Below are 55,641 nucleotides of genomic sequence, written 5' to 3'. Positions count from 1 at the left end.
TGTGGGACAGGCAGTGCAGGGGTGGCCCAATGAGCATTTGCCGGTGGATCCTTGGCTCACTCTCAGGACACATCAGGCATGCCCAGACCTGTTGTGTTGGTACGGCTGCTCCTTCAATATTCCATTATTTCCCCATCCACGTCTGTGACAGTGTTTCTGGTGCTTGTGGCTTTCGTGTGAAAAAGGATTTGTGTGCTCGACCTGGCAGTATCTGTTTTATTAGTTTGTTTATTTATTTATTTAAAGTTTTTATATGCCATCCAATACTAAAGTCTCTGGATGGCTTACAAAAAACAAACAAAAAATAAATAAAAAACCCACATACATAGGAACATAGAAACAGAGTGAGTCAGAAGAGGCCTCCCAGGCCATCTAGTCTTACCTCCAGCACCAGCCGGCTCCGCTCATGACATGCCCACCATGTGGACGTCCAACCTATCATTCAACACCCACACCAATGGGGCCTCAACAACCTCTCGTGGCAGCCCATTCCACACCCTTGGGGTCCTAACTGTCAGGAAATGCTTCCTGGCATCCAAATGGAACCTTGGCTCCCTGAGCTTTGCTCCTCTGGAACGCGTCCTGCCTTCCTCTGCAGGGGAGAACAGGTCTCTACCCATCTCCATGTGACATCCCCTCACATACCTGTATGTCGCCAACATATCCCCTCTGAGTCTCCTCTTCTCCAGGCTGAAGAGACCCAGTTCCGTCAGTCTCGCCTCATACCCCATCCCCTGCAAACCGGCCACCAACCTTGTGGCCCTACGCTGCACTGACTCTAACCTGGCTGTATCCTTTCTGTAATGAGGGGCCCAAAACTGAGCATAATACTCCAGTTGCGGGTGCACCAGAGTCGTGTAGAGTGGTAGTAAAACCTCTCTTGATCTAGAAGTCACACTTCTGGCTATGCAACCAAGGGTGGCGTTCGCCCTCTTGACCACTGCATCACACTGCTGACGCATGTTTAGCCTGCAGTCAACCAGTACCCTGAGGTCCCTTTCACAAGTGCTGCTCTCCAGCCACTTTTCACCTAACCTGTACTTATGACAGCTATTCCTGTGCCCCAAGTGCAAGACCTTGCACTTATCCACATTGAACGCCATCCTGTTGTCTCCTGCCCACTTCCATAGTCTGTCCAGATCCTTTTGGATCTGGAGTACCTGCTCCTCAGTTGTGGCCACTGCTCCAGTTTTAGTGTCATCTGCGAATTTGATCAGCAGACTGTTCACCCCTTCTTCCATGTCATTAATGAAAAGGTTAAACAGGATCGGCCCCAGGACAGAGCCCTGGGGGACCCCGCTTGTCACTGGCCGCCATCCCAATGATTCCCCGCTAATGGTTACCTTCTGCTTTTGGTCAGTCAACCATGCCCTAATCCACTGGACAACACACTGCATCCAATAAATAATGATAAAATCAAAGATAAAACCAATTAACTGTTGAAATATTGGGAAAATAAAAAGGTCTTTGCTTGACGCCAAAAAGAATAAAGTGAGGGCACCAGGTGAACTTCCCTGGGGAGTGTGTTTTGCAATGTCTGCCCCACCTTGTTGTTATCTTGTTGTTCCTCCCCGTGTATTTCTGCTCCTTTTGCTCCCTGCTCTTTCCTTTTCCAGGCTGATTGTCATGGGATTTTCCAGGCAGATTGTTATGGGATTTTCATAATCTCACTCCTGCTATACCACATCCTTCTCAGTGAGAACATTATCTGGATCAGACAAAGGATCCTTCTAGCCAGCATTCTATGCATCCAGCGGCCAAAGAGCTGCCTGTTCAAACTTCTTCTCGGTGAATTTTTTGCAGCTTTAACTATGTGCATATGGGTGCACATTCTCCAGGGCTGCTGGCTGGTCTCCAGAAAAATCAGAAGAATGGGGTGAGGCCCAGGAGGAGGTCTGGGAATGTGGGCCAGGCAGAGACACACTGAGATGAGAGCAGGGGAGCTGGAGCCGCTTATCTCAAGGCCAGACTCCCCAGGAGGGCAGGCAGTCTCTGGGAAGAAGCAAGATGTACAGTTGTCAGGAGGGGGCTTGGATCAGGGAAGTTTCCCAGATACCGACAAGGTGGTTCTTGACCTCATGATGTTTAGTTAGCAGGGGAGGGTGGCCCAATTAGAGGACTATTGCGCAGAGCGGAGGCATGCTCATTTTCAGAAGGCCCCTCCTGGAGGGGACCAGACCTACTCATAAAGAAAGGTGGATACTAGATTGTGTTCCACAAACCACTCTGTGCATGCTTAAAGATTTGTTTTGGGTGGTGTGTGTGTGTGTGTGTGTTTGCTTTTGGTCAATAAAGAACGCATTGCAAGGAAAAAGGTGTGTGGCTTTTGAATGTGCAAAGAAGGAACCCTGGCTTATGACACTTATGCATGCAGGGACCCTAAACAGAGAAAAAGAAAAGGTAGAGAAAAGAAACTGAAATGGTGCCCTGCCCTTCCATTTTTCTGCAATTGGAGCAGTGTTCTGAGGCTTGTATCAAGAACTGGCACAACAAAAAAATGACAGAGCACATGTGACATTTTAGCTACTGCTGCTTCTCCCCCAGCTGGAACCTACACATTTGTGTGTGGGACTCCATTATGCTATAAACATGGGAGCTACCAAGATTCATTAGCATGTGCTCCCAGAGCAACAATGGTGTTTTGACAAAATATTGGCATGGCGATGCCTCTCCCGCAAAATGCACTGTAGTGGAGATTCTTATCTTCTGACATTTCCTTTGAAGATAGTGAAAAACTCAAGATCACTGCCATTATCCAGCTAATGTATTTTCTCCAGGATTACAGAAACAAAGACTCACTTGCTGTATTGCCCCAAAGCTTTAGCCCCATTCAGGTTGCTGTAACAACAGTAGAGTTAAACCAACAAACCTAAATAGATTTACTAGGAAGGACATTTCTTTAAACAAGGCTAGATTAACTTGTGAGTAAATATGTTTAGCCAGCTAAGCCAGAGGTATGCATCCATAATCTGCTTGCAGTTCATAGTGCAAGAATGGCAACGGTACAGCTTGCTTTCTGTCCTTTAGCTACCTTTCGGGACAAAGCCTTGCATCTTTCCTCCTCCTCTTGCTTGCCTGCTTGCTTCCTCGTGTTTCCCCACATCTCCTTTGCAGGCACCCACTCGTCACCGACTGTTCTCCTCTGTTCCCACATAGAATGTTCTGAAGTCACCCTGCTTGCTTGCATCTCCCCTGCCCTGAAAGTCAACATGTTGCTATGCAGTGATCTAAAGTTTCAAAGGAAATGGGTGTTTGCTTTTCTTTTTACTATGGTGATTGCTGCATTATGTAATGAAAAATGCACCCTTCCCATTTTAAAAGCTCAGAAACATGACTGGTGAATAGGGCTTTTTGAATGGCCATCCCACCCAACCCTGTGGTTCTATCCAAACATTTGCCTGAATAATAGTAGTGCTAGAGCTGAGTCTTAAGAAGTCTTGCATATTTTCAGTTAACCTCTCAGACTCTTTGGATGTGGTCCAAGCTACCCCCCCCCCCCCGTCTCTAGTAGGGTAGAATTGTGACCCTTCCCTTGGATTATAAAATTCTTGTGGGAAACAAAAATAGCACCTGGGCACAAATGATGATGGGAAAATGTTGCATAACTGCAAAGCGTCACTATGACATGTGGGTGAAAAGATGGGCATTACTTCTGAATAATTAACCGTAAAAGTATTTGAATTCTATAAATGAAATGAATGAAAATCATGGCTAGCAGCCATTAGTATCCTTCAGGCAAATGCTGGCTGAGAAGCAGGGCCTCGTGTGGCACAGCGCCTCTCACCCAGCGGGTATTTCTGGCTTAAATGAAAAGATGCTCTGTGATATATTATTACAGAGGCCTGCAGGGCATTCTTCATTCTTAAAATAGAAGCTGGCTGGTCACAGACATTAACACTTGTTTGTTTGTTTTTAATAGAAGAAGAATGGTTGGATGGAATGAAGCAGGAGAAACAACACACCTGCGGACCCCTCCCTCCTTACGGTCCTGTGCATAAAGCCCCAGGTTCAGTCTATACTCAGCATTTCCAGAGAAAGAACCTCATGTGGAAAGGATGAGGAAGAGTTCTTCCTGAGACTTTGGAAAATCATGGTTAGCAGAGCTTCAGTGGTAGATAGTACAGGATGATGTTCATCTGGTTATTATTTCTGTTGGAAAATCTAGAACCTGCCTGTGTGTGAACAGGGTGCTGGATTAGATAAGCCTCCGGTCTCTTCCAGGAGGGCTCTTCTTATGTTCTTCATGCACGAACTGGCAGGGGAATAATTTGCCCCAGTCTAGGAAACATCCATGTTAAGCACTCTACCAGTGTAGTGCAGTAGTGAGAGGGCTGCCTGGGACCCCAGGGATCCATGGTGCCCCCTTAGCGTGAAGCTCACTGGATGACTTTGGGCCAGTCACAGGCTGAGCAGGCTTTTAGGAGGACAAAATGGAAAGGAGGGGCATCATGGAAGCTGCCTTGAATTACTTGCAAGAGGAAAAAGGTGGAATATTAATGCGATAAATCAATACGTATTACACTCTGTGACATAGAAGCCCCCTGAGCCTCAAGCGACAAAGATGGATAAAGGAGACCCCCTGATGTTCCCCCAGGTTGGCCGTCCTCTATCTAGTCAGAGGAACCACCCACCAATGGTATCTCAGTCTTGTCTGGATTGCGCTTCAGTTTGTCAGCCCTCATCCAGGGCATTGCTGCAGACAGGCGCTGAGTTAGCACATTCACCTGACGAGGAGAAAAAGAGCTCCACACCATCACCAGGGTGATGGCAGCGCTCTCCAGAATTCCAGAGGAGCCCAGTTGGGAAGGAGACGGTTGCCATCAGCTTGAACGGGTTAGGATCTTCTGGGTCCAGGGAGGCTTTCTTGAGGAGTTGCCTCAGCACCACCTTGCCAAGGCCACTTCCTGGTCCAGCTGGCTGTTCCTTCCCTAAAGCTTTTATCAGCTACAAGCCAAGGGGGGCAAGGATCCAGTAGGGATGTGATTGCATGAACTTGTCCAAGCACCGTGCCAACATCTCTGAGTTTTACCTGCTGAAATGTAGCCAAGAAAACTGGGCCGAGATGTGTTCTAGATACCTTATCTAATTTAGGGTTAAATTAGATACTAGATACCTTATCTAATTAGATAGATAAGGTTAAATTAGATACCTTATTTAATTTAACTGCTACAAAAGTGGAATCTTTCAGCAGATACAAGAGATTTTATCCTGTTGACAAATGTATTACAATGGACCTCAGATGGGTCCCAGATGTCCTTGAGGCCAGTATATAATAGACCCCTAGGGGACCCTGGAAACCCTCAAAGCACAAAGATCACTGAATAGATGCAGTGAGGTGTTGTTTCTTTGCCACCCACATTGCCCCTAAGAATAGCTCACTGTAGGCACTTTGCTTGCCTCTGCTAGGAGTGTTTGTCCATCTGTACTCAATCCAGTGCCTGTCCTGTTTCATCACTTGAACTTCCAGGGTAAACTACAGAGTTGTATGAGCTCGATTGCAGAGAAAGTGCTCAGGAGTGATAGTGGCAGCTGCCGGGGCCATCTCTATATTCCTACATTTGATCGAACTGCCAGCTGTACCAGCTGGAAAACCCCCAAGGACCTTCTGGAAACCATCAGGATCCATTACCCTCTGGGGAGGGAGCATTTTAATAGGTCCCCACCCTTGCAGAGGGGAAAAGTTACCATTAGCCTAAATCTTAACAAGCAGTGATCTGCCCATGGCAAAGGGGCCCATTTGAAGTTCCCCATCTGTGCTATCTTCATGCCAAGCTGGAGAAAACAAGCAAGCAAACCAGATTTAGAGGGTGCCTGCAACAGGTGCTGGGCTGATGGCATGGTGGGACAGCCCCATGGCTGCCCTGGAGTCCATGAAATCCTAAACTGCGGCAGATCGGTCATCCTCACTATGGATGGTGATGTCCCATAGGACCAACCACTGGGGAACCTCAGAATCTCAGCTGAAGTCACTTCTGTTGGCTAAAATAGGGAGTTTGATGAGCAGCACAGTGGGCAGTACACCACTAGAACCCCTGGCCTGTCCGCCTGACCCCATGCCAGATGCAGACACTCCAGATTAGAAGTCAGGCAGACAGGAACACTGTCTCAGGTCTTCCTTGATGTTGGACCATGTACCCCAGTGAGCAGAAAACTGGGAGAAACTTAGCTCCTCCCTATTTGTCCACCCGGGTCTTGGTGATACCTGACAGAGCAGCTGCCTTACCTGCAATTAGGGGAGAGGGTGGCCTTTTTCCAGGCTCATATGTCATTCAGCCATCTAGAGACTGGCTGATAGGGCAACCACCAGACTGGCACATGTGAAGAAGACCAGAACCTACTCATGCTTAAAATCATTTATGCCCACCCCCTCCAAGCACCCGCTCCTTCTGAGGTTTGGAAGGTGGCTACAAGAAGGGACTTTTCAGAGGTAGCTCCACATTTATGGAATACTGTCCCTATGGAGGCCAACCTGTTGTCCTTTTGGCACCAGGCTTAGATGGTTTTATTTCCCCAGACATTTAAAGATCTTATGATTTCCGACGGCCTACCATCTCTTCTATGCTTAAAAAGTTATTAGACTATCAAAATATGTAAAGATTTTAGTCCCTGTGATATTGATGATAGTTTTAGTTCCCGTTATTTCCTTCAGTAGTTATGGCCCCAGTGATTTATATATTAGTGATTTTGCTGCTACTTGTGTTTTTCTGCTAGGTCGTAGAATTCTTTTACCAATTAGTATTAAAGACTTGCATGCTGGATTTTACAATTTGACTGCAAAGCTTAGAAAATGCTTTATAAGTTTCTCTAATCCCTCTAAATAATAAAAAGTTCATGTAGATCCAATTTAACCTTCTTTCGACAAGAGTACTGGGCTTTTAAAGCAACGGGAGAAAATTCTAATATGTAGTCCAAATCCAGCCATCTTGCATGGTTGAGGGGGAAAGGCTGAAGTCTCTTCACCCCACCGTATATCCCCTTCAACCCTATGCACCTAGTATTAAATTAAAGGCGGAAACTGGATGTTGTTCCAGTGGATACCTTTGGCATGACATGTCCTCTGACTCTCACTTTCTGCTAGTGCCCAAGATGGAGTGGCCGAGTGAATCACCCCAAAAGGGCACCAGTTTTGCATAACATTCACACATGCTGATTTATATGCATAGATGGAATTTTTGAAATAATGATTACAATTTGAACAAATACTGTGCATCTCACCAGCCTGTGGAAGGTCACAATCAGTGGCCTGTGAGCCCTCCTTGCTCAGTCCACTGCCCGGGATGCATGGATGGGTAACTTTAGCACTTCCTTTTGAGGGTCTTTGCTCTTTCACCATTTCTTTGGAGGGAGATGGAATGAAATGGTTGCGTGGCTTGTACTGCCCCTGTTTTGTTGGAGAGAAACCCTATGGATTTGAATGGGAAGAATGCCTAAACGAACTCCTCAGCAATGCCCCAGAGGGTGCAAGAGAGAGCAGGAGAATGGGAGAGAAAGAGGGAGGGATGCTTGATCCAGGATTCCCAGGCTGTACAGACCAGGAGTAGGTGGAAGGCAGAACACCAAAGGTTTTGGACTTCGTCTCCCAGCATTCTTGACCATTGACCATATAGCAGCAGCTTCTGAGACCTGAAGTCCAAAATATCTACTGTCTGTATCCCTGATGTAGAACAGGCAGGCCTGTGCATGTCATCTGCATTGTGATAGGAGATGTTGGTGTCACTCTAGGATACACAAAACAACAATGTTCACTACATGCTATGTGGAGCTGCCCTTAATTGCAGCAATGCGAAGAATTCCATGTGTCTGATGAAGCAGATTCTTGGCTTCAAAATAGCTTTGCCTCAAAACATTTGACAGTCTTTAAGATTCTTTGCCTCAAAACATTTGACACTCTTTGAGATCTTTAAGATTCTTGTTTTTCCACATCAAGAATCCCTTGCCGTTCCCAAAAGCATCACACCAGGCAGCGGCAGTGTGAACTTTAAATGGCAAGGCATCCTTCATACCGGATCAAATTTGCAACTCAGTTGGATCTTGAATATGCCAAATTGGAAGTCCATGTCAAACATTAATTTAATCATTAGCTGCCGCCTGCACCAGGAAGGCACTTCTTTCCTGTAATAACTTTCAATTCATAATATTGTTAATGAGAACCCGCTCGTAAGAATTGTCTTTGTTTCCATGCATGTTTTTACTGCCTCGATAAGTGTTTATATTTGAAAACAGGTGGCGGGTAATAAACCTGCCAGCTCCTGCTAATTGAACAGGTGATATCTGAATAAATACTGATTGCGGAGCTGCAGAAATGGATCTTAGAGCTGTGTGCCTGGACTCGGCGCTTTACTTGCACTTTCCTAACTGGCCACTTGATGGCAACCTTGCACCAAAACTCCTTAATTTTCTCCACTTCCAGCTGAGCTCAAACCGGATCTGGCTAGTCTAAAAGTCACATTTGTGCAGCTTTATCCACTTGTGTGTTATTGTCTTTTCTTCTTGCACCACACTCCACGAGCCTTTTTTCACATTGAGATGGGCTTGTTCTTCACAGAAGTGCTGAATTATTAGACTGTCTAAATACAGTTTCAATATCGAATTTGCAATGTGCTAGAATTACAGGGCAGGATGGTAATTAGATTACAATGTGGACTGAATGTCATCAGAATCAAGATGTGAACAAAAGGCTGCAATTTGACTGTCCTTTCAGGCAGGCTGCTGCTTTGAATCATGTAATCATGGAACTGGGAAAGAGCAGCTAGAATTCCCACCCATTTGCTTTCTAAGTATCAATCCACACACAGAGCAACTAGGGATTTCAGAAGAAAGGAGAACACTCAGTTGAGGAGTCCTACATCAATGGGTTTGTTGAACAGATAGGTGCAGGCGGAAGATGGCTCAAGGAAGCAGGCCAAGTCGCATGCTGGGAAAAAAGGCAGGTAACTATGGGGGTTACTTCAGTATCAGCCAGTGTGTCTCTACTTAGCAAGCCAAAGGCAGCATTTCAGTGTAACATGGGTGCAGCACAGGGAGTGAGATGCTGTGGCCCATATGAATTGTATTTCTATATTGGTTAGTGATACAAAACAGATGGTGGAAAGATCACTTCTTTTGCTTGTTCATTAAAACATCTTCAATGATACGTGCATATGATTATTATATCTAAATCTATTTGTATACACAAACATATTTTATTTTATCTATTTATAGCATTTTTATGCCGTCCCCATCGCAGAAAGCCTATATGAAAGCTACTGGCAGAATTCCATTTTCAATTCCATTTTTTAAAAATACACAAGCACCAATTTTCTATAGGAAATCAATAAGTCTGTAATGATATTGGTTGGTTCTGCTTGCTTAGTCCAGTCAAAGATTCTGTTCAGGTATATTCTAATTGCATTCAAACTGCATTATGGCTCTTACAGCTAAATGAACCAGGCTCCTCTCACATCAATGAATAATCTGAGAATAACAATGGCCTGTTGTGAAATGGCAAAAATACCAAAGTGAAGTTGGTTTGATATATAGAAGTTGAACTGTTTTGAGAATATTAGTCATTTAAGTGCAAAAGGTATGAAATATCAATAGAATGTACACATGGCAAAAACACCCCATGTTTATCTATAGAATTAATAGATTCATAAAAAGCATGGCAGATCTTGGAAAAGCCACCAGGATGTTTTCATCAGATAGAAACAACAACATTCAAACAAACATTCTTATTTTTTAAAATGGCAATTCTAAAATCCCTACAATGCACATTGAGACAAGATATATAATTAAACATGCATATAACATTTGATTACAGGCAACATATTTAAAACAACTCAAAGAATTTAAAATTTAGAAATAGAGTACAGTAAGGATTCGCTCTTCCTTATGCTCTCTAAGGAATGCATGTAGCAGGCAGCCCTAATCTGGGAGCAGGCAATATATTGGACTACAGCTCCCAAAAGTCCCTGATGACTGATCAAGCCGGCAGGTCCTTAAGGGAGTTTTGCCCCTAAAGTTCTGGCAGATGCCAGCCTGCATATCCATGAACCTTCCGAATCTTTAGGAAAAGCTTCCAGTGTGTCATGATGCTCCTGCCTTGCTGAATCGAAAGAGAATCCCTTTATTCTCATAAGGCCACCCGCCAGGAACTTCTCAAGGCTCATGGTAGCCTTGCTAATTTTTCCATGAAGTAAATAAAGAAAACTGGAGGGCCTGATGTGGGTGTCACGAAGTCTCAGATCCGGGACAACTCTGCCCCAAATGAATTACCCAGTCCGGCAGCAAAGGCACATGCCCTTGCTCTGCTTGCGAGCGCCGCCTCAGATCCGCTGAGATATAGAGGGGAAGGGGAGGAAATAGAGTCCAGCAGGCCGCAAATGGTGTATGTTAAAGTGTGTGGCTGAGAGGCGGGAAATGGAACAGGCCTTGGCTGTGCAGGCCTGGTTTGCTAGCAGCCTCCTGGTCTGCTCTTGACATACCCAGGCTTGATTTTGGTTTTGGTCTGTCCTGGTTATGTGCAATGGCCTCCCCGTCACCCATTTTCACAGGAGAGAAAATGCAATGGGGAATGAAGATGCTTCTGCCAGGAAACGGGACAGTATCAGTGCAGGAGCCAAGTTGCAGCTGAACGTTCTCCTTGCTTAAGTACACACGGCCGAGCTGCCACTGACCTCTCCTCTAACCGGCTTGTTAAGCATGACAAATCTGTCTCTCAGATATATATGGAGCAGTCCTTGGTCCATTACTGTCTTTCAGCACTCAGTGGCCCTCTGTGGGAAATAAATAACTGTTTTATCAGGCCAGCAGCCTCCAACAGTTCCAAGAGAAATCATGGTACCCTGGTGAGCAGGGCTGCATAAACAAGCCTGAATGCTCTATCGCCCTGCCCCCCCCCCCCCCCCCCCAAATCTTTTAGGGAAAAATGCAGACTGAGGAAGGGTATAGTCACACAGACAAGCTTTGCTTTGCTTTGCTGGTATTCATCTTGCACCACATCCCATGATCCCCTCCCTGTTTGCTCTTTACTCCCAGCATTCTCCACACACAGGTTCATGCACATGGTTGAAGAGCCGTAAGCATCTTGCACACCTGGCCTGGCTCTTCCTGGCTGCTGTTGTAGGTGCCCTCATGGAACTCAGAGCCTCATTCAAGTGGAAATGTGGCAGTGCACCAGTGCATGGAAGCACCTTGACCCCTTTGTCTTCCCTGAAGCTTGGAATATGGCTTACAGCTCTGAAAATGGGCTACTTCAAGAACTCTGCAGATCCCCCCACCTGCATCTTGCTGCCTATAACTTCTATTTGAATGCATGTCTTTGCACAGCTGCAAATATGTACATTTAGCACTGGATTAATTTAATTTGCTTAGAGTAGCTCAATGGGACATAGATTAGTCATGAGTAATTTAAGTCCCATTGCTATCAGCTGGCTTGTTCTAAGAGCTTCTCTGTGCAAGGCATTTATTGTGTGCTTTGTCATTCCTTGTAGTTGTTTACAGGCTCTTTAGATGATACTCTGACCTCCCATTTCACTTCTGTTTTTAAATAACACTTCCATGGGATTTTTAGAGTGGGAAAATGGAGTGTTGCTCATGAAAGTAAAAGAAAGCATTTTCCCCACCTGTGTAATTGCATTATACTGCAGGAAAGAAAAAGCTTGAATTGCACTTCTGCTGTGAGACCAAAGGCAGAGGGATCAGATTAGCAGCCCTGTGTAGAAGACCTCTAAGTATAGCTAAGTCTGCATCCAACCCCACGTTGATGAGAAGCACATGAAGTCTATTTTGAGTCAACAAGGAAATACAACAACAAAGTGAAAAGAACATAAAGACAGAGAGTAGAATTTACCCAAGATTTAATCTCTAGAAAGAGAAGGGCCTTTTCTACTTGAGGCTTTTATTGTACAATTGCTGTTCCTCATTCATGAGGGTTTCTGTTTTTCCTCATTCTTTTCCTTCCAGCAAAAATTAATGAAGAGCTTTTCTACACAAGATCTTGATTGTACACTCATCACCCTGTATTCACGGTTATTGTTGTGACCCTCCAGTTCCACTTCTTTTTGTAAACAGCAAATCTGACCATAGTAGGGAAGACTGTGACATGGGGACCTGCACAATTTGCTTGGTCTGCTGTCCAGGTGATGCAGATGGGCAGCTTGGAGTCCCGGCTCTTCCTTCCCATGATTCTTTACCTTTATACTGGTCTTGGACTGGAAGGCCTTCAAACAGAGGATGCCTTCAAAATAGAGGTTAGTCCCCTGGTAGCTCTTTGAGTGGAGGAGGGCCCTTTGCAAAAAGGATACCTGGCCACCCTACCAGGTCACCATGGGGCCAGAACACAGAGAAGAGGATCTCACACTGCATTGGGAATGCAGGAATTGAGGTCTAGCCACAGCTGTTTGGCCTGTGATGAGAAAAAACATATTCTGTGCATCTTCAAATTCCAGGGCATCCTTACCCAAAAGTATTGTCCTATTCTGGAAAACAGTTTGCAGGGCTAAAACATTCTTAAGTACCCCCTGGAACCACCTGGTTATAGCAGATCATGGATGCACCCCACACCACATGCACCCAACATTATCTTGCGTATCCAGATTTCTTGCAACTTCCACCTAACTTTAAAATCTAATGCTAATAGACCAGCTCTACCTATGGAGCTCAAAGCCAGGGTTACCTAAAAGTGAAATGCCTTGTTATAAAACAAGGAGTACAAAAACAAGGAGACCTGTAAAGTTTTATTTTAATAAGTATGGATTAGAGCTGCTATAAATGCATTCCTATTTCCCTGGGTGAATTTAATATTGGACAGCAAATTTGATATTTCATAGCTGGTTAGCTGGCATACAGTGGTCCGGTACTTGGCAGTCTACAAGGTCCAATCGTATTCGAGATGTGTTGTGTGTGTGCCTGTGTCTCCCACTCCAGGCATTTGAGGAACATGGGCCAGGCATCTCCAGCAGGTCTTCTGCTCCACTGAGCCCACCTTTTCACCAGCATTGTCATCTGCTGCTGCAGGGTCAGCAGCTGCTCCTCCTCCTCCTCATCTTACTACTGCCTGGTTGCTTCACAAGCAGACAGCTGGGGAGCAGGCAGGCCGTGGCATTTACTGCTCCTCCTCCTCACCACCACTGGTCTGGGCCAGAATGGAGGGCAAGTGATTGAGCAGGTTGCAATGGTGCAGATGAGGCACCTTGTCCATGGAGCCCTGCGGGAGGGTGAGCCTTGGTAGCTGCCCAGCCATCCTTCTCCTTGATGCTAGCTGCAGGTGTGAGTGTGCATGTTTGCACGGTGTGTGTTTTACAAAGGAAGCATGCAAGGTATCATCTGAAGTTTGCCAGGATCAAGAGGCAGGAGACACCAGGTCTGAAGCAGTCCTGGGGCATGTTCCAGCCCTACACAAATGCAACAGGTGAGATGAGAGGGATACAGATGGGGACTCTGATTGGCTGAAGACAGTGACACGGGCTGCTGTGGGGCAGGGGCAGTCTATGCAAGCTTCTCGGTCCCTTATGTGGGCTTCAGAGTTTGGCTAAACTTGACTGAGTGGAGGGATAGGCAGTGCCCACAAAAGCTTTGCCAGAATGAATGGGCTAGCTCTGCAGGTGCCACATGTAATCCTTTGAAATTTCTTACTTTGGAGAAAGGGAGCTCTCTGAACCCCACTTAAGGAACGATAGTTTGCACTGAGTCAGGAGATAAAACTTCAGGGCCTTAGACTTCAAAAGGCTGGGCTTGGAGGTTATGTTGCAATAGCTGAAATTCTTGCAAAATTGTTGCAACTATTCATTTCAGATGTGGTGGAAGTGTCTTTACATAAAATGTGTCTGACATACATAAGAAAAGATGTCAGAAGAGATCCTTCTGGAAAAGAGGGTTCGTCTTCTCTTGGCTACCCTCTTCCCCACCAGCTGCCTTTGAGAAACTATAAGGAAGGATTTTAGTCCAACCTGTCAAAGAGGCCCATCTTTGAAGAACACCTTTTGAGGAGCTGTGAACTGGGAACAAACTTTTGCTACGCAGAGAATATCCTCTGTGCTTTCAGTCTATTCACATTCACTTTGATAGAAAATAAATTTGCCTTTAAAAATGGGAGGAGTAGAAAAATTCAGTGACATTCTCCTGGATAGAGTACTTACAGTAGTTACAAGATGGCTGAGGCTTGCTTGTTTGTTTACAACCACCTTTTCTATTGAACAATCCTCTCTCCAATGATTGCACCCTACCTGGGTTCCTGTTGTTGTTGTTAGTCATGAAGTCGTGTCCGACCCATCGTGACCCCATGGACAACATTCCTCCAGGCCTTCCTGTCCTTCACCATTTCAGTTAAAGCCCAGGGGAAGGCATCATGAGGAACTCCTTCCATGGGTTATTTTTAGGATTGGTTTTTTAGGATTGGAAGTACAGGCAGCCATCAAGGCTGCAGAAGAATAGAGAGCTGTGTAACAGAAAGGAGGGGAAAAACATTGCACACACAGTACACTTCAGAACAAGGTAAACTCAAAACACTACCAAAATAAATTCTGGAATGAAGAAGAAATGCAAGCCTCTTTCATGACGGAAGAAAACGTTTGGCAAATTGGAGGACAATAGGGATAGTCCGAGATAATAAGGCATAAATGAGGACGCTCCAGATTTGAAGTCATTTCTGGAGTCAGTATTGCACCAAAAAGTTTGCCACCAGCAGCCGGAAAAAGTGGCAGGGAAGGATGGTGGAATCTGTTGTGGACACATTAATATGGTCCTCATTGAGAAACCCCTGGCTGAGTTTTGACTGGGCACAGCACCACATATGGAAGTGGAGGAGCAGAAGTGGGTGAGCGGCTGCCATTCGACCCCCATCTCTTCCTGGGTTCACTCATTCTGCAACTTTGCTCAATACATGTCTGTGGCTGGTGCCCTGCCTTTGGAGAGTGCCATCAAATCCTGCCTGTTCATTGGATGCGCACTGTTTTTGGCGTCAAGGAGTGAGTTTTGGAGTGGAGATTCTGGAAAGGAAGCAAGATTGCCTTGTGGTTATCCAGGTGAAAGCAAAGCAAAACAACAACAGCAGCGGCAGCAAAACACCACCAAAAACTACCCTGTTGACTATCACACAATTTAAAGCAAATATAAATGGATGATCATGTCAGAAGGCTAGACAGAAAATCACAGTAGAAGCAAAGCAGTCATTGTACCTGAAGGATGAATGGCAAGCAGGTGAGGGACATCGTGGGATGCACTCCCAGGAGGCCCCTCCCCAAGGCAGGCCTACCTCCCAGCTCATCAGAAAACACCGTCTTCCTGGGGCTTTGTCCAGCCTGCAGTGGGCTGCTGCTGCCTGGTGTTCCCAGCACCTCAAAATGGCAGCTCTGTCTAGCTTTGCTCACCATCACCTTTCCCATCAGGAGAGGAAAGGGCTAAGGGATGCTGGCTCACGGGGCTCAACCTTCTCCTTCCCAGTCCCCACTGTGCTTTCCTTGAGTTGGGAGATTCCTTGCCCTTGCAGTACCCTCAGAGCACATTCCATAGCAGAAAAATCTATATCCACGCTCCCTGAATGCACATCTGTATTCAACCCAAGATTGAACTAAAGCAATAGTTTTAGCCCAGTGTGGGGGGATCTTTGCCCTACAGTTTCAACTTTTGCCAAACACCATCCCTTGTGGTTCCACGCAAAGGAACCAGCCTGTCCCACTGCCCCTGCTCAGTTCTGACCAGAGCCTCTGAAAGGACAGGAGACAGAAGGAAATCCACGAGGGTCTGTCTCTTCCGGAGCCCTCTTTGAGGGCCTAGGGCCCCTCTCTTCCTGCCTGTTGTCCTTGAGATGTGCTGGACTACAGCTCCCATCACACCTAGACTGCATGGCCCATGGGTGGCTGGGAATGATGGTGGTTGCAATCCAAGACATCTGGGGGACACCATGAGTCCTTCCTTGTCTACGGGAAGAAAGGTAGTTGCTGTTGGATGGTGCTGTAGGGAATATTCTCCCCTTCTTCCCAAACAGCATGAATCAGGGAAGTGGGAAGTTGGCAGGATCCTGGAGAATGAGGGGGGCACCAATGTCAGGGAGGAGGTTTCAGGCTACTGTTTATGGGCTTCCCAAGGTTTCTCTCAAGAACAGCCATAAAGAACAGCCAGCCCTTCTTCCTTCGAATTTATTTCCTTCAACAGCTTCCCCAGCCAGAAAAGGGATTACAGAGAGCTGTACTTCATGGGTTTAGCTTCGGACTCTAAGAGTTCTCACCTCTGTTTAATGCCTGCTCTGGACTCAACTCCATAATTTTAGTCCAAAGGAATACGTGACACTGTTAGGAGACTGTGCTTGCCCCATCATTCCAGTGAAACGGGGGAAATTTACCTTGGGCTGGAAGTCATTCCTGTCTGTGGGGAGCAAAACATCTTCCTCAGTTCCTTCATTATCTGGGGCTAACAAGAAAGGGGAGGAATAAGAGAGGAATTATTGGCACAGGACTGACAGCAACAGCCAGGCTGCAGTTTCCTTCAGCCCAAATGTGTCTGTTGGAAGATTGTGTTATAATTAGGCAGCAATGTCCAAATGGGAAGGTGGGTTCCTCATGATAAGGCCTTTGCTACCCCACCTCTGCCCTGCCTCATTTGTAGAAGCCTCAATATTGTTTGCTTCTACTCATGGCTCTCCTGTATTTTCTTACTGCTTTTTCTGTCCTTTTCCCTCAACGGAGAAAAAGAACAGCAACACAGTGCTCTCTATTTTGAAGTACTGGAAGCCCACCATCAGAAAGTATCCGGGGAGATCAAGCTTTTTTTTTAACAGTATCTGCTACCCTATTGGCTTATAAGCCCAGTTCTAGCTGCTGTTTTTGGTCTTGAATCGTGACTGATCGGAAAGACTGCTTATATCTCTCTGTAGATGAGCACCTGAGGCCTGTTCTCTGGTCCAGCAGCAGGGGCTGTTAAGTTGGTGGGTAGGAAGGAGCTGCTTGGTCAGAGGTGGTCCTACAGCTTTGCCCCCCCCCACCCCCCGGTGGTATGTGAAGCTTGATCACTGACTTTACAAGCCAACACACCTGAAGACACATGCATTCAATCTGCATTTGATGCTGAAATCCTTAGGTGGCAGTGGTGGTGTGCATGCACACACACAATTGTAATCTGTAGGTTCATGGTTTTATAATGGTTTTTAAAGATTGCACAACCACATATTGGGGATTACATGAGTGAACTGGCTGGAGCTGGGGGTCAGACTAGATGGCCCGGGAGACCCCTTCTGACTTGCTCTGTTTCTACATTTCTATAATATAATGTACCTTGTGAGGGCAGTGGCCCTTAAAGGCAGATTTAAAAGCTAAACCGACAGACAGACAGACAGACAGACACTAGGTTTGCAATATGACTGTTGCTACAAAGCTGAAGTTGCCAGTGTAACTGGCCTGGTAACATAGCTTTCTGGATAACATAGGGGGTATGGCTCAGATAGGTATTCCATGGCAGTATCCACCATGGCAGTAAAGGAGGGAGGCCCTTGTATGGGAAACAGCAGGATCTGGCTACCCATAAGGGACCAAAAAGGGTACACTTCTAGGCTCAGGATGGAACCAACTCCTGAATCCCAGACACAGTATTTCTGAACACAATGGCTTCAATGCATACTCCTTGTGCATTTTAGCATTTGTGGAATGCTCCTTTGCTGAAGGAGCATCCTTTGCTGTGCAAGAAGGCATCTGCCAGAGTGATGTTCACCCCTGAAAGAAGTGGGATGACGTGCAATTTTCCCTTTGAGGTGGAAGTGCTCTGCCTGACATCGGGTGACTCGTCTCAAGACAAAAACCCCATCGTGTATGGTTTGACTTTTACCAATGGAATACTGAGGATATTTTGAACATATTTTCCTTCTGAATGGCCCTTTATGAGAGTTAAATAATTGGCATTTTTCCTCATTCTACCTCAGTTTTCTCATATCAATAAGAGATTTATTTTTACTCATTTGATTCCAGGAGAAAATCTGAAATGAACATTCACATTTTTAGACACTCAAATAGGCACATCAGTTGCCCTCCTCATTTTGAAAATCAAAACAGCTCTAAAGAGAGAGCAAGACTAAGTAAGTCACACTGTATTTCCATTGAACTTACTAGACAAGACTAACTTAGGTCTCCTTGAGTTCAATGAAACTAAGAACAAGCTTGCCTGAATACAACCTATAGTGATATTCCTCTTGCATTTTCATATGTAAAACCCATATGGCATCATAATCAGAACTGCTACACATACCTTGAGAAACTGCTGCTTCAAAGCTCTGCTGTGAGACTGTGGACTTGCAAATGCTTTTCTCTGGAGGGTAGTTCCTTGGTTCACAGGGGGTAGCAAGTAAGCAGATCTCAGGCACTGCATATGTCATCAGGAAAACCCATCCATTTAGCACCAAAGCAATGCCAAGCAGGGGGTCGTCCCACTTACTTTCTGTCCCACCATCAGGCACACCACTCAGAAGTAGCATACTGATCCATGCAGCCCAGATGGCTATGGAGAAGAGAAGGGTGAGAAAGATGTGTACTCCATGCCTCTTCCAGCCTCTGAACGGTCCACAGAAGGAGAACATGGAGATCATGAAGGTGAGGGCCATTAAGACCAGCACATAGGTCAGGAGCAGGATGAAGTCCTTGTTGCGTTGCTCTCTCCCCATCCTGACCAAGTCTATGCCATGTCTTTCTGCTGTGAGGATGATGTACTTGGCACCTATGATAACCTGAACAAAGGTCAGGCCCAAAGCATGGCCCAGCATTGATAGCTGTGAAAGGGGGGGCCTTCCTCTTACCAGCCTGGTGAGGTTGGAGGCATGCATCAGAAGGCAGGAGAAGCAGAGAGCAAAAAGGACCCCATATAAGAAGAAGCGGGTAGGGCCGGTCTTTGAATTGAGCCTGATGATGAATGCAAATGTGAGGCCAAGGATGCCCAGGGTACCCAGGATGAACAGGAACTGAATGGGAGCCATATTTTTCTTGTTTTTGTCTTTGATCATAAAAGCAAGTATGAAGAACGCCAGGAGGAGGACCAGTGAGGCCAGGATGCCTGCAGCAGCCACCGTCTCCAGACCGATGCCCCAGGCTTCGCAGATGTCACAGAGGAAGTGATAATCAGGGTCGATGTTGCCACAGCCCGGGGGTGGTGCCATGGTGGTGGTCATGATGACAATGATGCCGCTGCCCTAACTGGGGGAGCAACTTCAGGGAAAACAAAGAACAGTGATAGAAAAGCCTCGCACATTCAGTCAGTGATCCAAAGACTGGAGTGCAGTTACTGACACTGATGTATAACACTGTTGTCAGGCAAGAAAATGAATCTTAATTTTACTGGTAGGTTAAAATTAGCATTGACATAAGGTGACTTTCAAAACGCAACTAGACTTTAAGGATGTTTTCCCACGAATTAAAAAAGGACAAAATTCCCTAGCCATTCTGCTTTGCCTTTCAGAGAGAAAAAGTCCTTCTACAGTTTGGGATGGTTGTTTCAGACAAGGGTGGTCCAAGACATTGAACAAGTGGGGAAGAGAACTCAGGTGCTGTGGACAGCAAGAACAACGGCGACGACTGTGGCACACACTGATAATCCGTCACCCTGTAATGACTCCCAAAATCTCCCTGAATCAATTGTTTCGCTGTGTCTAGTGAGAAGACTGATCCTGGTTTTGCCATGCTGCATATTCATTTTATGGAGCACCCATTTCAGTACAGAAAATCATTGTTAACACAATTTCCTTCAACTATTCACAGTTTAGAGGTAGGCTAAATTAGGTGAATGCATGTGCCATTGAAATCAATGGGTAAATTAGTTGATTGATTGGTATAGGCCTTAATATACCATTCATTATCATGGAATTCTCAGAACGGGGTACAAAAATCCTATTGATACAATATATAACATTGATATCAACTACCAATTTAAAATCAGGAATGCCCTGCCATAAAACAGCTATAGAAACAATAATTTCCAACCAGCACTGATGATAAACAACAATAAACAAAACAATACATGACAATCATTTGATAATAAATTAATTTTGACTAAAGTTTTGCTTATTCAGGAATCCAACCCCTTTTAGACTGGTATCTCTGTCAGAAATCCCTTCTAACCTAAGGTTAGTCCAGCTATTCATTGATTTAGTGGAGCCAAAGAAATGTGGCAGCATGGAGTTTGTGACATTTGTGCGAGCCATTGGCTATGGCAATTGCATAATTGAACATATCTGGTGTCAACATTGCTGAATAGGTGGATGAAAGTCATGCCTGATAGGTTGTGTTGGATCAGGAAGACCTGGATTAGACTTTCCCTTCCAGGAGGAAATGGAACAGGTGTACACAATTACACCATACATCATATTTCTATAAAATGACAAATCTTCTTCTTCTTCTTCTTCTTCTTCTTCTTCTTCTTCTTCTTCTTCAACACAAGCTAGTTATTGTTTGTTGCTTGTTCAAGCCTTCTTGCCCCCCAAACACAAATTTTTAAAACAGAAGGCAATATTGATAGAACTTTGCTTGTATACGTAATGCTTCCCCTCAGATAAAAAATGGACAAACTTCTTGCATAATACGCTTTCTAAGAATTATGAACAAAGCTCCATAATATGGGAGCTTTATAAATGGCTCATTAAAAAATGAGTAGAGACAAGCAATGCTCATCTATTCCTCCATTACTCTTTCTAGGCAAACCCTTGACCCCTGGCTCAACTTCTGTGACTTACCGTTGCTGTGTCCTGGCTGAAAAGTAAGACTCTGGCAATGGGAGAATGAGAAATTCTTGTAGCTCCCAAAAGCAAGGAGGAAAGTAACCTCAGCAGCACCTGATCTTGTCTGTCCTGTCAAATATAATGAACCTGTCTAAGTAGTGCTTTGAGGGACAAAATCTATATAAGCATGAACATTATTATTACTATTGTTATGGCTTCTTTCTTGATTAGCTGGTGATCAAGAACACACTCCCTAGGCAGCTAAAAAAAATAGGAAGGCACACCTATTCTGGTTCCACTACCGTCAACATGGTCATTGTGAGGAACTCACTGCTGGACTCACTGCTAGAAATGTCATATTTTTAGCGCATCACTCAACGGAATTACTTTTTTACATTTTTGTTTTCGCTTGCAACATTCATGTATCCACACATCTGGATCTCAGTTATGATAAGCTGAACTTATCTATAGGTATTTTGTTAAAACTTACATACATGCACACACACAAAACTATAGTGCGCTTCTACACACCTCTATTCAGAAGTAAGTCTTATGTGAAGCGATGCCCTGTAAGTGTCTGCTACTGGGAACAGTTTAGACTAATCTTCCCTAACTGCTTCCACACAACCAGATGGGTGAGTTTTACAAACTGGCAGCAGAAGGCAGTGGGGAGATTTGATTCTTTTTTGTTCTGGTTGTTGACATGGGCAGTGGCTTACACAGGTATATAAGGTAGAAGGATAAGTACACATTTTAGATAGTTAGCAAACGGTGCATGTATTTGCACATGTGTGCAGACACTGAGAGTCAAATCAATTTTCTTTACTTGTATTATTAATAAAGTTCTAGGCCATGCATCAGCCAAGGGGGCCACCATAGTACCTTACAACACAATACAAAACAAAAAATACATTGCATATGCTCCTGTCCCTCATGGCTGCTTTCAGGGAATTCTGATAGACCTAACAGAGCCCTTTTGTAAAAACAGGCAGCCAGAGTGATCAAGGCAATTTGTGTTCTGGAGCCCGGCTGAAAGCCTGATTGAAATAGAGTGAGATCATCTGTTTCATCCCAAAGGACCTGAAGCCGGTACTCCATCACTGGTTCAGCCGCTTTGGTCATGAACTGCAGACTTGACACTGCAAGTCCTTCTAACAAGGAGACTGAGGGAGGCCTACTTTAGCAAAGGTCTTACAGTGGCTTCCTTCTGGACTGATGGCATTGCTTTTTCTGTGCAGATGTGTTAACGAAAATCACAACTGAACTCAACAGCTTCCTTACACTAGCCAAGATGAGCAGTGAACAAGCAGGTACATTCAGAGTGAAGAGCAAGAAGCATCTCATCAGTATCGGTAAGTGTTCACAGCTGAAATGCATCCAAAGCAAAACTGTCACAGCAGCCTGGTGAGTCTTCTAATGGCCCCATGATTTTAATTTTCATTCAGAAAAGCTCTACTGGATGCAATTGAGCAAACACAGTGCTGTCAGGAAAGAAGACCTCTTTGCCACCATGGAGCTACACATGTTTTGACAGTAGCATCACAATTTTTCCTTCAGTTGTTCTCCAAATGCAATCTCTGCTCCTTTATTGCTCATAACTCCTCAATAAATCAGGGAGAGGCCTGAACAGCAGGAGAAGCATCTATGTTCTACTGTTTCAGCACCCTGTCTTCCCTATTCCAGAGTAGCTGGCAGACTTAGTCAAATACTCCACTATTGGAACCCTTCTGAGCATAAAACACATTGAGGTGGCAACATAAGCATTAAGCCACATCTGTTACAGAGGCCTAAGTTTGGGAACTGATTTCTAGAACTATAAACCACTAGGTCCTCAAGAGCATATTCAAGACCATTTCTGCCAGAGAACCTAAGGAGACTGTTAAGAAGCAGTAAGGTTAGTATAGTGACTTTTCTGTTATATCTGCCCAACCAGATGCTCTTCTTCAGAATCAGCTAAATTTTAGACAAGATATCTAGTAAAGGAGATACTCGTAGAAACTTAATGGAGTACAGCAGCTCCACCTCCTACCCAATGATCCTGCTTTGCTCATATTAAAAATAGTCATCTGGAAGCTACTGGGCTCCTCTGTTTCCAGTCAGGTCTTCCACACATGTGCACGTGTGTGCGCATGCTCTCTCTCTCTCTCACACACAGATCTATTTTAAAAAAAAAGAACACACATAATATACACCCATCATGCGCTACAAGGTTTGCTCTTGGTGCTTCTCACAGTCCATGTTTGGTATTTTCTGAAATTGCAGTGTTGAACTGTGATGTCACATTAACACAGTTCTGTGGCCTTTATGGAATATTTAATTGTGGCTTGGTTAAATAACTTTACATGTCAAAAAGGGATTTTAACTGTCCACTAAAGGTTGATTTAGAAAGAGCTTCTAACCAAGCTTGCCATGCGGAGGATTTAAGAATTCTTCAATCTTTGAATAAAGCAGGCAAGTTAGTAGGGCCCAGCCAGCAGGAAAACAACCTCAAAATTGACATTACTTCCCAATTTGCATAGGATTTTTGTTAGCTTCCTAGAACATGACCTATCCCAGGGCCTCTTTCATCATCTATAGTATTAGTCTTGCCAAGCTTGCATTTCATCAAAAAGGTGGTTTAAGTCTGTTTAACTAAGAGGATATTTCAATGCCTTGCTCATACTAAAAATAAGGAACAGCTTCAGATTGGTAGTAGGGAGAGGACCATTTAAAGCTTGACGGAAATCTTTAAAAGCAATTCAGGCTTTTGGCAGTACATGTGTAAGATAATATATATGCACAGAGTAGAATGAATCATTCTAGATGCTGCTAAAATCAAATAAATGTTTAGCACTGGCTGATCTTGTCAAGAGCACAGGAGAGCCTTTCCGGATTAGAAAACAAGAATTCAGCAATACCAAGTTCCATTCAGCACAACGTATTTTATTTTGGGATAAGCAGAAAGGTTATGAATGGGCTGACAAAAAATGGGTTGTCACTGGCATGAACACTCAGCCAAGATGGAGTACCTAGATGCTTAGTATTCCATCTATTTCTGTCAAGGACGCCATGGTTAGCAATGATCGCAATACAATAAATTAGGTTTTTGAACAGCTTTATAGTAGGTATTATACATCTCTGGCTACTTACAGTCCAGTTAGAACTGATGTGTTGTTAGATAGATGTACATGAAGTGCTCTTTCTGAAGAGCAAGCAGTTACACTTGATAATCCTATTGCAAAAGAGGAATTGCTGTGACTAGCGCTACCATCCAGTTACAGTCCAGCGACCCCCGAGGCAGCCTTCCAAAGCTACCATGAAAATTGATCAGCCGAGGCACAAAATCTACTCAGCTGCCCTTTACCCCAATGACTGACTGAGAATGAAAACGAGTAGAGCATCTTGCCTGCCTGGCTAGCATGTTCAGGGGGAGGGACCGACTAACCTCTTTGAACAGCAGAGTTTTACAAAACTCTGTATGGAAACGCCTTCCTAACCTGATTGGGAGAGACACAGAAGCACCACTTAAGCATGCTTCATTCCATTTCCTCAAATACTTCCCTTTCTCATTAGTTATGAAGGGCCGTTTAAGTTGATTGATGATATGCACCACGAGCCAAAGAACGAATCCTGGGAATGTACAGGAGAGGAACCAAAGGCCCCATGCTAAGCGTACTCACTGAAAAGCATGGCTGATTAATTTCGGTGCTAATTGTCCTAAATGCTCAGCAGTGCTTGATTAGCAGCTATCGCTGGTTATTAATGGGGTGCAAAGCAGGTCAGAGGGAGGGGGAGTTCCCTGGGCACACCAGCCTTGGAAAGTGTGAAGGATTGACCCTCATGTTGAGTGATGATCTCCCAAGAAACCACTGCTGGTGCAGGAAAAGACAGGTGCAGATATGGGGTGCATGGTATGGCTTCCCCAGTTCACAAGGACAACCTACAGAACCACCCCAGCAAGCATGTTTTGTAAAAGGCTTTCCGATTCTCCTTTAGCCAAAAGGCCAGATTCCATTCTGGAGAAGCTCTCAGGGGTCATATTCCAGTGGTGGGCAAAGTGGAAAGCAAAAGGGGCAGGGCCAAAGTACCCTTAGCAACCTACTCAAGCTGAAGGCTCTTGCTGATCATAGCTCTTAGGAGAGGCCTTTTAGCCTTCTAGAATGGGCAGAAAACGGCACAAGAGCTGGGAACCCACCCAATGATGGATGTAGGTGGTGGGGCTTGAGGAAGGGGGTGCCTTTCTGGGGAGCTCTGGATGGCTAGATTCATTCCACAGGCCTGGGACTTTGTCCCTGTTTTATAAGCTCTAATGGACAGATTCCACAAAAATGGGCTCTAACAGAGCCCTGTTTCCCCACCTGCTTTCCCAGTAGTTTTTGAGAACCGTGCAATACAAGGCATATCTGCCCTGTGAGCCTAAACTTGACCATTCCTTCTTTCCCAGGATGAAAGCTAAAAGTGTAAGAAGCACTCTGGGGATCATCTGAAAGGGTTTCTGCTCCAGATGCCTCCAAAACAGGGCACAGCCATCCTCCTACATGATTTACCCCCCAAAATTCAGAGGATACTGCTTTTCTGGCAAAGAAGGCCCATTTAGAGAGCATGATTTGTGTGTTTTTCTGTCAGATAAGGTGCTGGGGAGGGGGAAGGAAGGAGGCTGGACACTGAATTGGTTGAAATGCCCAGCCCTAGCTGCCACCTCCTCTCTCCGGCCCAGCAGTCCTTCTTCCTCCTCTCTGAGGCTCATCTGTAGTATCTCAGAGCTGGGCCTGAATCTTTCGCCCCCACAAACAATGTTGGAAGGCCATAGGATCGTTGCCTTATATAAGTCTGTCAAAATAGATGTGCCACCCCAAAAGCAGTATGCCAATGTAAAGCGGGGATGGGGGATGCTCTTGCACCCATGTCCTGCTTGTGGGTTTCTTCTGGGCAGCTGGATGGCCATTGTGTGGACAGAATGCTGGGCTGGATGGAACCTTGACCTGATCTAGCAGGCCTCTTCTGCTCTTAAATGGCCAGACAACCCAGTGCTACAGAAAAGGGTTGCCCTTGGCCTATGTGTGGAGCCTCTGACAATCTGTGCAGCTGAGATGTGGGTGCAAACATGAAACTGCATGGTTATGCTTATGCAGGGTGGTGACTAAGGATGTTCCCTGGTCCAGGAACACATCAATACAATCCTATTTTGCTCACCTTAATTGACAGAATTGGGATGCTAAATTGTGCATGGCCAAGCAGGGAACCGAGACACTGTATAGCTTCACATTGTATAAGCTTGTTTCATTTTTTGTTGTTTAAGTGCCATTTGTATCTGTTAGACTGGTGCTTCCTAGGGTGAGCTCTATGCTGTGCGGTACCCATTTGCCAGATGCACGTATCCATCTTAAAACAGGTGTTTGCACAATGGAGATAGTTGCTCCTCCGCTAAGGAAAATGAATTGTAGGTACTAATTAACTAGATCAAATAGCTGTACTGAGCTTCATTGTTACAATATTTTACAATTAAATCATAATCTTTACTTTTCAAAGAAAGGAGGACAAATTGTTCAGCATAAAGCCTTGTGCTAGAAACAGGGGCTCCCACCAATCGTCATCTTGTAACTGTAAGCAGTGAACATAATTTGCATTTTAATAACTTGAACATGGTAGCTGCCCAATCCTGGCAGGAGGATGCGTTGCTTGGTCACATTCTTTGGCGTGAGAGAAAGATCATTGCATGTTCACAACCTCAGATAAAAGACAAGCAGCTGCTGAGGCTGTTCTTGATCTGTTATTCCTTGCAAAAGGAAGAAAAGGTGGGATATAAATGCAATGTAACAACAACAACACTAGTAATGATATTCAGGAATATTCTGATCCCCCCCCCCCAGTAGTACATTCAGTGCATGTAATGTGATCTTTGAAGGGTACATCCACTCAAATGAATTCATTTTCCACCCAGTATTGTTCCATAACTCTAGAAGATGGAAGTGCTCCAGAAGTGTTCTACATGCTTCCACCACTTAGCTTAGCTGTGCAGGAACAGCCTTTGAATTGAAGCCTCAGGGATGAAGAATGAAGCAAACAGTAGAGCATCGTGTTTTGAGCTGCAGCCAGCCCAATGCTGTTGGTACCCACAAGCAGGAATAGAAAAGCAAAGAACCCGCTCTTATTGATACCTTGCAAGCAGTACCATTGGTTCCAAGGTACATGTAGCAATCAAGGGCCACCAGATGTTATTTAATCTTAAGGAGTCCTGAAATGCAGTGACCAACAACGTCCACATTCCCAGTGGCAAAACCCTGGCCCTTTGCCTCAGAAGTTCAGGAGCAAATGACTGGAAAGGTTAAAAGGACCCATCTAGCTTGTAAAACAGCTAAATGGGTCATTTCAAACTCTCCATATTAGTTTGTCACAAAAATTCAGTGACAAACTGCCAAGCCCCCACTGCTTGGTTACTACCAAGTTCAGTAGCACAGCAGGCTGAGTCTGGGTCATGGGAGGTGGGGGTTTAATGGGACAAGCCTAACTTCAGGTTGCCTCCCCAAAGCGGATCATCCCTGCTCTAAGTGAATGGACACCTCTAGATCTTGTAGCAATGAATTACGTAAGTGTTACTGTGTCAATACACATAGTAACCCTGCTACAGACCAGGACTTGCTTCCAAACTCCCAAACTGAATGAAGCCCTGGAACGCCTTCCTGTTTCTAGGGGACTGTACAGAGTGCAGGCTCTTGTGACAAGCATGGCCCTGCCTCCCTTCCCGGCTGGTTGTTCAGAGTGCTGATTTGTGGCAATCATGAAGTCATTCCCAAAGTTGTCTGGACTAATCTTAAGAAAATCAAGAAAAACAAGAGATTGCTGTTTGTTGTTTAAAGGTACAAACTAGCTACAAGCCTCCCTCCAAAAATGGAAACTGAGACTGGAGGTACAGATAACACAAGACAAGTTAAGGTGGGGAGAAGCAGAATTTAAATTAGAAAAATCTGTCCCAATACTAACTGGAGGAATATTTCCATGTAGCCTCAGTTACACAATGTATGAAAATACAAAACACTTCCTTTTATCCAAACCTAAGATTTGAGAATTTGCTCAGCTATAGAGCCAGTGTGGTGTAGTGGTTAGAGTGCTGGACTTAGAAGAGACAGGTTCTACTCCCCACTTGGCCAAGAACCTTACAGGGCAGCTTTGGGCCAGACACTGAATCACAGCCTGACCTACCTCATTTACGGGGTGAGGATCAATTAGTGAGGAGGATTGGGTCCTTGCAGAAAAAAGGTGGAATATAGATATAATAAATACAATAAATAGGAATGTGAACCCAAAGACACGCTTGTATCATGGAAGCACAAAGAAGCAGCATCCTTCAGATTCAGGCAGCATCACATGTGAGGTCATAATCACCCTTACCTTCCTCTTGAAACTAACAGAACAGCAAAGTCAGGGCTCACAATCTCTGGAATGCCTCCTAACCCTTAATATTAAAGTAGAAGCTGTAAGATAGACATCCTCAACCTGGATCCCCCATATTTATTTATTTATTTAGAAAATTTCTATGCCGCCCCATTCGCCGAAGCCTCGGGGTGGCTCACAAAACATCAATTAAAATATAATACACTAAAAATATAAAATGAATTAACAATATCCCACTACAGATCACTGGATGAGCAGCTTGGGGGACAATGGGGGATGTAGCCTAATTCACCTGGAAGGTCCCAGAAGGCTATCCTAACTTCCTAAAAGGGACTGCTGGGACAAAACGTATGAGCCTCCCCTCCATGCGGAATTTGAACTCATGCACCTGCTTGCTGGGAAGATGTTCATGTTTCCATTTTGGACATTGCAAAAAAGCACAAGCACCCATTCAGACAGAGCACATGTGCACACCACCATGGATTTTTAGTTTTTTCTTGGGCAATAATTTTTGACAACTAAACTATCAGTTTGTTCAACAAAATTATACGATGGAAGCAGTTACACCCTTGTAAATATAAAAAGCATGATTTTTTATAAGAATGGTGCTTAATAGTTCATCAAATCCATATTTAGATACAAAACTGTGTAGCTGTTCAGAAGTTGACAGGTTTTGGCAAAAGATGCTGGGTGTTCTCCATCTGGTTGAAATTCAAGCTCTTATTTAGATACTTCAATATATCTCAGCAATTATGTGAGGAAATGGGGATTGATACAATAAGAAATCTTCCAGGATTTAAATGCAGCAGTCAACTGTAGTTTGCACTGAGGTTCTCCATGCCTCACTTTGAGTCTCATACATCAAACAAGGGGCGGGTGCAAAATAATCTAGGTCAGGGTGGGCAACTGGGGGGCTTCAGAACTTTTGACCAACATTCCCATCATCCCTCACCATTGGCTATGCTGACTAAACCTGATGGCCAAGACATCAAGAGGGCTACAAGTTGTTAGTTCCTAATCTACAAAAACGGTCTCCATTGGAGTACAACATGGGATGAAAGAAAAAAGATAAGAGTTTGAGAATGGAGAGAGTGGCAGGGACATAAACAGAGGGAATTGGAATTGACAGAGGAGAGCAGAGGATGAAAAACATGACAGCAGTAAGGAAAAAATGAAGCAGAGAAAGGGGTGGAGAAAGAAATGTGGCAAAAACAGGGAGAGGAATGAAGGTATGCAGGGAGGAGGGCATGGACGAAGGAGCAGCCGGTGAGTAAGGGTGACTTTGTTCCATGAGCCACTGAGACAAACACCTTGATTCTCTAGATGCATTGCAAGAGAACTGGGGGCTGGAAAGGAGGGACTGGGCACAGAGATGCAGCAACACAAGGCTGCCCGAGACTCTGTGGTTGGTCTCGACAGACATCGGCACCCTCCTTGGATTATGTTAGCCCAGGACTCCTGCTCTCAAGCAGCCACTGGCTGTGAGGAGAGACTGCGATGCAGCAGTAGAATACCTGCTTGGCATGCAGAAGATCCCACTGTCAGCATCTCCAAGTAGGGCTGGAAAAGGTTCCCGTGTAGCATCTGGGAGAGACTGTTCCTCAGTGCAACCAGTACTGATCTGGACAAATGGTCTGGCTCAGGATAAGGGAGCTGCTACCGCTACCATATCCTAGTACTAAAAGCACTCACAGCAGCTGAGGACTTGCCTTTTCCCATAGGATCCCTTCTGCTCTTTGTGATCTGGCAATAAAAGTCTCTTGGCAGCCCCACATCTTTTAGATTGACGGCCACCACTGGTTTCCCCCCCATTAGCCTGCCCTCCCCTCCACCAGCCACACTTCCAGGTGTGCAGTCTGCTATGCAGTGTGGCAAGAGAGATCTCAGGAATTTTCAGGCAGCCCTCTTATTTTCATTTTTAAGCTGTCTGTCATCCGGCAAATAAGTACATATAATTGCCGGCAAACAGAGATTCCTGCTCAGCAAGGACAGCTTTTGCTTATGTGGTCGTGCAGATGGTGGCTGTACTAGGGCAACCTTTGCTAGCCTGTTGCCCTCTAGATGTATCAGTCCACCACTTCCATCATGCCCAGCCAGCACTGCCATTGGAATTGTAGTCCAACACATCTAGAGGATGCTAGGTTGATGAATGCTGTTCTAAACACAGACACCTCCTGAATATCACTGCTCTGTTGAACAGCTAACATTCAACTGCTTTTCTCTGTCTGTCCTTTGCTCAAAGCCCTCCCTCCCTCCCTTCCTTCAGGACTTGGCCTGTGTGCTGTACAATTTTTAAAGGACTGTACGAGCAAAGCTAGCACCATTTCCTTCTCTCACATAGAGGTGAAGAACCTGTTTCTTATGTCTAGTTCTAATAATGCACTGAAAAAGAGGAGCATTGTCCTTTGGGCAAAGGACAACATCTGTGGATGACCATTGGGATGGCTTTACCGTGTCCAAAATGCCTTTCAGATGGCACTCAAGCCTTCCCCAACACCACAACAGCACTATGCAGCAGCTGGTGGTGATGGCTGTTGCCAAGCTTGCTCATTTTAATATAGCCTATGCTGCCAGTATGAGGAATGGGCTGTAAAAATGGGCATAAGTGCCAGAACATCAGTTAGGGAGTTTGTAGACTTCCCAGTCAATGTACCATCAGCTATTTTAGCACCTTGTTCGACCACTTGGACGAAGGACAGAAATCCTCTCCCAACTCAGGTAACAGGATGGCAACGCCTGCAGGAAATGCCTGTCTGTTAACAGATGTCAACTTGGCTGGCTTGTAAGTACAGCTGGTTAATTATTCCTCTGGGCAACCTTGGGAAGAGATCTGTGCAACCCTGTGAGGCCACAAGTGAAGGGGCAACATAAATATGTTGGTCAAGAAATAGTTGTTCTTATTATGAAGAATGCAGACAGCCCTGGTTCATTTGAAAAGAGGCTTTGCCCACTCACAATCAGCTGCTCACACTGCCCATTTGTTCTGGTGCCATAGAAATCCAATTTGTATTTTAGCTTCACTCAACATGCTTTAAATATAGTTATCTTTATTGAAAGGTATTTTACTTTTGGCTTCTCTGTTTTGGACAGAAAAGTATCCAATAAGTTTAACTCACAGCTGACGAAAGAAATGGCAAGCACAGAATATATCATCCTTAGTAGGAATAGTATTTTTTTAATCAAAAGCATTTTTATTAAAACTTTTTAAATGAAAAGCATTTTAATTAAGAAGTTTTTTTTTGTTGTTGTTAAATGTTCAAAAATGCTGGGTGAGCCTCGTTAAAACCCTCAGCTTTCTAGATAATGCATGGCTATTTCTCCTCTTTCCTCTCGCCCTTGTCTAGTAGTCTTGTTACTTCTTTCTTTTTCGATTGCTCACTTTTTCAACAGCCACACCTCATTGCGTCGCCCATAAGGTTTCATCGGAGGATCATAGCCATTGCAAAAATAAAAGTCCTTGTGGTAGATTTTCTCGTTTCCTATGGCAGAAGTCAGCTTGGCTGCATATTGCACATAATCCACTTCTTTGGCGTAGCCACCAAATTGCCTATAAACAGAAAATAGAGGTATTTGAGTGTGGTGAGCCACCCAGTAGCTGATAAAAATTGCACAGAAGGCAGCCTTCCTCAATGTGGTATCCTCCAGATGTTTGGGACTACAAGTCCCATCTGATGGCTGGGGCTGATAGGACTTGCAGTCCAAAAGATGTGGAGGGCACAACTTTGAAGGATGTGTGAAACAAGGGAAAAACAGAAGAAAAAATAACACCAAAGCAGGATTTCTGACAGAAAAGGGTGCTGGTGGTGTTAAGCACCATCACTCTGATGTGCTATTCCACCCAGAAGCAAGGTGGCTCCCAAAACTACCTTACAGTGTGTGGAGAGGCAGACTTGGGTCAGCTGAAAGGGAGTGAGACAGGGCCTACCCATGAGATATAACCCACTGGGATGTTCCTATGGGCAACCCCCTGAAATGAAGAGGAACTGTGCACATGGGAATGGTAGTGCCCTGCTCATCCTAAAGGACTCTGCACTAGAAGCCTGCCGGCCTGCTGGAGGGGGCACCTGATTGTTTTCCTGCTTGTGAGCAGCCTTTTCCCCAAATATGATAGTCTTAGCACATTGAATAGACCTATGGTAGGGAGAAAGACCTGATCAGAGCTGGCTCAGGATCATTTGCTGCCTGAGGACAACGTGATGCCCCACACTCCATTCTATGTACAGAAGGTGACTTGACTTGCAGTTGAATCTAACTTCAGTGCTGGCTGGGGGACAGCATTTGTCAACACACCGGAAGACCAGCTTACGCTAGTTTAGGGGGAACAGGACAGGCTGTCCTACAAGCGAGGGGGAAGAAGCACAGAAGAAATGGCTGGGAGGCTGTCACTGCTGCCTCCCAGAACCTGCCTCCCAAGAAGGCTGCCTTCCTCTGCATGTTGGTAGGGCTGGCCTGAGACTAGAGACAGGTGGCTATAAAATTCTGTCTCTTGTGGTCAACCTAGACATGGCATTTGGGGAGTTACAACTGGATCTCTCACTGCTTTTATAAGGTTCCAAAGCAGCTGTGGAGGTGTTGGAGGTGAATCCAAGCAAGACTGTGATGTTGCCCTTTTTCCTCATCCCATTTTCCTAAGGGAAATCCACACCTGTAAGGGAGCTACTGGCCTCATGGAGCATTAATAGGGGTGATCTGAATGAGGAAACTGTGGTAGTGAAAGGACTGACTGCCAGCCCCCTAGAATCAGATTTCCGGTCAGATTTGGAGGCCCAGACGGAAGCTGGTATTAAACTAAAACAACAGAGGAAAATCTGGGCACAGATCTTCCAATAGCACACCTAGTTAAGTCCTGCGCAGGGAGATGAGGAGGGTAAAATTAGATCCTTTTCAACTGTGTGATTTTGCAATAATGTCTTAAGCAACACCTTAAAAGCTCATTAGCCCATCAAAGAAATGTAGATAATAGCTCATGTAGGAAACCTTATGAAATTCAGGACCATGATCAAGAAGGAAAACCAATCTCTAACTTTTAACTTATGACTTTTCATTTCACTGGATTAATCAAACAACAAATCCAACTCGTTCTTCATTATGGGGAAAGAAAAAGTGAAAAGAGATTGGTGGGACTTTGGTTAAAAAAAAAAAGAGGAAGCAAAGAAGATCAACTCATCTTTGCTCAGATGTCAGACACAGTTAACATCAATATGTGTATTTAGCAGCAATTTCCAGAGATGTCAGTCAAGGGAAATTCATCTACCATAAGAAGTCCTTGCAGTTAAGACAACTGCCAGAGAGGGAACATTTGCTGGATAGCCCAACAGGACGTTTCATGTCAGACACTGAGAAGGAACAGCAGAGCAATGGCATCATATTCCCTTCACTGTGCCTATATAATTAAAATTACGCAGCCCTCACTTGGACAAAAAGAGACATCCTTTTCAAACTATATCTTTGACAGCAGAATTCATCACAATAACCACAATAAAGTTCTAGTTTTCCCTTGATACGAGTCTGACACCCAAAGGCCACTTCTGCTCGATGGTCTACAGTGTCATTCATCGCACCCCCACCAACCCCAGTGAGCACAAGCCTGTGTCCCAACCAGAAGTAGCAGGCTGAAGACATCCACTTTCTTTCAGCTTGGTTCAAGAGAACTGTCACACTGGAAGTGTCTGTCAGGGCCCCTGGCTGGGACCTGTGTGGCCAGAGATAAGTCAAGAGCAACGGAGGCACCAGGGCTACAGAACTTCGGGCAAGACAGAGTCCAAAAGAGGGGCATAATGGGAAGCCCAAATCATAGTCATGCTACAAGCTGAGGTCAAGATCCACAAGAATGCATAAGGGCAGAACAAGGACGTGGTGAGGAACAGGCCAAGGATTGAGAACCAGGAGGACAGAGGTACAGGATAGGATAACAGGACAGGATTACAGGGCAAGAGACATGGCCTGGCAAGATACCTGGCACAGCAGGGGGCTCGGCAAGGCAGGATATGCAGCTGAGCGGGATACATGGCAAGATGCAGGAGACAGCAGGAGCCAGATGCAGCAAGGGGCAGGCTGGAAGCAGGAGCAGCAGCACAGCTAGCAGAGGAACCTGCACTGCTGAGGACACACGGCAAGGCAGGATAAATCTGGTCAGCAAGAGGCAGGCAGAACAGCAAGGCAGCGTGGCAAGGCAGGAACTAGGAGCAGGGGCAGGCACTACAGTTGCAGGTGAACCTGCTCTGCTGAGCAAGCATGGCAAAACAGGAGATACCGCAAGATGCAGGGGACACGGCAGGAACCAGAAGCACGAACAGTCAGGCAGGGTGCAGGCACAGCATCAGACGGGAGGACCTGGGCTGCCGGGGGCAAGGGGCACTCGGGCAAGGTGCAGGCACAGCAGCTACAGGAAGACGTGTGTTGCTGTGGTCAGTTCTGGAGGGAAGAGCTTCCTCTGATATGGCTCTTCCTCCAGGATTCCCACCTGGCACTCATCAGTAGGCTGACAGCTCCAGCAGAGCCTGGAGCCTACCCTGCAAACGTGGTGGTGCTTGCTCTGGTTCTGGCCTCCAGAGCAGCTCAGATCCTGACAGCATCAGGCAATCAGTTTTCCATACATTTGTTCGAGCTACTCATGGAGCAGAGCTCTTAGATGCTGATGGAAAACAGCTGCATACACACGGGAGAACAGTCTTACTGGCCCAAGAAACAAAGTTTCTGGTTCTCAGTTCTGGTTTGTTCTCAGCATTTAGAAGTCAGGGTTCTCACAAGACAGGAGCTCTCCCTGTCGGCAAATGAAATGTCACAAAGCAGCGGCAGGCAACTTGGTATCATCCAGATGTCTGAGGCAATAGTTCCCATCAGTCCCAGCCAGCAAGCTAGTGACCAGGGATCACAGGAGGCGTAGCCCAAAGCATGTGGAACATGCCAGCTTGCTCACCGCTGTTGTAATGGGAGGGACTGACCTCCAGCCATCAAGTCCAACTTTCCTGTACACAATTTGACCCCTGCAGCTGGCCAAGTACGGAGGCATCTCTGTCTTACTCACAACTGTATCCCTAACTGACTGTGTTCTGAGAATGGTGGTCAAAGGGAATGTACCAAGAGCAAAGATAAACATCTAGGGTCAAGTAGCTAAGCATGCCCCACATAACAGATTCCAGATGCTGCAGCTGTTTTTTCAAAAGAACCCCCTCCCCGCTTCTGAAGCTCTGGACAAAGGGCAGGATAGTGAAATGTCCTTCAGCACAAGGGCCAAATCCAGTTTTGGGGAAGCTCTCAGCAGCCACATCCCATTGTGGCAGGTAAAGCCATAGGCAGAGAGGGCAGGTCCAAAGACAAAAGTGGTGGGGCCCCAAATGCAAAGAGATGTGAACAGATTTTAGTTTACAGCACTTACTACCAGTAACTGAGCCTTAGGAAAGTCATTTCAGAATGGGGGAACAAGTGCACAAAAACTAAGGAACTGGGGTTTGGAAGAAAAGGGTGGGGGTAGGATGTGGCCATCTGGGTAACCCTACAATGCCAGACTGGTATCCTGGGAGAGCCAGCATGGGACCCTGGGCCTGAGGTTTCCCACTCTGGCACAGCCCCTGAAGCTCTGCATGCCCAGTTGTCTGTTGCACAAAGCTAGCTTCGCTTCCGAGAGGCTTGCCTGGGGGATTCTAAAGAAAGACGCACAGTGTACATGCTCCAGAGCATTCTGTAACAACTAGAGGGTTTCCCAGAGCTGCGTTCTGGTACCACACACTGATTTCATTATCTACCTCAGCTCAATTTGCCTAAAAATATGAAATATTAGCTTGCACTGTGCAGTGGGTGTTTATGACACCTTACAAAAAAGAACATAAGAGTTATGGGAATTTAACTCTGAAGTGTTTAGCAGTCCAGCCATGATAGTCATGAAATGCTGCATCAATAATAACCACACTCAGATGTGCAGATCTTGGCCACTTCTTCACTGATGTGATAATTGCTGTGAAACAAAAAAGCTCTTCTTCATTGCGGTAAAACATAAATGGGATGCATCTTTCTTGGGGAAGTGGGAAGTCCAGGCTCCCTGCTGTTCCACTGACCGTTGTGGTTACAGCTTGCTCAGTACTGCAGAAGCTAACCTACTGAAGAATATACCATCTCTCAGAACTGGCTTAGGAAACCTACGTGGAATAAACCGCCATCTCTTCTCTCTCTTCAATCCGGATGCTCTCATCAGTGGGTGAAGGAGGATTGGCCTGGAACTGGCTTGGGATCCGGAGCAAGACTTTCACCTTATGCTGCAACGACCCATCCTCTGCAGGGAATACTGTGGTGCACACTGGAGCCATCATCCCCATCCCAGCTCCTGAAAGAGAAACATGAATTACAGGGTTTATTTTCTTGAAACGTAGGATGATATATAGCTATAAAGGGGATGGTGCGGCTGCAACTGTACAATGAAGCAGAAGGAGTTGAGAGGATATACAGAGCTTCTTCTCACCCTGGTCATTGCTTCCCCCCACGTATTTGAGGAGTTTCAGCACTGCTTCACGTAAGGCCTCATCAAATGGCTTTCCAGTGAGCTCGACAGTGGCAAACTTCCCACCTTCGTATGTCCTTTCTTCATAGGCCACCTCATCCTGGAAACACAACAGTCAGATAAATGAATGTCCTCATAGATGCCATGGTTATATCCTGCTATTGGAAGAGCAGCTATCCCTTCAAGAAAGGCCGCTGAACACACCATTTGATCATCACATTCCAAGTGTTGTTTTGGAGAAGATGACCTATTTCATTACAATGGGGCTGCACCTTCTGTCTATGTATAGATGTAGGACAGAGCATGTGCTTTCTATGACAAAGTCGAGTTCAGTCCCTAGAATCTCCAGAGGCTGGCATGGTATTGTCCCCATGGACAATATTGATCTAGGTGGGCAAATCATCTGACCCAGGATGAAATACATTCCAATGGCACTATGACACTGTCGTTTTATAATGTTTCCCAAGAATCAGTAATGTGGTGTTAAATCCAATATCATGTGAGCAGACATAGCCTTGTGGTACTCCCCAGTTCTACTCTGTTGTCCAGCTTTTTTTAGTGTGTGTGTGGGTGTGTGGGGGGGGGGGGAGCACACAGGGGACTGCAGGAAGAAGGGCAAATCTGTTCCATCAGCAGTTTCTGTCCTGCTGGCAGACAGCCAGTCCTGGATCTAAGCCATGAAATTGCCCTTTTCAACAGCTGCCACATATGGAGTGGCTGTTTTCATTGTACTATCAGCCACCACTCCAACCTTACCTCAAATCACTTGTTGCAGCGAAGTCAGGTTTTTAGACTGTTGTATGAATTAGTTGTCTCTCCTTTCTTTTTTTAAGCAAGCAAGAATGTTTGCTGGTTAGAAGTTTTGTCTTGCCTTTATTATTGGAATGGAATGCTCATGGCAGTAAAATATTGATCGGCCTGCTCTTAACTGCTGCCTAAGCACAGTTGTCATTGCTCCAGTCAAGTACAGCTGAGGTGGTAGGACTTGATAAACAAGTCCTTTAGGCCTGGCCTCATGAGAAATGTGCCTGGGCAGAACAGTAGATTTGATAAGCTGTTGAGAAGAGGAGAGAGAGCAAAACACACCACATAATCTCTCGTGCTTTCGGGCTGCTGGTAATTCTGGAATAGTGCAAGATGTGCTTGCTTTCATTATTTCATGGGGTGGTTTGTCAGTGCTTCAATTTCAAAAAACTGTGGCCGAAAATAGTATATAAAGAGGAACTTGAGTCAAGAGAGCCAGTGTGGGGCAACATGCTTGGTCTGGATGTGTTTGTAGGGATCCCGCTGAAACTGAAGTTCACTGAAGCTCATGAGGTAACAGAACAGAAGACAAGAATCTGACCAAAGGCTATCTAGTCTAGCATCCTGTTACCAAGTGTGGACAACCAGAGGTCTCTGGGAAACCCCAAAGCAGGACATCAGGCCAATAATCCTATACTGCTGTCACAAATCTAGTCCCCAGGGACTCCAATCCAGCTCTCCTGGGTTCCCAGACTTGCTTCCCCTTTCCCCACCCCACTGGTGGTTTTTTTTTTAGCCTTTGTGCAACTTTTCCCCTCATTCTAAAAGGCTGAGCTGCCTCCTTGGCTTGTGTATTGGCAGTAAGAGCTTTGGGGCACAATCCTTTTCATGTTTAGACAGAAAAGGTTCTACAACTCCAACCAAAAAGCCAGCTGTAGGGCTTTTTCTGTCTAACTGTGTACAGGATTGTTCCCTCAAGCTAAAGTATTTTTACTATCTTGGACTTCACCTTTTGTCTTTGGTCCAACCCACCCATGAAACTCGGCCTGAGCGTCTTCAAAATACAATGTGGTCCTCAGGCGGAAAGGAGCTCTGAACCAGTGATGGAGAAAGAGATGGGAGCTCCAAGTGTAAAGAGCAAAGGGCATGTACAGGTCAAAACAAAACAAAGCAAAACACAATGCTTCCCTGCTCCAGGGCTTATCCTCTGCCGCAATTCTTCCCATTCACTTTCGCTTACCCAAGTTCACTTTGATGTTAGAACCACCGCTGGGATTAAAATGCAGGGAAAGATGGACTGCTGAGTTTAAGTCATGGATCATGGAAATGGGGAAGTTTCACAGGTCTCACCCACATGCCTCTCTTGCTCGGACCTGAGCTACTGTTGCTACTGCATCATCACCCTCTTTGCTTTAATTTTCGTGCTACTTTCCCAAATAATCAGGTCTAAAGCAGTTTGCAGCACAAGAGCAGCAATACAAGCAAGAAGACAATACATCAGTGCAAGGAACAGTTTCATACCAATCCATTTTAAAACTTAATAGCCCAAACCACATCAATAATGCTAACCTAATATTATTTCAAATTCCTTATAAAATAGGCAATGTCTATCCTTAACACAGTATTAATTGATATCACGATTCAAAGCCAAATGGTTATATAAGCAGCTCCTCAAATGGTGCCAAGTGTGAGAAAGAGCAAACATATTTTTTCCTTCAATGCAGACAATCACTTTCAAGCTCTTCTCTCTTGTTCTGGTGCTGCCTTTAAAGGCTTCAACAGAGATAACGTGTGTGTCTGTGTCCTTGTGCTCCGGAGGCTCCCGCTATTTCTCTTACAAATGAGGCATCCTCTTTTTTACATATACAGAACCACCACCATCACATCTAGCCTGACGTGCTCCCAACCTCAAAGGGTGACTGCGAGGGTGACTGGGAGGCTAGCCCACCCCACCTCTTGAAGGAGGGTGGGGTTGCAAGCATAGCAAACAAAAGTGGCAGGTAAGGACATGCAAATCAGCACTGAACAGAGTGCTAGGAGAAAAACCCACCTGCTGTGTAACCGCAAGTAACTGACATTCTCCTCTTTGCAAAAGGAAGAGTTATGACTTTGTGTAGCCGTAATACTGCTTGATCTAATACCACATGCCACTGGGCCCCAGCATTGCGTTGTTCACATATTACTCTTCAGTCTGCAATGAGTTTCATGCAGAGAAGAGAAAATCCACACATTATAAAACATGCCATTGTATTTTTACTGAATGGCTGTAGCCACAAAACTGCTCTAGGGAGCTATAAGGGATTCAAGAGATGTCCTTTGAGGAAGCATAGTTTGTAAAATGCTACACTGACATCACAAAGGTTCTCTGCAGATAGATGTGAATAATTATTTCTCCCACCAGTGTCACAGGCCAATTCCTTACTGGAATTAGCTTGCATGGATAAATGATTGCAGGCCACCACACGTGGCACAACAGCCTACTGGGACTGATTTAATCCATGGTGAGGCTTATGTATCAAGCCATCCCACCTCGTGTGGGGTTTCCTGGGTTGTGCAAACCTGGTGATTGTGGGTTAGGTGAGGATCAAACAAGCCTAGAAGAGAACACATTTAATCCTTGCATAGACCATGCTCACTCAGATTCACAGAACAGCCCCAAGTGGGTTTGGGAGAAGGCCTAGTTTGTCGTTTATCCACCTTGGCTAATACCAGTAAGGAACTGGCTCACGTCATACTTGTGGGTAAACTACTTATTCACAACAAGCCACGCCACGTTGTGTAATCCAGGTCATTGTGACTCGTATTTCCACTTCTCTATTTCTATGATCATAAGAGAGGGGTACTGTGATACCAAAGCCCACTGCGCTTACTCAACCCATGGTAAGGCAGAGACATGTATCGCTGCCGTTTTGCAACCTCGCTCACACTACATGAACCCGGGTTATGCCAAGTTTGCAAGACTCAGCAGTGGTCAAGTGGGGGCTGATTCAACAGAGTGGCGCATCTCTCTCTCTCTCTCTCTCGCTCTCTATCTCTCTCTTTCTCTCTCTCTAACAGGGGAAGACACATGATCTTCTGTTGAAAAGAACAGAGGATCCTGCTGTAAAAAGGAAAGTCCTCCCCACTTTCCAACTAGGTCCTTTTGAAAGTCAAGATTTAGATGGGGTTACAAAGTTGCCTTTCGGGGGGGGGGCACAGACTGCTTCTTTCAGGAGGACAAATCAGTACAGGGTTCGCAAGCACATTAGATGTTGGTGGGCCTGCTGGCTGGGGACGATGGGAACTGCAGTCCAGCATACCCAAAGCCTTCCAGGCTGGGTAAAAGTAAGAAAAGGAAAGCGAGAGGCAAGCCCTCTGAACAAGAGTGCGTGTGCCTGCGGGCAAGAACTGGAGAAAGACGTCCTGGGTCCGCTCCACTTCCACCGCGGAGGGAGGGCGAGGGACGGCGGCCCCTCCCCTCCTGCGACCCTCGCAGCCTCTGCGCCTCCTCTTCTTACCTTCTCCCCCTTGCTCAGGACTTGGCAGGGCCAAAGCTCCGCCGAGCCAAACAGGGAATTTCGGATCATGCCAAACATCGCTGCCTGTGTGCGGCCGCCGCCGACCCCGCCCCGCAATCGCCGCTGCCGTGCGATCCGTCCCGCTGCTCCGCGGGCTTCCGCGTCCAGCGAGGGAGCTGCGCAGCCCCGCCCCGTCCTCGCCCGGCTCGCCAGGCAGCTGCGGCCTCCCGGGCGTGGGAAGAGCGGAAGGGGGGCGGGGATCGCGCGGCAGCTGGATAAGCAGAGACCTTGCCCGGGGACCCGGCCACGGTCCTGCGGCCGCCAGCCCACCCGCCCAAGCTTTGTGCCGAGGAAGGCGGGAGCTTTGCGGAGCTCGGGAGAGAGGCAGTTTGCCCGCGAATGTTCTTCCTAAAACATAAAAATGGCTGTGCTTCTGTGTCATTAGCAGAACCTGAGAAGCAGAAATAACATCTCTAAATATTTCTAATATCTCAGTTACAGATCCGGTTGCAATCTTTACAGTTTATCCGGTTCAAACTCTACGTGATCGTTTCATACCTCTGGTCTTCAATGTCTTAAATTTCCAGTATGCATTTTATATATACTCTATATTCGGTATACAGTATCCTATACATAATAAACCACCGCTGCTACAAGCAGTGGCGGGCTGAAATAAAACTGGTGAAGCATGAGATGGCATGCATAGAAAGGCTTGCGTTTCAGTGCACGGGGCTGCCTCGAAACACGCAGGAACGGAACCGATTTAAAAAAGCTGGCTGCTGTTATACGAAGCTCTACATGCATTCACAAAACTAAGCTCTGCGTTCCAATTTGCATTTGGAGCTTAGAAAACCTTAAGCATTTAGGGCTGCTGTGTGTATTTCGTAATAACGTCTATGTCCATGATCTTGTAAGGACACAATCCTATGCATGCTTAAGCAGAAAACCAGCTTATAATTCCCGGCACCCCCCAGCCAGCGTGTAGGGCATTTCTCTGCCTAAACATGCTTGGAAGACACAGTGCACTCTTTGAAATAAAGAAGTACTGCTTGAGTCCAACCTGGTGCCCTACCGGTGTGCTGGCTTACAAGTACCATCCACCCTGGGAAGCCTGAGCAATGACTGGGAAGATGACAGAGGGGCAGCCCCACACTTTCGGAGGGTGCCAGGTTGGGCAAGAAGGCCTGTGTGGGAATTGGCATGCAGCTGGGGTATTGGAATGAATCCTATGTGGTGAGCTTAGCGTTATCTACCCGTTGATTGACAGTGGTTCTGCCGCGTTCCAGATAGGAGTCTTTCTTAGCCCTCCCCGGAGAGGTGCAGAATTGATCTTGTAATCTTTGTCATGCAAAGCACGTGTCTCTGCCGCTGAATTACAGCCCATCCCCCTACACTATAGAATTGTAGCTTTATAATGAACAAGTTATCCGCTGAAATATCATGGAGTAACTGCAATAATTACAGGAACGGATTTGGCAAAATGTGCACACAGACCTTGGAACGGAAGTCATATTCTAAGTTTTTCTCATTAAAAAAAAAAAAAAGCCAAGCTATCCTAAACTTGCAAAGCGCTCAGTGACATCAGAGCTGCTGCACCCACTGCAGTTGTAAAAGTGCTGTGGGATCATCAGGAGCAATGATTGCACTAATGGGCCCTTCACCTGAATATTAAATAGAAAACTGGATAATCACATTTCAAGGATCCAACAGTCTGCTGAAGAAAATGTGGGTGAAAGAAAACCTCTCAGCCATGCACTCTAAAACTGAGGAAAAAAGCCTCTAGAAATAGAGCAGAAAACTTTCTGTTAACCCCTTAAAAAATCTTGTTTGTGCCTAATTTTGTACTTGGCACGTGTGTAAGGCTGTTCTCAAGGCTGTTGTTCCTGGAAGAACAGGATATACTTAAGAGTCAAAAGGCCTGTTCTGACAGGCTTTGCTGAGGAAGGAGTATTTCTTCTCTTGTCAAGAATGTTTTGACATGACACCTCCTTCTGAAACAAACAATGCACATTCTGTAACAATCACGTATTCCCTAGAACGGGGAGGTAGCCTCAGGTATTTGATGATTCTTGGCTGAGCATTTGGCAGCTCCCCATAACAATCGCCCCATCAAATGGAGGCAAATTCTGAATTATAGGAACAAATAGTAAATGGACTCAGTGTCTAAAATATTAGTGGGGAATGAAAAACTTATCATCATCTTGGAATCTGCATGCCTGCAGGAAGGAACATTTCCCAAAAGACAGGAAGGTAACATTGCTTCCCTATTTCATCCAAATGACATAGAAGAGAAATGATTCACAATTTGCACCACACCTATACAATAGTGAATATATATGCCAAGAGCCCAATCCTATGCATGTTTAGGCAGTTAAATTCTTATAACTCCCAGCTGGCAGGGGAATGCTGGGAGTTGAGGTACATTTTCATTTCTAAACATGCTGAAGTCTGTTTAGAAATGGCACTCACACTTTTGTCCCACTGAAATCAGTGGGTCTGAGGCTGCAGTCCTGTATGCACTATAACCACTTACTTGAGTGTAAGCCCTACAGAACTCAGCAGAACCTACTTTTGAGTAAATAGTTATTGTTCCTATTTGATGTTAATGGGAATAAAGTGTGACTTAGCCTGTATCCAGCCTGTTTTTTCACAGGCATTTGTTACAATGTTTTTAGTGACTTATTTTTTCTTTCAAATGCTGCCAATTTTTGATGTTAATGTGTATTATGAGCTGCTTTAGGCACACTGTACTAGAGTCAGGCATGACTGGACTTCATGTCAAGGGGAAACCTTTCCCTTTCCCTTTTACTGTAGAAAGTAGAACATATTTAATAATAATATAATTTGTTACATTCTGAGGCCTTCACAGAAGAAAAATGCTTTTTTTAATCCATCCATGCAGTGAATTAGCTTTGGGAAGTTGCACTTTCTGAACTGTTAAAATGGGGGAATGACTGCAAGTAATAAAACAGGAATAGGGAAAAAGGCAGAAACTGAAGCATCTAAAGGTGAAGTCTGGGTTCAGACAACACAGTCCACACTCAGGGGTTGAATATGGGTTGAGTGTGGGTTGCCATTCTACTATTGTTGAAATGTGGGCTATCATGTGTCTGAATCCAGCTATGCTAACAAGTCATGGCTTGTTGATAACAAACAACCAGTGAAGAGAGCCCGTGCTTTGTTTTTGGGTTATGAACTGTATTTTATTTCGGCTGGGTTGAGACAATGTAGTAATCCATGTTTCAACAATAAACCATGGTACAATGGCAACCCACTCAACCTCTGACTGTGAGTTTTCATGTTGTCTGAAACACAGAAGAAGCTGAAAGTCAGACGATCTTTACTGAGAACAGAGGGGGTGTTAGGGAAACATACACCGTGATCGCAACCATGTATGAAACAGTCTTCAGAAAAACAACTGTGTTTGTAGGTCATTAACATAATCCAGGAATCCAGGGAGATCCTGACAATTTCTTTTTGTACGTTTGCCTTTTTCTTTCAACATATACTAGAGAAAGCTCCATATTGTGGATTTCACAAATCTTTTGAGAATATACTTTGTAGAAATTTGGTCCAAAAAAGAAGGGGAAAACACATACCCAAGAGGTACAGAGGAAGGAAAGTCAGTAAATATTCCCTGTTCCCGTTTCTGCTTGGATTGTTCCCAGAAGGGACTGTTTATGTATGAGTAATATGCAGAAAATCTGTTATTATACATTTGTTCTTTTCCTTAAAAATTGGATCATTTCCACATCTGTTTCATAATTCATGACCAGACATGTTTACATTCTCTGTAAAAAGCCTCTCCCAAACAACCTCTTAAGATCCAGCTTCTGAAACAGGTAAACTCAAACTGTGTGCAGAAAAGCTTTCAGGATCACGATCTGATTGTGAGCAGGGCAGAAGGCAGAAATGGTGTGGCCAAAAATGCCAGTATATTTTTCCCTAAGGGCACAATCCAGTGGGGGTGCCTATAGCCCTGTGAACTTGGTGGATTATGGACATCCAACTGAAGAAGGAAGAAATGTGGAGCCCAGGATCATCTCTGTGCTTCTCCTAAATGGCAAAACCCCAAGACAGCTGATTTTGGCTATCTCAGTCTTTTGCACCTGCTTCCAGGAGGTCAGGCTGAGGCACCAGTGCGTTATTTTGTATCTTGGTGGAGCCACACTCCTGTCCTCTGACCCTCTGGAATATCCAGCCAGCAAGAGCTCCAAGGTCAGGCTTGTCACCTCAGATTGCTGGGATGGTTCTTTCTGCACTGACTGCAAAGGCCTGGAGAGGGTTCTCCCAGTTCCATGTCCCAGCTTTTCTCTTAGAGTATGTTTCCAAGGTCAGAAATGGAACTCTGAATTTTCCTGTGGCCCTCTACATACCATCTAGAGGTCAAAGGATCATGTCCTAAAGTTACTAACAGGAAGTAAGTTTCAGAGGAGGTATTTCAACCCTTTAGAATGGAAGGAAGAAGTACAAAAGCTGAGGAGCCATGAAACAAGTGCCAGCTGGAGAAAAAGGTGGGACCCAAGGAGCAGGATGTAGCACCTTGGGAACCCCAGAGAGCTACGATGGGGCACCCTGGGCCAGAGCTTCCACTGCTCTGCTGAAGGCTTTGGGTCTATATGGGTGGCTCAGTCTAGCATGGAGTGCCATTGGTGCAGCCCAGAGTGGTGCCTGCAGGTATTTCACCTCCCCACATCTTTGTGAGTTTGTATGTGTTCATGTGCATGGATCTGCAGGGTCAGAAGCAACAGTGGCAGCCTGTCCTGGATAAAAGACAGAGATCCCTGAGATACTTTCATTTTTTGCCAGCTTCAAGTCACCATGAAGAGTTTGAAATATGTAGAATCATCAGAAGATATGACATTGCACACCACGTGGAAGAGACACTCACAGTAATAGTATTGTAAACATTTTATTTTAGCCAGGTTTTTTTGTTGTGCTGTTTCAGAAGATGCTCAGGAACAAAGGAACCAAAGCAAGATTTTGCATGCACTCTCTCTGCCTGGGGAAAGGTGCTAGTTCCTCTAAGCTCTCCTCCATGCTGCATACATCCTCTTTCGCTTCAGCGCTAGTCTCCTCAGCTGGATTCGGCTCAGCCGCTGACTCCTCAGGGCCTTATACCAGATGGGAAAGAGCTTTCTGCCCATGACCTTGAGCCGGTCATTTAGCTCGGCCAGCCTCTTCTTGATGGAAATGACTTGCTTCAGGAGATTTTCAATCGCTTCTGAGACAGGGTGGAGGCTGCAGGGAAACAGGGGTTAATCCCAGGGACTGTATGAAGGTCAGGGCTTACTATCTGAAGTACCTCTGCCAGACAGCAGTGCAATCCAGGAGGCTGCATGCCACAGCTCTTAGGATGATAAATTGCCAGTTAAAGGTTGCGGGTCAGGGGAAGAGCCAAACCCTTGGCAGGATGCCAGGTGAACAGCAATGCGTCCCCAGTGGCCCATCAAATCCCACTCAGTTCTTAAGGCATTCTTACTACTGAGGAAAAGCTATAGAACCCACTGCAAAGAAAGGAAGCATCATCCGTTAAAGATGCAGCCCTACACCCATCTTCCTGGGAGTCAGCCTGATTGAGTTGATACCCATAGGATCGTACTGAGAGTGTCCTCAAGTATAACATACAGAGAAATGCTAAAGGTTTCACATTATAATTTTACAACCCTTCTGCTTGTCTACATTACTTTTTCTTTTTCTTCTTTTTAAATAAGAAATACAATGGTAGGAAAATGGGGTTCTCTCTGCTGTATTCCATTGCACATGGAAAATGCTTTTATTTAGGAGAGACTTTCTGGTGCAATTTTTAAGATGACATTTGAAGCTGAGCCATTAATATGTTACTTTTGTTGTGGTGCTTACTGTTTTTGTCTGATGCCGTGATGTGTCATTATTTTAAAGTTTTGCAAGCCACCTTGTAAGGAGGTTTACTAAAAGCTAGGAAAGAAATCTAAGTAAGGAAGGAAGGAAAGAAGAAAGGAAGGAAACCCTCTGTAATATATGAGGAAACTCAGTTTTCCTTTCTTTTCCCCCCTAATGGACATATTTATTATTCATTTATTACAGTGGCAAGGCTACTAGGGCAAAATTTTAGTTTCACAGTTTCTATGTGGCAAATATTTCTTCTGGTCATACAGACACATGGAGAAGTGTGAGATTTGCAGTTTAGACAACAAAATGATCACTTCTACTCATCCAATTACATTATTCATTCAGGGTTTACTCATTCAACAGTTTGAATAATCCTGCATAACAAACAGAATAAAAACCATTCCTCAATAACTGGCTTCCAGGATGTGACAAGATGCAGCTCTGACCACATGGGGGTGCAATGGGAAGAAATATTCTTGCAAAAATGACAGGTAAAATCAATCAGCTCCTCTTCATCGTGACTCACAAATGATTATGAGAATCAGGCTCAGACTTGTTAGGCTAGTGCAACAGTTGTTTAGGAGGAGACACACCAACAGTTGTGGCAACAAATCATCAAGCAAAATGTTTTGACACTGCAGAAACATCACAATGGTATTGCGGCAAGACAAACCAGTGCTAATGACTGGGATGAGATGTTATGAACAGTTTATTAATGGGCTGGATTCTAATCTCCAAAACTGAGAAGCCCACCTCATGACTTTCTGTGTACTTTTTGGTTTTGGTTTGGTTTTGCAAGACAGAAGGGTTGCCATTGGATGGAGGGCAGGAAAACCTGCTTCTGCAGCCTATTTATATGTGACTCAATCTGGATCCAACCCCTCCTTCTCCTAGTATAATTAAATAATCTAAATAGACAGAAATTTATTTCAAATTGAGTATTAAAGCACTCCAAATAGATTTTCTCTGCAGCTCTTTGCTGGGATGGACAACGTATGGCTCTCCAGATACGTTGACCTAAAACTCAGCACTTTAGTGGGTTATCCAAACTCACATGTCTGAGGCCTATGCAAGATTAAATAAAAGTTGGAGGCCATTTTTCCTGTCTAAGGCCATGTAGGTCTTGCATGGGGTTATACTTGCAGGGAATTTCTGGCACACACTCTTTCAGTGTGATCCTGTACATATTTATTCAGAGAGAATTCCCATCAATTTTGATGGAATCTATTCCTATATATCGGTATATATAAGTGCGGATAGGTATAAGGAGCTACTGATAAAATTATCATCTAAAATAATATTCTGCTTTGTAATCTTGGGGCAACATGTCTGTGTAGGCATTTATTATATATTTAGCATGATAACTCCTCCAATGCAAGCAGCCCATCAGAGACTCTTGCACATTTAACTACCATTTACACTTAGTTATATGCTCACTTTATGAGCGTATTTTTCACTTGGGAGTATTTCATGTTCACAGCCAGCAGTATAAATGTTTCCAAGTACAAGCAAATAAATATGAAACACTTTCAAATCTTTCTACATTAAGACAGCACTTGGTTATTTCTGCAATACAGAAAGGGCTAATTTCACTAAACCCACAGTTCTATACCCAGTTACTGAGGAGCAAATCCTATCAAACTCAGTTGGATTTACTTCTGAGTAGACATGTATACAGTTGCACTTTGAAGTCATTGCTGTAGTTGGATGGATTTTTAAAGGCTTTTGCCCTTATCAGAATTACAAACAAGAATTATATTGCTATCCAGCATGGTGTGGTGGTGAAAATGTTAGACTGGGGACTTGGGAGATCTGGGTTCTAGTCCCCACCAGTCATGAAATTTAGGGCTGGTCACAGACTCAGTCCAACCTACTTCACAGGGTTGTGATTGTGCAGATAAAAGAGGTTATGTAACCCACCTTGGGTTCCTCATAAAGAGAAAAAATGATGATATATTAATGCAGTGTTATAAGAATGTCTAAAGCAATGGGATTCCAACCGCATCTTGCTGGATCTTTCCAGTTCTGATTCACATGTCAGTTAAACTGGAACAGTCAAATGCAAGCCAATGCGGACAAGATACACAAGGTGCAGCCTAATCCTACTCAAGCTTACTCAGAATTAAGGACTTCTCTAGATGAGACTTTAAATCCAGCACTTCATCAAGGCTTCTGCTTTCAGAATTTTTATGGGATTCAGATCAGGTTTTGTTTTTGTTTTACTGTGCTCCCCCCTCCCACTCTCTCCCTCTCTCTCATTTTCTTTGTGCCATGACACATCACTAGGATGCACTGCGCTGTAACAGAATTGCAAAAATACATGTGTTTCTCATTGCTGCGCATTTTAACATTGGAAAATAATAGCACACTTTGCTCATTTCAGAACAAAACCCTGCAGAATTGGTTGCAAAGAACAAGAGAGGCCTTGGTGGATGACAGTGTGTTATGTAAAGCACCCACAAACTATCATGAGTGAGGATGCACAAATGCACAATGAATGTCTTGTGCAGAGAAGTCCTAAATTTCACTGGGTCAGGAGGGACTTGGTTCCTAACAAGAATGCAGACATGGAGTGCAATGCTATGCATGTTTACCTGGAAGTAAATTTCACTGGGATCAATATAGTTTACTTCAAGGTAAATGTGTATAAGAATGCAGCCTAAATCCATTTGAATCTGGATCATTGTGGAGCAGATTTAGTGGGACAAGTTAGTCATGACTTATTTAAGCTCCACGTGATCAAGGGCTTTTCTATATGAGGCAGTTCATCACTGCATCTGCTTTTGATTTTGTCACAGAACAGACATCCAAACAGTGCACAAGGAAGGCAGTGCTTACTTTCCCATATTTCTGCTACATACTGTGGTTTAGCAGAAGAGTGCAAATACACAAGTTGAAACCGTTTTATCTTTCACTTTTCTGAAATACTCTATTTTCTGTGCTCCAAAAAACTAGCTGAAAGTGCTGTTTACAAACAGAAGTGAAACTGGGGTTTACATCATCAACAATCACTAGCAGGAAATAACATGTGTGCAACAAATGCCTTGCGTAGAAAAACATGTCTAATTTAGTCGAAATTCATCCCATATGAGCATTCATCCTGCCTTTTCATATGCCACAATGCATTAATTTGTAATCTGCCCACCTTCATTCTCCCCTCCAAGACGCAGCCCCCTTTCAGAGTTCCAGTGTGGGCAAAGCTGTGACCACTTCTTGAGCAAGCAAAGTCTGGGTTAAAAACTGGTTAAAGTCCCATCATCCCTATTCAGTACCCATCCCTCCTGAGCCTGGTGGAAGTTGCAGCCAAAATTATCTGGAAAGTTGTGAAAGGATGATCTTTTTAAAAATTACTTTAAGCTAGTGGCCATGACTCTGTCTTTCTGTGTGAAGAAGCGCTTTCTTTTGCCAGTTCTGAACCCACTGCCAATGAACTTGATGGTGGATTTCCCCAGAGCGGTTGCTTTCTCCAGTGATTCGTAGTTTTATAAACTTCTATCATCTTTCCTCTTGTAGCCTGATGCCATGAGTTACAATCCTATGTATAGTGAGTGACCTTGGACTAAGTTATGCTGAACTCAGTAAAAATAGATGGAATTCTGTTGCACCTCATCTTTTTCTGAACTGAAAGGACCCTTTAGCTATTATTGTTTCCTGGCAAGAAGCTGCTCCGACATCTTGTTCACTTTGGTTACCTTTCTGCCATCTTCCCAGTTCAAAGGTAGCCTTCAATGTAATTTCTGGTGGGGTCTCCAGAAATTAAAACTATATTCTAATATCACAGAATTATACAATTAAGTTGTTATTGACAGGAAAGACAAAATGTAAAAAATGCACCCAAGAGGAGCTAATAGCACTGCATTTTAGTTCATGCTAAGCAAATAACAAAGAAAGAATATTTGGGATCGGAATTCATTCTGTTATATTAGTAGTTAAATATGATTGAAATGCAGTTCACTGTAAGCAAAAATAAAATTTTTGGATGGGGAAAAATCCTATCCTGTCTTCCTAGATAGACTGATAAGGGCTGAGCTGCCACTCTGGGACCAGGAAAGAGATCATCTGATTGTTGTGGATAGCTAAATTAAAACACTGACACAGTGTGCAGACTTTGCAAAACAGGCTTGGAATCAGTATGAAAAGGGTCTAAACATAAAATGTCAATTTCATTATGTCTTTACACAAATCAATAGCACAATCACCCTTGGAGTACTCTGTACAGTTTGGGTTGTTGCACCTCGGAGAGGATACGGTAGACCTGGAAAAGGCAACCAGAATGATCAGGATCTGGAGCAATTTTCCCCTACAAGGAAAGTTATAATGCCTGGGGGTTTTAAATTAGAAAGCAAGTGAGTCATATGGGATATGATAGAAGTGTATAAAATTATACATGGTGTGTAGAAAGTAGATAGGAATGTTTTTTTCCTTCTCTCATGGTACCAACACCTGAAGTCTTCTAATATGATTGAGTAATGAGAGAATTGGGGTAGACATGAGGAAATATTTCATCCTCACACATAATAGGCTATGGAATTTGATACTGCAAAATATGGTTAATAGACAGCTACCAATTTAAATGCTCTCCACCATTAAAGCTAGGTTTGTGGGCTTTTAATGCTAAAAATCTAGCCACTCCAGGAAAACTAGCTGTTAATCCAATGTTTCCCTTTGAGCTATAAGGTGCATCCACACTGAGGAATTACATATTCTACAGAAAGCGGGGAGGAAAGATAACCAGGTAGCCCTGTTTTCTTACCTGGACAGTTCTGGCAATAGGGTGTCAGGGTGAGTCAAAAACAAATGTTTCATTTGCCAAAAGATGCTGTTTCCCCACCTCTCCAGCAAGCGTGTGATACTCTTTATGCCTTGAATGTTGACTTTTTCTGCTACAGTACCAGAATGCACATGACAGTGAAGGAAAAGAAGAGGTTCAGGGGGAAAAAGTGACATATTAACCAAGTTTCTGATTTGTGATCAATACACTTCTATCCTCATGGATTAAAGCATGCTATTACATGGAGTCATGATTGTATGTAATCCAATTGTATGTGGGACTGCAAAGCAAAAAAGAAACAAACAAACAAAAAAAGAAACATGCATTTAGTTTCCTGAGAAGATGAGTTCTCTCTCTCCCTCTTTTAAATGGACCGTGTTTCTAGTTCTCATGGAATCCAAGAGGCTTTGTTGCATGTCCAACCAGTTTCTGAGTGGCATTTTCTATGATCTGTTCCGTCCTGAACATGGAATACTCTGCTGGGAGGAGCTTGCCTTGTCTCCTCATGAATGTCTTACGCAGCCATTTGCAAACCTTCTTGTATCTTGGCAGACCTTCAGCTAAAATCATTCTTGTTTATTCTTTCTGAAAGGTTGTTTTTTTGCTTCTGTTTAGATTGTTGTGTCACTAATGCTACTGCTCTTTTGAAATGTTTTCATTCCAATGTTTCATATTTAATGGTCCTTAGGCATTAATTTGATCCCTTCCCCTTGTGTCCCCCCACCATTCTTAACGATTTATTGAATTTCTTGTCTTTCTTGTAGCTATTACCTGTCTTTGGCATGTTTCATGGAAAGACAGGATATTAATATTTATAATACATACATAGGTAGGGCAAGTAGAGTGAAGAGAATACCGGATAGGAGGAATACCAGAATATCAGAAGATGAGACTACAGAAATGTGCTTGGACTTTTTCCACAGACCATTATTTTTAAAAAAACCCTAAACTCATGGAATTTATCTCCACTGTTACCGTACATATTCCAGCAGCAGTTGCATCGCTATCTCCTGGCCACAGTAGAGAGGCAGTGATGCTGCAGTGAGAGATACGCTTGCTGCAGAGTCGGTTGTTCTTGGGCTCAACATGTTTCATTTTTAAAGGCCCTAGAGATGTCTGTGGTTCAGTTCTGGCCATGGGAGTTTATAGCCTCCAAAGAACAGAAAATTGCAGCCGCAGAAGCTCTTTGTCACTTTGAGCAGTCTAAACCTGAATGGGAGCAGGAAGGTGTGTGTGTGTGGGGGGGGGGGGGGACAAGAAGTGCCTTAGCCTCTGACAGGGTAGGTAAGGCATGCTTGCTCAGGATTGTCCCATTCAGTTTAATCCCCATGTAAATAGGCCCAGTTTAAAGAAGAAGCTGTAGCAATTACATCCTGTTGGCAATTACAATTAATACACTAGGTGACAAAGTAAATAATCAAGGAGCTGGTCCCTTTTCCTGTGAGAAAAGACTAAATTATCTAGGGCTGAAACTAGGAGTGTGGGCATGAAAGAACAGAGGATTACAAAATGATCCATGGTGTGGAGAATGCAACCCAAGAGGCATTTTCCTCTTTATCAGAGGAGTTCCAGTGTTCTGGTCATCCCATGAATTTATTTAACAGAAGATTTCAGGTTGGACAGAAGAAAGTACCTGTTCACATAATGTAGAATTAATGAACAGAATTCCCTGCCACAAATTGCAGTGATGATGGTCAGTAGCATAGGTACTGTACAATGTTAGTCCTATCTAGAGTAAACCCATTGAAGTGAATGGGGCTTATGTTAGTTATGACTAACTTGATTCTTATTCCTTTTCAGGAATCTATTTTACATAGGATTATCATTTGGTATTAATCTTAAGGAACAATCCAATACATGTTTAGATGGAAAAAAAATTCTACAACTTCCCACCCACCTCAGCCAGTATAGCTAAGCATGCACAGGATTGCATTCTTGCTTTCCTTTATATGGGGGTCAGACCAATCCTGGGAGGGCAACTGTATAGGTGGTTCTTGCTCCTGGTGTGGCTGCCTTTGTGCCCTGCTTATGGCCCTGAGGTTGGCCATTGTGGGAAAGAGGTGGGAAAGCTACATGAAGCTTAGGTCTCCTCTAGTAGGACCCTTTGTAAGTTGACACTCAGTCTCACCAGCCAAGTGCTTTCCAGAAGTGCTAGAAAACTCCTGCCATTGCTTTTAGTCAGATCCCACTAATGGCCATGATGGGAATTATGGGAATTGTAGCCCAACATAGCCAGAGGGCACTAGGCTGGAGAAGGCCAGTCTCAAGACTCTTGGACTATCTGCCCATCTTTGTTTTCCTACCTGTTGCAGTTCCCATACTGGTGTTTCCTCTTACACACATCTGCAGAATATTAGATTCCCGCTCCCTATTCCCACCCAAGAAAGAGAACTGCCCATTCTGGAATCATCCTCAAACATTAATCAATCAGATCCCTAACTCCTGTCAAGTTATATTTCAGGCACTTAGTAATGTCCAATCATAGTAATCAGATAAAGTTAGAATTGTTATATCTTGATCTATTTATGTACACATAAATAACATTTAATTTGATTGCAATTTGGCTTCTTGTTCTGTAGAACTCAGAGACGTGAGATTCACTCAGATGTTATTTGTGTGAGTACAGCGCCATCAGTGCACAGGTCCCTGCCCCAGGGGGCTTACCTATGATTCTCCAAATCCTGCTTCTGCCTTGCCTTACGGGCACCTCTTACCTCCTTCTCTATAATTCCAATGCTGAATCTGATTCAGAAGCTCCTTCTGACAGACGCTGCTAGGCAGGAAGTGGAAGAAGAGGAGAAATGGGAGAGCACCTTTGATGGGTGTTATCAGAGTCTTCATCTTCTGTGGGAAAAAGATAGTGCCACTCTGAGCTTCCATGCTTTCAGAGCCATTCAGATGTACAGAAATTACAGATAGCTGAGACCTCTCAAGGCTATACCACTGTACACAGACCACTGTATTAATGTTTCCAGTATGCATGTATACTCCCTGCCTAGAGGGAAGCAATGTATCAAGGAGAAGCTGCTGGGTGCCGTGCCTGGAAAGTCAAAACAGGGAAGCATTCAAGCCTGCAATTCTTCATTTGTATTCGGAAGTGCTGCTGCCTGGGCAGGGCTGCCCATTGTACCATTTCTGCAAACTTAAGCCAGATTCCTTGTAAGGTGGATAGTGCTAGCAAAGGAAAACTTAACAAGCCATTGGACCCCCCCTTCCCCCCCTGCAATTTAAGGCATATATTGGGAGAAGGCAACTTGTGGCCCTTTAGATGCTTGGGGCTACAGTTCCCATTATCCTTCACCATTGACTATGGTGGCTAGGGTTGGTGTGTGCTGTATGCCAAAACATCAGGAGGGCTGCAAGTTGTCAGTCCCTAATGGCAAATAATATATTGTGGCTTCCTGGAAAGGTAGTTTTGTATCCTATAAACATTGTCTGCATGTGGAAGTCTGCTTTAAATGCAGATCTCTCTTGCCGGACCAAAGCAGCTAAGTGTAAAGTCCATAAAGAAATGACGACTATAGCTACCAGACATGCATGTGCTAACCGTGTCCACCCAGAATCCCTACTAAGCTAAGAACTTGCTCCCAGCTAAGCATGTATAGGACTGCAACCTGAGATATTCCATTAGGGTTAGCATGGGCTTCACAGGGATGTATACAGGACAGCTGTGCAATTTCTCTTCATAACATTGCAAGATGCATTCCAAACTTTCACAGTGTCTTGCCAGCCCTTGCAATGGGGAGAGCTCCAAAGATAATGAACAGTGCCTGTTTCGTTTTTACAGGAATAACAGTGAAAGGGAAAGCCAAGCAGCCTTTGGACTGTGAGGGGAGGTGAAGTTTAACTCCTCCTGCTGCCAGGATCCTGATACAAGGGGTCTTCCAAGGGTGTCGTTTGCATTTCAAGGGCATGAAATATAGCAATTCCAGAGAGGTGATTTTTGTTTGGATCATGGCAGAGAAAAAAATAAGGCTCTCCTCTTCCTCTCTGCATAATCCTGGGGATGGTCCAGCTCCCCCTCAGCTGCACTATGTACATAAAAGATGAGCATGTTATTTGCACGATTAATATTGTCCTGTCTCATCTGGGCGTATACTTTATATAGATTTGGTGAAATACAGCAAGGAATTGGAAAATAAAAGGTGAATATCAAATATTTGACTGGTGTAACAAAGTCTGGAATATAACTATTAATGATAAATTAACTTGCAATATTAAATGGAAA

General features: G+C 44.6%; 2 protein-coding genes across 2 annotated transcripts; both read right to left on the bottom strand.

Moving 5' to 3' along the window:
- Window positions 1-15,596: 15,596 nt before the first annotated feature.
- LOC123036162 (retinoic acid-induced protein 3-like) lies at window positions 15,597-19,123 on the bottom strand. The gene is made up of 3 exons (XM_044455179.1): window positions 18,211-19,123; window positions 16,319-16,386; window positions 15,597-15,683 (listed from the first exon to the last, which is right to left on the bottom strand). The coding sequence occupies exons 1-3, from the start codon at window positions 19,121-19,123 to the stop codon at window positions 15,597-15,599; spliced, it is 1,068 nt and encodes a 355-aa protein (XP_044311114.1).
- Window positions 19,124-31,062: 11,939 nt separating this feature from the next.
- HEBP1 (heme binding protein 1) lies at window positions 31,063-40,931 on the bottom strand. The gene is made up of 4 exons (XM_044455667.1): window positions 40,772-40,931; window positions 36,492-36,630; window positions 36,176-36,356; window positions 31,063-31,583 (listed from the first exon to the last, which is right to left on the bottom strand). Exons 1-4 carry the CDS (start codon window positions 40,847-40,849, stop codon window positions 31,412-31,414), a joined length of 570 nt encoding a protein of 189 aa, XP_044311602.1. The 5' UTR covers window positions 40,850-40,931; the 3' UTR covers window positions 31,063-31,411.
- Window positions 40,932-55,641: the final 14,710 nt, after the last annotated feature.

Source organism: Varanus komodoensis, unplaced genomic scaffold (genome assembly GCF_004798865.1).
Source record: "Varanus komodoensis strain SLA01 unplaced genomic scaffold, ASM479886v1 scaffold8, whole genome shotgun sequence".
NCBI classification, from domain to species: Eukaryota; Metazoa; Chordata; class Lepidosauria; order Squamata; family Varanidae; genus Varanus; species Varanus komodoensis.
This window is presented reverse-complemented; position numbering and strand designations above follow the sequence as displayed.

Excerpts from the sequence above, each read along its gene's own strand:
- LOC123036162 (XM_044455179.1), bottom strand. The coding sequence starts at position 19,123 with ATGACCACCACCATGGCACCACCCCCGGGCTGTGGCAACATCGACCCT. Across the intron at positions 16,387-18,210 it reads TGAAGCAGCAGTTTCTCAAG|CCCCAGATAATGAAGGAACT; the intron begins GTATGTGTAGCA and ends CTTTCTTGTTAG. Across the intron at positions 15,684-16,318 it reads GGAATGACTTCCAGCCCAAG|AGGCTCTGGTCAGAACTGAG; the intron begins GTAAATTTCCCC and ends CTGTCCTTTCAG.
- HEBP1 (XM_044455667.1), bottom strand. The coding sequence starts at position 40,849 with ATGTTTGGCATGATCCGAAATTCCCTGTTTGGCTCGGCGGAGCTTTGG. Across the intron at positions 36,631-40,771 it reads TCCTGAGCAAGGGGGAGAAG|GATGAGGTGGCCTATGAAGA; the intron begins GTAAGAAGAGGA and ends TTGTGTTTCCAG. Across the intron at positions 36,357-36,491 it reads GGGGGGAAGCAATGACCAGG|GAGCTGGGATGGGGATGATG; the intron begins GTGAGAAGAAGC and ends TTTCTCTTTCAG.